Consider the following 72089-nt stretch of genomic DNA (forward strand, 5'->3'; position numbering starts at 1 on the left):
GTGAGCTCGAGCAAGTCATCGTCCGACACAACGCCGCGGGTGGTGTTCATAGTACGGTGCGGGGTTACTGTTAGTTGGTGATCCCCAAATGACACTAGCTTAGGCAGTTTCCCGTATTGCTTCTTATCGCGGAGCTCCAGGAGGAGATCACCGCTTGCCATCCTGGTCGCCTTATAACCGGCTCCAAAAACATCAGTCAGGGTCTTTGATACAATGAAAGGTGAAATGGTGCGTACTGGTTTGCCTGGTGTTTCCGAGTGAACTACATGGAAACGTGGGAAGTTGTGGACTTGGCGTCCGAAAAACTGAAAGACTTCATCGGTGCGCCCTCTTTTCTGAGGGCGATCAGGGAGTTGAGGAAAGGAGCTATCCATAAATATATGTGATATTTCGGCAGTAACGCCAGCCACCCACCATGGAGTCCTACAAGGGGACGCTGCAGGACCTGTGAAACACTGCCTGCAAACGCCAGCTGTACATTACCACTATAACCGAATATGAAATAACCAAGGTTGGCTATTCACACAAGGTTAACCCTTGCTGCCTGGAAAAATCGGAATGAAAAGAAGCCAGAAGAAGACAGGAAAGGTGGAAAGTAAGGGAAAGACGAAGGTTGTAGGGAGAGAGAGACAGGAAAAGGCAACTACCGATTTCCCCCGGGTGGGTCAGTCCGGGGGCGCCGTCTACGTGAAGCAGAGGCCAAAGAGGTGTGTTGCCTCCGCCGGGGGGCCTTAAAGGTCCAAACACCCGGCATCGGCTCAACCCCCAGGATCCCCCTTTCCCCGGACACGGCTAAGCCGCGCACGGCTACACGCGGGAGGGTCCAACCCTCTTGTGCTCGGGTACGTGGTGTCGCAACACACCAAACGCCTGCTGACGCAGACGCCCCTGCGGGGCCAATTCAATTGCTTGTGAATTTTTTTTTTTTTTAATAACTTCCCTATGCAACTAAGTAGAGATACGGATCTGAAGGAGGCGTAACTTCTTGGCTGTCTCCCTGGCTTCAATATAGGAATAACTTTCGCAAGCTTCCATTGCGTAGGAATCTCCCCACTTATCCATGAGGCGTTTTACTACTCCAGAAGACGTAGGCGCGACGTCGGGTTAAAATTTCCGAGGGCTTCATAGGTCACACCGTCATAGCCAGGCGATGATCACTAGTTTGTGCCGCCAATTGCTGCTGTGAGCTCCTCCAATTGTTAACGGTGATTCTGAGTCAGGAAGGGTCGTTCGAGGTGGACAAAGTTGACGACGTGCAATTTGCAGAGAAGGTTTGCCCGGCTGGAAAGGTGCAGACCGTACTGCTCGAGGCACCTCATTCAACGATGTGCGCTCATATAACGACCGCGCGGTAATGTAGTAAAGCTATTGCGGCTCTATTCGAATAGCTCTAATGACTCGCCCGATTTTCCTCAGCGGTCTTCCCATGCCCAGCGTCCCACAAAAGCCCCTCCAACTTTTTTGTTTCTTTCTGCCCGTCGACAAGATCTCAGGTCTTCGATATTCTTAATACGCAGGGTCTTCCCTTTGGCATGCTTTCGAATGGCACAGAACGTTTCGGATTCTTCATCGTTAGTAGGTCATTGCGATGCTTAGTTGCAGAGCGGGTTTTTCTGTGAGACAGTGACGTATTGTCGGTATTAATTCTGCACTTGTAGTCAAGACTGTGGTCCCTTTGTCTACAATTGCTGTGTAAGCTTCCCAGTCTACCAACTTCAGTTTCCATTTGCAGGGCGACGTCCAAAAAATGAGGGGCCGAGATCAGGATCGGGTAATGATTGCTACCTAGAATATTGAAATCTCTGCACCACCCGAACATAGGGACAACTTGATGAAAACTGACGTCACTGCAGCTGACAGACTCTGGGTTGTTCAGGCGTATCGGAATACGCGCGACGTATTCTCAAGACCCATACTTCAAGGGCTCTATATATCATATCTTGCAAGAAGCTTCGCCAGCTTAGCACCACGAGCACAAGTATGTCGATTGCCCCATATCTAGTTATGTGCGTGAAATCGGCACAAATGTGTGGAGATGCTTGTCAACAAGTTTCCAATTCCTGACACGTCCAAAGGTGACCCCGATTCCAAGAAGACGCCAGTCAGGGTAAATACATTTGATTCAATCACTGTGCTTGCTCAAATATATTAATTCTTGTCGTGTTGTGCTGCGTCAAACACAGAGGCAGGCACGTCGTTTTGAAGTCCAACGAGAACTCGGCTAATCCTGTTTTGTCGCCTTGAATGATGAAAATAAACCTTTATACTACGCTGCTCGTCGACGCGACAGTCGGAAATGACCATAAAAGGGAATCGGTACAGTCACACAAATCTGCTAACTACGAGCGCTAGCCGCGAGCGTTGCACACGAGTTGTTCGCGAAGCCATCGTTGAATTCTATTGCATAAACTATATTAAAGGTCCTGCAGGACGCACATACGCGCGCAGTGTGCTTCTCCCACGCAAAGGCTGATAGGAAGTACCTGGCGGCCTCGTCGTGGGCGTGCTAGACGGCCCATCGTAGGTCTTGGAGTAGCGGGCTTCATTGGGTCTTCCCCCACTTGTCCGATCTAGAGTCGGGCGGAGCGTCTGTGCACTCCCAAAGCGCGTGTGCAAGTGTCGCCGTGTTACCGAACGAGTGGAACGCATCGTCGGGGTAGACGTCCGGGTAGGTGATGTGTAACGTGGCGGGGATGGGATAGGCATGTGTCTGTAACAAGCGTAGCGTTAGCACCTGCGGCCTCTTTAGTTTGGGGCGCAGGGACGGAAAGAGACGTCGTCCCAAGTAAAAGTGTTTAGTAGTTTGGTTGTACGTTACTGGGGCGTCCCTGTTCGCCTCGAACTCGTGGAGACGCGGTTCCCCGAGTGTGACGGCTGTCGGTAAGCGCGCGCGCAGTGTCATGGACTGTCTCGTTGAGGTTGGGCGGGGCGGCCGGGATCCTAACCAGGTGGTCGGGAAACCAGACGACGGTGTGGTGCTTGAGGGTGCTCAGATCAACGCCGCGGAGGACGCGCAACGCCTAGTCGGAGACGACTCCTCTCTCGAACGCTTCGATGGCCGGTCTCGAGTCGCTGAATATTATAGCGCTTCTCGTCGAGCATTGCCAGGGCTATAGCCACTTGCTCCGCCATCTCGTGGTCGCATGTGAGTACCGTGGCGGCGTTTAGGGACCGCTGCCAGGACGATACCGCGACAGCGGCGAACGTTCGGTTGCATCGTTTGGCGGAGGCGCTCACGAAAGCGACGTCGTCCGCTTTCTTGTCTATGCGTTTGAGAAATGCGGTCGCTCGGTCTAGGCGCCGACCTCGATTATGTTCTGCATGTACCTTTCGCGGAATGGGCGCGATTGTGATCAGGTCGCGGAGCTCGCGGGGAACCGGCATAAACTCAGTTGAATCTTAGGTGTTCGGTGGGAAGCAGCCGAGCTCGCGCAAGACGTGGCGGCCCGTCTTAGTGGTCGTCAATCGTAGCACGTGCACTCTCTCCTGAGCGTCAGCGATCTCTTCAAGCGTATTACGCACCCCGAGCTTAGGAGTCGATGCGTCGGCGTGGTGGTTGGGAGCTCGAGGACCCGCTTCGCTACCTTTCGGATGAGTGTATTGAGCATGTCATGATCCGATTGTTTCCACTTCGGCATTGTGCGACGTAGGTAAAGTGAAATTGGAAGAACGCGCGTACGCGACGTAGGAGATTGCCATCGTTGCTACTCCGAAGAATCGAAGAATCACGGCGTTGCGCTGTGAAAGCATTTGACAGCTGCGGTTCTAAAGCCACGACGGCCTTTACCTCAGTGACGCATTTAAACGACGGACTTGTACGGAGAATACCTTCGATTGCTGTGAACATCGTGGAAATCAACAAACATGATATCTCATTTACAGTGCTAACATCTAACAGCTATGCATGGTTTTTCCTGTTCTTGTGCTGCGACCTTGGGGCTAATTGTTCTCACACTCGTCATGGAGCTCTACTTAAGATAATATGGACGTATTTTTCTAGCTAGGGCGCACCAAATCCACGGACGTGGTACCCCACCTTGCCATCGTATCCGCTCACGTCCGTATTCTAATTCAGTTTATCCCACACTCCAAGGTGATTATTCCTGCTTCCTGTCCGCCGTTCTGTCCGACGTGGACGCGGCCCGCCTCGGTCTGAAAAGACCGGGCCTCAGGACACTAATAAAGTTTTGTGAATGAATGAATGTCCGCTGTTCTTTCCTTCTTTTGTGATTCTTGCTTTTTGTGTATCACATGTGCACCGGAGCAGTTCGATGCATTCTCGGAAATTTCCATAGAAGGATCATTGTTCTGGGCTCTGTGTTGTTGAGTGGACTCCTCGGATCAATGTGACATGCGGCACTAATTATCTTTGAATGCTCTACACAAAAATCAGAGCCTGGACGCGGCTCGGCTCGGCCGTTTCCTTCCTGTGGTGCTATCTCTCCCGAATGCGACAGTGAATTACAAGCAGGATTGCTTACTCTATACCTACTTCTACGAAGTGCTACACTGTCAGAAGCATCTTCCGATACAGTCACAATATTTCCACAAAACATTAAAGCACCCTGTCCCAACGGCTGAACAAAAAATCTTGACAGGGTGTCCTTTAATCTGCATTAACACCTCTAAAAGTGCATTCTTGATCTAAGGATGGGAAGAACCACAAGGGACACATTTTCAGGAAATGAGCAGAACAATGCCACGCTTTATTATTCGCTTATTGACGACAAACCGCAAAAGGAGCACTGCAAAACAATTTGTATCCGTTCGGTGCACTTCCGCCGATGAATGTGCGACATAACTTTCCGGTCCACGTGGCCACACAGGTGCGATGCGGGGGTCGTGTGTCATTGTGCAGGATTTCTATGCACTGAAGCATTCGAGGAGTCCTATACGATTCATGCCATCTGTTACGATACCGCTTTGCAAGGAGGAATGTGACATGTGCATTGCATAACTTGGACTGAATCGAAGCTCAAAGAAAAAGCAAGATTCCGTTTAATCTCAGCACCTTTAGCAGGAAAATACAGAAAAAGTCATCCTGCAATATCCCTCCTTAAGCCAAGTCCAGTAGCTCACAGTCGCTAAAGATGTTTTCAGACCCACTGAACCTAATAAAAACGTCAAAAAGGGCTTCTCTATCAAAACTAGCAAAAGCTATTAGCAAAAACTAGCGAAAAGCTATTATACATTAAATAGAAATAAAACACACGAGTAGCTGCAAATCTGAGTGGCCAATAATCTGAAGGTAACCATTTTTATATGGTCAGTGCGCTTTTCTTTCGCATCGGCTTGTGCCGACCTGCTGCGTAATTTACCTGGTGGTGAATCTCAATATGACATGAGTTAGCCATTCTAAAGCAAAGGCAGCGATCGAGACAACTTGCAACATGCAGTAGTGCTTAATGAACTGCTGCAACTCAATTCTGACCTCGACTGGCAACCTGGGGTCATAGTCGCAGTAATCTTCAATCCTAGTTTTCAAAGATGCTTCCCGTACAGCGAAGAAAAACTTTCGCAGAGCTGGTAAAAAGGAATACCCATGTCGAACGGGAATGCCACTCAGCATCGTTGTGAAAGGCTCTGAAAATGGCCGAACGCCTCTCGCCAGCTTTTCCACTGTGCAGTGAGGCTGCAGCGGCGAGTAGCACACACGGTCTCGTCTTCCAGCGCGTAAAAGGCACTCGAGCGGCGTCTCTGACACAAGTCCTTCGCTGGAGTGACGTCGGTAGGCAGCGGCGAGCTTCCAAAGAATAGAGTCACGGGAGTTCCGCGCGGTGTGTTCCAAGATCGATTTTGTCGATGATCCTTTGACGACGCATGGTGCCACGGCGCGCCTATCCAAGGCGTGCTCGAGTTCTTCTATTGTATCCAACTGATTCCCAGGTCCCGTAACTGTGACCAACGCAGTCATTTCGCTGCGAATGTAAGCAGACATGGACAGGATGCATACGAACCAGAATAGGTACACCAGCCGACGGATCCTTCTATGTCCATGGTGCTCCGACTCCGGCAATGAAGTTGCGAGCATCGCCGCAAGAAGGAACATTCCTTCACGAACGAAGTTAACGGCCAGCTTCCTCAATGAGCGAGTTTTATTGAGAGATGCCAGTGCTAGAGCGCAAACCACCATGGAGGTTACCGTTAGAGATACGCCTGCGGTGGAGTAGGATAAGACGTCGAACACCGAGATTGTTCGAGTATTGTTGGCTCTGGCGTAGAATGTGTCGTACTCAACGTCCACGTCTCCGTAAGACATCAGAGTAATGGAATTCCCTTCAAGGCCTGTCACCATTACAATAATGTCTATTTTGCCGTCGATTAGTGCGGAAACAGCGGTTGGCTGCCTGTAGAACAGACGGTATAAGAGTGACAAGTTCTTGTGTTCCAGGAGTTGAAGAAAATGTTTGAAGTGCGTGGCGTGGCAAAGTGAAGGCTGATTTGCAAACGTTTTTGCTTTTAGATAACGGGTGATGTACAGGCAACCGAGCCGTAGCACATTACCGGAAAAATGTTCCTTCTCTTCACCCCATGGTAGTTTAGACAAGGTGACCATTTTCGGAAGTGGCTGTGCCATGAGGAGAATTGGCCGCCTTTGGGAATAGGAGTAGATCAGGGCGTTAGTCACAACGGTACCTGAACAACCCAGCACTGACAACCTGACAGGAGGGGAAATTTTCTTGTAGCCCTCTCTTTCTTCTTGCATTTTGTCGGTGTCTCGAACTAGAATCCAGTGCACAGCGGCGTAATAGAGATATTTAGATTGAATGAGCCTCCCAAAGCGCTTTAATCCTATCTGGAGATCAGTTACAATTATTACAGTCATTTTCCCCTGTTGAGCATTCGTTTCTAGGAAAGACCTGAATCTTTTATTGTAGAACGACCATGTGGTCTTCCTAATGTGTTGAAGCTGTGATAGCACGTCTGGTAATCGGTTCGGATGAGGACTGAAGGACACCAGTGCAACTTCCATTTCCCTCGTTGCCAGTCTTTGAACGACGTCCAGTAATTCATGACGAGTATCGCAGTACACGTTGTCAGCATTCAACAGCGCGTAAAGATAGAAGATGCAAGTTGTAACGGCGGAGGTGAAGACACAGAGCTCTGAAGTTCGCGCCATGTCTTTCAGATAAGGCTGCTACGACTCACTGCGTCTGTGCGCGCTGCTTCTAAGAAACTCAATGCTTAGACTGCTCGATGGGTCAAGAAATATATCCCCTCGAACACCACACCACTGCATGTGACCTCATCCACCTGTTCCTTCGCAATCATCGATATCTTGCAGTGAAAGAGGGAAAGGTCGCTCCGATCCACTCCACCCACCTTCCATGCCAAAATCTTACTAGAAACAATCGATCCAAACGTTCTGCAGCGGTCTACTAAGCCTTTAGGAGTTTGTAAGACCTACTACATGGGTGAATGCACGTGATTCACGTGTCAACAAGGCGTGGCGTGCACAATCGTTGTTAGGCTGCAATCGGTGGTGGACGTGTTGACAGCCTAATAACTTATTAATCAAGATAGTACGTTGAACTCCTTGTGAGCTAACTTCAGCTAGAGAAAATAATCCCCTTATACCCCGCAAAACACTGAACTGCAGAATATTAAAACAGTAGGTGTTTTTCTCTGTCAACAGGACAAAAGTAATGGTGGAGATATAAGTCTGTTCCAATTAGTCGACGAGAGAAACAAGGAATGAGATGGCAAGCCATTGATCTATAACTGTACTGCTACAAGAGCCACGAACAGTTGGATGGCTTAAGAGTGAGAATATACAGAGCGATCAATATGCCAGAGGGCCACAGCGAACCAGACGAAAGTAAACTGCACAACACACGTAATTGAATATCTGTGTCCCTTCCACGCCGATCCCTCTTTGTCAACACATGCAAAGAGACCGACTATTTGTGGATCCACCCAACTGTAGTACATTCATGTACTGTTGTTAAGCTATTCTTACATACAGGCTAACTTGGCTGCCAGGATACCAAAACGTATTATCGCAGTCAACCAAAAGTTCGCTCGTCTTCAGAATAAAACTCGGCTTTAAACTGGTGATCAATTTTGCCGTCAGGGCGAAGCAATCAAAGCAATAGCAAGATATTATTATATTGCACAAAATGTAAAACTCGTAGGTGTAGTGGCAGTACGAAGTGCAGTAAATGTAAGATGACTGAGTGAATGGGCATGGTGTGGCAGGTCTAGACACATAAACAGAAAGAACTAGATGACAGGGAGTAGCATCGGATAGAAGTACAGGGCCTTGTCGGTGTGGCCACCTTGTGTTGACTTCGCGTTCTCATACTGAGGCACGCAAGGCGGCAAATATGTGTGCATCGCTTCATGCTCTTAAACTGCAGGGGTTTTTCGACGTTATCGCTTAGCATCGGCCTCCTGCTCCCGCTGCACCATGGCTGGGGGCCTCCGGCATTGAGATGCAGCGTCCGCAGCACACGGCGCACCTCAGTCTTCGTGCACCCGAAATTAAAGAGGGATATTTGCGTGTAAGCCGGCTTAGAGCATTACATGGGCCCAGGCAGGCCGGAAGGCCCGACCGACGGGCCGGGCTCCGGCGGGATGAGGAATTGTTGACTCGGGCTCGGGCCTACCCACGAAACACGCAAGCAGCTATTTGATGTCTAAAAGATGTTTTGAACGGCTAATTCAAAAGCCTAGTAGCCGTCTTGATCAAGACATTTTGTAGCCATGGACGTCTAGAAGTACTTCAGTAAGCCCCGCTAACGTTACGCTAAAAGTTGGCTAATGGACAGCTTGACAAGAAGAACTGAAGACTTTTATTAGACGTTCTCTAAAATTTTTGCGGCAGCTGTTACAGTAACACGATGTTTGCCCACAGTTACAATTTATTTTAAACGACGCATGGACATCAGGAAAAAAAAGTTTATATTGTCGGATAGAGTGATGCACAGATAGTTTTTCCAGATGTGAACCATGGGAATAGTGTAGTACAGCCTCATTGGTCAATTAGTGCTTTTTAATTAGACCAATCAAAATCAATGCCGCCTGTCAGAATTATTTTGCAAATAAAACAAGATCTGTATTGTATGCTGATATAATACCAATATTCGACCATTGACCTAAACAAGAACGTCTCTGCGTGAAACACGTCATTACTGACAAAACTTCGCCCTGCTGGGTCTCGACCAAATTGGAATAGTTTCTAGCAAAGAAAAATTTTGTCAGTGATGCTGCAGCTTAGGCAAAAATTACATCCTGGTTTCAGCTACAGGGGCCACAATAGCCGTACACAAGTATACGAAACACTGTGCTACAATGAGTTATGATGATGTGTTGTGTTTAGTGGCGCAAGGGCCAGGTTTGGCCAAAGAGCGCCATGACAAGTGTTAATGTTGATGTATTATGGAAGATGTGACTTGGCTGTAAAGTGGCCTAAAAATAGTCGCTGTAAAGTGCGTAAAATCTACGTGCTATAAAATTATGGCGATGATTAATGAAGAAAACTATGACCATTAAAATCCATCGTAGGAGAATGATGCAAAATGGAAAATGTATAAGATAGTAAAATTATTTGGAGCACTGCTGCCTCGCCAGAGCCCTTGAAACACAAAGGCCTAGAGGCGCGTGCTATACGAGAGAGCTATCACAGCGGTATCCTCTGAAGAGAGGACCCGCTACGAACATGTGGGGCTAAGAACATGCAAGACAACATCTTTCAGGAAGCCCAGGACTGCACTGGAGTCAAACAGCGGTTCTGGGCCGAGTAACATTACTGGATGAAGGGGGATGTTCTGGCGGTATGCTAAGGGAAAATGTTTCTTTCTTTCAGATTCGGCTGCCCGACACTCCAGAAGGACGTGGAGGACGGTCAGCCTCTCCCCGCATCTACCACAGGTTGGAGGCTCGTTTCCGGTGAGTAAAAAGTTATGTGTGCCAAAAGTGTGTCCTATTCTTAAGACGACAGAATAGGACATCTGTCCGGCGTGATTTTGTTACGGAAGGCCAGAATGCTAACTGCGGCTTTATCACGTGGAGCTTATTATTTGTTTCCGCGTCCCATAGGCGTTGCCACTGGTTCCGTAGTTTCCTCCGTAAGAAGGGCTTCAGGTCTGTGACAGGAACTGCAGCGGTGGGATTAGCAGAAAATGATGCAACTGACGTGGCCATCTGGTCCGCCAGGACGTTACCTTCGATGCCCCTATGACCTGGCACCCAGCATATGATGAAATGCTGATTACCTACATACGCTTTACACAGAGCAGAATAGAGTTCGTTAATTACCGGATTTTTGTGGTTAGAGAATGCCATCAAGGCCTTCACAACACTAAGGGAATCCGTATATATGATTGCTTTCTGGAGTTTTGATTTCCTGATATGCTTCACAGCCGACAATAGTGCGTAGGCCTCAGCCGTAAAGATACTAGTTTCCGCATGCAGTACATCGGTTTCCGAGAAGGATGGCCCGACGGCTGCGTAGGACACCCCGTCGTGTGACTTCGATGCGTCTGTGTAGAACTCCGTGCAGGAGTGTTTGTGTTGGAGTTCCCGGAAATGCATTTGGATTTCAATGTCTGAAGCGTGCTTTGTAACTTGAACGAAAGATGTGTCGCATTGTATCAGCTGCCACTCCCAAGGAGGTAGCAGCTTGGCTGGATGCATTAGGCGAAGCTCGAGGAGTGGAACTTGCATTTCTTCACTAAGCTCCCTCACACGCAGCGAGAAAGGCTGTCTTACGGAGGGACGATTGCGAAAGAGTGTAGCGTATGTCATCTCGTTAACGGTATTATAACACGGATGTTGAGGATTAGAGTGGACTTTCAAAAAATATGTTTGGCTGATGTATGTTCTCTGGATATGAAGTGACCACTCATTCGATTCTGCATATAAACTTTGTATGGGACTCGTTCTGAAAGCGCCCGTGGCTAAGCGGATTCCTAGATGGTGGACCGGATCTAGCATCTTTAGCGCGCTCGGGGCGGCAGAATGGTAGATCACGGCACCATAATCTAATCGTGACCGAATCAGGCTCTTATAGAGATTCATTAGGCACGTCCTGTCACTACCCCACGTAGTTTGCGATAGAAGTTTCAAGAGGTTCATTGTTTTCAGACATTTTTCTTTAAGATATTTTATGTGTGGGATGAAAGTGAGTCTATTGTCAAGTATAACACCTAGAAATTTGTGTTCTTTGTTTACAGGTCTCTGTTGTCCACACAGTTCTAAGCAAGGATCCGGAACCAGGCCTCTCTTTCTTGTATACAGAACACAAGAACTCTTGTGAGGATTGATTTTAAATCCATTTTTCTCTGCCCACTGTGACACCTTGTTCAAACCATGCTGTACCTGTCTCTCGCAGACTGTGAGGTTGCAGGATTTAAAACCTATTTGTATATCGTCTACGTACACGGAATAGAAAATAGCTGGTGGTAAAGATGCACGAAGCGTGTTCATCTTTACGACAAAGAGCATGCAGCTGAGTACGCCACCCTGGGGTACCCCAGTTTCCTGTTTAAATGTACGCGACAGTGCAGGACCTATTTTCACTCGAAATGTACGGTTCTCTAGGTAGCTTTCTATAGTATTTAGCATATTGCCGCGGATACCTAGCGCGGAAAGATCGCGCAGGATTCCGTACCGCCAGGTTGTGTCGTACGCTTTTTCCATATCCAGAAATACAGATAAGAAGGATTGCTTGTGCACGAAGGCATCGCGAATGCTCGCTTCAATGCGCACAAGATGGTCGGTTGTAGATCGCCCTTCCCGAAAACCACATTGAAATGGGTCAAGCATTTTACTCGACTCTAGGAGATGCACGAGACGGCGATTGATCATTTTTTCAAATACCTTACAAAGGCAACTTGTCAGGGCTATCGGGCGGTAACTTGCCACTGAGGAAGGATCTTTGCCTTGTTTCAAAACCGGGATCACAATGGCTTCTTTCCATGTAGTCGGGAAGTATCCCGCAGCCCAAATCGTGTTGAAAAGTGTGACTAGTGTAACTTGGGTGTCTTTATGTAGGTTTTTGATCATTTCATACATGATTCTGTCAGATCCCGGAGCAGAGCTCTTGCATGCGCTCAAGGCAGCTCTCAACTCGGCAATGCTAAAAGGACAGTTGTATGGTTCATTCTGTTGACATTTTCTCATGAGTCGCTTACATTCTTCTATTTGTTTATATTTGAGAAAGGATTGCGAGTAATGGTTGGCACTTGACACGCTCTCAAAGTGCTCCCCAAGTGAGTCCGCCTGATCTTGTAGGGTATCGCCTTCTGTGTTTACCAAAGGAAGTGCATGTGCTTGTCGCCCTCTTAACCTATTGACCCTGTTCCAGGCTTTCGCCTCATCTCTGAACGAGTTAATACTCGATAGGAACTTCTGCCAACTTTCTCGTCTGGCCTGTCGGCGGGTTCGCCTGCCTTCGGATTTTACTTTTTTAAAGTTGACTAGATTCTCTGCAGTGGGAGAAGCGCGTAGCAACCCCCACGCCCTGTTCTGTTTTTTACGAGCGATCCTACAATCGTCGTTCCACCATGGGACACGTCGTTTGCAGGCCAAGCCTTTTACTTCTGATATGCATTTAAATGCGACATCTATTATGAATGCTGTAAAAAACTCGACTGCAGCGTCAATTCCTAACGAAGACAGGTCAGCCCATGAGATACTAGTTAGAGATCGAAATTTCTCCCAATCAGCTGTCTCAATCTTCCACCTAGGAGCGTATGGTGGATATTCGTTTTCTTTATATGATCTTAGCAGTATAGGGAAGTGGTCGCTACCGTAAGGGTTGTCGGTAACTTCCCATTCAAGTTCAGGCAGTACAGACGGGGAGACTATACTAAGGTCTATTGACGAAAACGATCGGTTTGCAAGAGAGTAATATGTGGGTTCTTTCTTATTGATAAGGCACGCTCCAGAAGAAAAAAGGAACTGTTCAACAAGGCGACCTCGCGCATCTATACGGGAGTCGCCCCACAGGGAGCTGTGCGCATTGAAATCGCCAAGAAGAGCATAAGGTTCTGGCAATTGATCGATCAAGGAGTGAAATTCATGTTTGTTCAGTTGGTAATGCGGGGGTATGTAAAGGGAGCAAATGGTGATGAGTTTGTTTAGTAGGACAACTCGAACCGCCACTGCTTCAAGGGGCGTTTGTAGCTGTAGAGGTTGACACGCAATACTTCTATGAGTAAGAATCGCAACACCGCCCGATGATGCGACGGCATCATCGCGATCTTTGCGAAACGTAACATACGTACGGAGAAAGTTTGTGTGTTTAGATTTTAAGTGTGTTTCCTGTAAACACAGCACTTTTGGATTATGTTTGTGGATGAGTTCTTGCAAATCATCAAGGTTTCTAAGGAGACCTCTGATGTTCCATTGAATGATTTGTGTATCCATGTTTAAGGTAAATTGGTGCTGTGTTTACGGAAACGGAGTGGATGCCTTATATTACAGAGCCCTTTCGAGGCCCTGTAATAGGTGTTTTGTTCTTTTTGAAGCGTTCGAGCGATTCTCGACGCTCCTTAGGCGTTTGGTGCGCCTTGGGGACAGGTGTAGTGTCCATTGCCTCGTGTGAGGCGCCGGACAAGCGCTCTTGCGAGCGAGAGGTTTTCAGAGGGAGTCCCGCCTTGGAGGGCAAGACCCCTGCGCCCACCAGCCCGGAGGTCGATGGGGCTCCCAGAGGGATTTCGCTGCGCTGGCCGTTGCCAGCGCTGGAAGGGGCCTCGGAGGCTGGGGCAGCCTCGGCTGCGTCCACCTTCGGGGTCGATGGTCCCTCATTCTGGGTAGACGGAGCAGCGCTAGCTGCAACCGCCGCGGGGGCAGATGGCGTAACTGCCGACTCACTGCCTGTGGGTCGGACAGCCGCCGGAGGCCGTTGTGACGCTGCCCCCTTACGCGCCACATCGGCAAAGCTACTCTTAGACAGGTATGACACCCGCCTACGTGCCTCCTTGAAAGATATGTTTTCTTTGACCTTGATTGTGACTATTTCTTTTTCTTTCTTCCAGGACGGGCATGACCGCGAGTATGCGGCATGCTCGCCATCACAATTAACACAATGTGGAGTGTTCCGACACGTTTCAGAGGAATGTTCGTTGTCACTGCACTTGGCACAAGTCAGTCGGCCTCGACAGTTCTGTGAACTGTGGCCGAAACGTTGGCACTTAAGGCATCTGAGAGGATTGGGAATGTATGGCCTAACACGAAGTTTGATATAACCGGCCTCGATGGACTCGGGAAGGACACTTGAGCCGAAGGTGAGTATCAGGTGTTTCGTTTTGATCTCTTTTCCATCTCGCCTCATCTTAATTCGCTTAACATTGATAACATTCTGGTCACTGAAGCCCTCCAAGAGTTCAGCCTCGGTGAGCTCCATCAAGTCATCGTCAGAGACAACACCACGGGTGGTGTTCATCGTGCGAGGCGGGGTAATAATTATCTGGGTTTCCCCAAATGACACTAGTTTTGACAAGTTTTCATATTGTTTTTGGTCGCGGAGCTCCAAGAGGAGCTCCGCGACCAAAAACCATCCTCGCGACCATCCTCGACGCCTTATAACCAAGACCAAAGACTTCAGTCAATGACTTGGAAACAAGGAAGGGTGAGATCGTTCGTACTTGTTTATCTGGGTTTGCAGAATGAATCACATGGAAACGTGGGAATGATTCTTTTTGGCGGCCAAAAAACTGGAAGACTTCATCGGTGCGCCCTCTTTTCTGAGGGCGATCAGGTAGTGGAGGGAAGGAAACAGCCATGTGTGGAAGTGTAGTTTTCGGCAGCAACGCTAGCCACCCACCATGGAGTCCAACAAGGGGACGCTGCAGGGCCTGAACAACAGGGCCTGCAAACGCCAGCTGTACGTTGCCGCTATAACCCAATATGATATAACCAAGGTTGGCTACTCACACAAGGTTAACCCTTGCTGCCAGAAAGGTCGGAAGTAATAAAGAAGGGAGAAGGAGACAGGAAAGGTGGAAAGTAAGGAAAAGACGAAGGTTGTAGGGAGAGAGAGACAGGAAAAGGCAACTACCGATTTCCCCCGGGTGGGTCAGTCCGGGGGTGCCGTCTATGTGAAGCAGAGGCCGAAGAGGTGTGTTGCCTCCGCCGGGGGGCCTTAAAGGTCCAGACACCCGGCATCGGCTCAACCCCCAGGATCCCCCTTTCCCCAGACACGGCTAAGCCGCGCACGGCTACACGCGGGAGGGTCCAACCCTCGTGTGCTCGGGTCCGTGGTGTCGCAACACACCAAACGCCTGCTTACGCAGACGCCCCTGCGGGGCACAATGAGTTAAGAAATAAAGGATAGTACACATCTGATGATGATGATGATGTGTTGTGTTTTGTGGCGCAAGGGCCAGGTTTGGCCAAAGAGCGCCATGACACGTGGTAATGTTGACGATGTACTATGGAAGATGTGACTTGGCTGTAAAGTGGCCTAAAAATATTTGCTGTAAAGTGCGTAAAATCTACGTGCTATAAAATTGTGGCGATGACTAATGACGAATACTATGAACAATAAAATCAATCGTAGAAGAATGATGAAAAATATAAAATATATAAGATGGTAAAATTACTTGGAGCACTGCTGCCTCGCCAGAGCCCTTGAAACACAAGGGCCTGGAGGCATGTGCTATACGAAATAGCTTTCACAGTGGCATCCTCTGGAGAGAGGAGACGCTATGAACGTATGGGGCTAATTACATGTAAAACAACATCTTTCAGATAACTTAGGACTGCGTTGGTGTCAAATAGCGGTTCGGGGCCGAGTAACATTACTGGATGAAGGGGGATCTGCTGCCGGTATGCTAGGGGAAAATGTTTCTTTCTCTCAGATTCGGCTGCCCGACACTCCAGGAGGACGTGGAGGACGGTAAGCCTCTCCCCGCACCTACCACAGGTTGGAGGATCATTTTCAGTGAGTAAAAAGTTATGTGTGCCAAATGTGTGTCCTATTCTGAGGCGACAGAATAGGACATCTGTTCGCCGTGCTTTTGTTACGGAGGGCCAAGAACCTAATTGTGGCTTTATCACGTGCAGTTTGTTGTTTACTTCTGCGTCCCACATACGTTGCCAATGGTTTCGCAGTTTCCTTCTTAAAAAAAAGGCTTGAGGTCTGTGACAGGGACCGAAGCGGTAGGATTAACTGTATGCAATGAAATTGATGTGGCCATCTGGTCCGCTAGAGCGTTACCCTCGATGCCCCTATGTCCAGGCACCCAACATACAATGACATGCTGGTTAGACATATACGCTCTACAGAGAATGGAATAGAGCTCAGTAATTACGGGGTTTCTGTGTTTACAGTGCGACTTCAAGGCTTTCACGACGCTTAGGGAGTCTGTAAATAAAATTGTTTTTTGAATATTTGATTTTCTGATATGTTTCACAGCCGACAATAGTGCATGGGCCTCAGCCGTAAATATACTTGTTTCAGGGTGCAGTACACCGGATTCCGAGAAGGACGGACCAATGGCTGCGTAGGACACCCCGGCATGCGACTTAGAAGCGTCTGTGTAAAACTCTGTGCACGAGTACTTGTACTGGAGCTCCAAGAAATGCATTTTGATATGTGTCTCTGGCGCATGTTTAGTGACCTCTACAAAGGATGTGTCACACTCTATCAGCTGCCACTCCCAGGGCGGTACTAGCTTAGCTGGAGGCATTAGGCGTTGTTCGAGAACTGGGACATCCATTTCCGTGGTAAGTTCTCTTGCACGCAGTGAGAAAGGAAGTCTCATAGAGGGTCTGTTGTGAAAAAGTGTTGCACACGTCAAGTCGTTAGCGATTGTGAAACACGGATGTTCCTTATTAGAGCGAACCTTGAGAAAATACGTTAAGCTGACGTTGGTTCGCTGAAGATGGAGTGGCCACTCATCCGACTCTACATATAGACTTTCAACAGGGCTTGTCCTAAATGCGCCAGTGGCCAGACGGATACCCAGATGGTGTACGGGATCTAACATCTTAAGTGCGCTCGGTGCGGCAGAGTGGTATACTACGGCACCGTAATCTAACCCTGATCGAACTAGGGTCCTGTAAATATTCAATAAACACTGTCTGTCGCTACCCCACGATGTGTGGGATAGTATTTTAAGTAAGTTCATTGTTCTAAGACATTTTTCTTTAAGATGTTTTAAGTGAGGAATGAAAGTGAGCCTGGAGTCAAGAATAATACCTAGGAATTTGTGTTCTTTGTTGACAGGAATTTGCTGTCCGCCCAGTTCTACACAAGGATCTGGGACCAGGCCTCTCTTTCTTGTGAAGAGAACACAAGAACTTTTGTGGGGGTTGACCTTAAATCCGTTTTGGTCTGCCCATTTGGAAACCTTGTTCAAGCCTTGCTGTACCTGTCTTTCGCATACTGTGAGGTTGCAGGATTTGAAGCCTATTTGAATGTCGTCCACATAGACGGAATACAAAATGGCCGGTGGTAAAGAAGCACGAAGCGTTGTCATTTTAACAATAAAAAGTGTGCAACTGAGCACGCCTCCCTGGGGTACACCAGTTTCTTATGTAAAAGGACGTGACAGCACATTGCCGACTTTCACCCGGAAGGTACGATTGGACAAGTAGCTTTTTATTATGTTTAGCATATAACTATGAATGCCCATTTCCGATAAGTCTCGCAAGATCCCGTATCGCCACGTTGTGTCATACGCCTTTTCCATATCGAGAAATATCGAGAGGAAGAACTGTTTATGTATAAATGCGTCCCGGATATTTCCTTCAATACGTAGAAGATGGTCGGTTGTGGAGCGCCCTTCTCGGAAGCCACACTGATAAGGATCAAGCATTTTGTTCTGTTCAAGGAAATGAATCAGTCGCCGATTTATCATTTTTTCAAATACCTTACACATGCAACTTGTGAGGGCTATCGGGCGGTAGCTTGCCACTGAGGAAGGATCTTTGCCTTGTTTTAAAACAGGAACCACAATGGCTTCCTTCCATGCGGTTGGAAGGTACCCTGCATCCCAAATGGTGTTGAAAAGTGTGAGTAGTGTAACCTGCGTGTCAGTATGTAAGTTTTTGAGCATTTCATACATGATTCTATCAGATCCTGGTGCGGAGCTGTTGCATACGCTCAAGGCAGCTCTTAATTCAGCAATACAAAAAGGACGGTTGTAAGGCTCATTCTCTCGACCTTTTCTTCTTAATGGCTTACGTTCTTCTGTTTCTTTGTATTTGAGAAAGGACTGTGTATAATTTGTTGGACTTGACACGCTCTCAAAATATTCCCCAAGTGAGTCTGCCTGGTCTTGCAGTGTATCGCCCTGTGTGTTCACCAGGGGGAGTGAATGTGTTTGCCGCCCTCTAATCCTATTAACTCTGTTCCAGGCTTTGGCCTCATCCCTAAACGAGTTAATACTCGATAAAAACTTGTGCCAGCTTTCTCTTCTGGCCTGTCGGCGGGTTCTCCTACCTTGGGATTTTATTTTTTTAAAGTTGACAAGATTCTCAGCGGTGGGAGAAGCTCGCAGCAACCCCCACGCCTTGTTCTGATTCTTACGGGCGGTCCGACATTCGCTGTTCCACCACGGTACACGTCGTTTGCATGCCAGACCACTCGCTTCGGATATGCATTTTGATGCGGCATCTATCATGAATGATGTAAGATACTCTACAGCTGCATCAATTTCTAGAGAAGACATGTCGGCCCATGAGATGTTAGTGAGAGTTCGAAATTTCTCCCAGTCGGCTGTGTCTATCTTCCACCTAGGACCTTGTGGAGGACATTCGTTTTCTTTAGATGTTCTTATCAGTATCGGGAAGTGGTCGCTCCCGTAAGGATTGTTCATAACTTCCCATTCGAGTTCAGGCAGTATACACGGGGAAACTAGGCTGAGGTCAATTGATGAAAATGTTCTGTTGGCGAGAGAATAATATGTGGGTGCCTTCTTATTCAGCAGGCATGCACCAGAAGAGAAGAGGAACTGTTCAACAAGACGACCTCGCGCATCTATACGAGAGTCGCCCCACAGGGAGCTGTGCGCATTGAAGTCGCCAAGAACAACATAGGGTTCTGGCAGTTCATCTATAAATGACTGAAATTCATGTTTAGTTAATTTGTAATGTGGGGGTATATAAAGCGAGCAAATAGTGATGAGTTTGTTTAGCAGAACAACTCGCACCGCCACTGCTTCAAGGGGCGTTCGAAGCTGTAAAGGTTGACATGCTATACTTTTATGTGTGAGAATCGCAACACCACCCGATGATGCGATGGCATCATCGCGATCTTTACGAAACGTAACATACGTACGGAGAAAGTTTGCGTGTCTGGATTTTAAATGTGTTTCCTGTAAACACAGCACTTTTGGATTATGTTTGTGGATGAGTTCTTGCAAATCATCAAGGTTTGTAAGGAGACCTCTAATGTTCCATTGAATGATTTGTGTATCCATATTTAAAATAAATTGGTGCTGTGTTTACGGAAACGGACGGGATGCCTTAGATTACAGAACCCTTTCGAGGCCCTGTAATAGGGGTTTTGTTCTTTCTGGAGCGTTCGAGGGAGCCTCGCCGCTCCTTAGGCGCTTGGTGCGCCTTGAGGATGGGTGTAGTGTCCATTGCCTCTTGTGAGGCGCCGGACACGTGCTCTTGCGAGCGGGAAGATTTCAGAGGGAGTCCCGCCTTGGAGGGCAAGACCCCTGCGCCCACCAGCCCGGAGGTCGATGGGGCTCCCAGAGGGATTTGGCTACGCCGGCCGTTGCCAGCGCATGAAGGAACCTCGGAAGTTGAGGCAGCCTCGGCTGCGCCCTCCTTTGGGGTCGATGGTTCCTTATCCTCGGTTGACGGAGCAGCGCTAGCTGCAACCGTCGCGGGGGCAGATGGCGTGACTGCCGACTCACTGCTTGTGGGTCGGACAGCCGCCGGAGGCCGTTGTGACGCTGCCCCCTGACGCGCCACTTCGGCAAAGCTTTTCTTTGGCAGGTATGCAACCCGCCTGCGTGCCTCCTTAAATGAGATATTTTCTTTCACTTTGATCGTTAGGATTTCTTTTTCTTTCTTCCAGGATGGGCACGACCGTGAGTACGCGGCGTGATCCCCATCACAGTTTACACAGTGTAGAGAGTTCTTACATTCTTCAGTTGCGTGTTCAAGGGCACTGCATTTGGCGCATGTTTGGCGGCCTCGGCAGCTCTGCGAGCTGTGGCCAAAACGTTGGCATTTGAAACATCTCAAGGGATTTGGCACATACGGGCGTACACGAAGTTTGATGTACCCGGCCTCGATTGACTCGGGCAGGACACTTGAATTGAAGGTGAGTATTAGGTGTTTGGTCGGAATTTCTTTACCGTCTCGCCTTATCTTGATCCTTTTGACATTTATGACATTCTGTTCGCTGAAGCCCTCCAAGAGCTCAGCCTCAGAGAGCTCCAGCAAATCATCGTCCGAGACAACGCCGCGGGAAGTATTCATCGTGCGGTGCGGGGTTACTACTACTTGGGTCTCCCCAAATGATACTAGCTGAGGCAGTTTTTCAAATTGCTTCTGATCGCGGAGCTCCAGGAGGAGGTCTCCGCTAGCCATCCTCGACACCTTATATCCTGAACCAAAAACTTCGGTAAGAGACTTAGATACAAGGAACGGGGAGATTGTTCGCACTTGTTTAGCTGCTTTTTCAGAGTGGATCACGTGAAAACGAGGGAAGGATTCTTTTTGTCGACCAAAAAACTGGAATAAATCATCGGTGCGCCCTCTTTTCTGAGGGCGATCAGGAAGTGGAGGGAAGGATGTTGCCATAAAGGAATTGAATTTTCGGCAATAACGCCAGCCACCCACCATGGAGTCCTACAAGGGGACGCTACACAGACTGTAAGAACAGGTCCTGTAAACGCCAGCTGTACGTCATCACTATAACCAAATATGAAATAACCTAGGTTGGTTAATCACACAAGGTTAACCCTTGCTGCCTGGAAACTATGGAAGTAAGCGGAAGGAAGGAGAAGACAGGAAAGATGAAAAGTGAGAGAAAGACGAAGGCTGGAGGGAGAGAGAGACAGGAAAAGGCAACTACAGATTTCCCCCGGGTGGGTCAGTCCGGGGGGGCCGTCTATGTGAAGCAGAGGCCAAAGGGGTGTGTTGCGTCCGCCGGGGGGCCTTAAAGGTCCAGACACCCAGCATCGGCTCAACCCCCAGGATCCCCCTTTCCCCAGACACGGCTAAGCCGCGCACGGCTACACGCGGGAGGGTCCAACCCTCGTGTGCTCGGGTACGTGGTGTCGCAACACACCAAACGCCTGCTGACGCAGACGCCCCTGCGGGGGATAGTACACATCTGGAAAAACACTCTGCGAACCACTCTAACTAGCAATATAAATATATTTATTCTGATGTCCATGCTTCATTTAAAAGTAAATTGTAACTTACTTTGTGCGTGCCTCTTGTAAGGTAACGCCACATGCATGCACAGCATCACGCAGAAATAATGGCCAGTTCTTTGGCATACCATCCATTAGTGAATTCCTTGTACGTTGCATGTTACCAGAACTGAACTATAAATCATAATATGCTGTTATTTCTTTTCATAAACTGTACGATGAGCTTTTCATGCATAAAATATGATTGAAAGTAAAAATGCAGCAAGACATCAACTTCACACCATGTCACATACTCATACTTTATTACCTAATAAATTAAAAAGATGCAGGAAGTGTAATTAACAAGAGTGAGAAATAGCAGCAAAGGTGATCATGGATAAATCTTGAAGGTGACTGCCGCCGCTGCCAGAGTAGGCCACCCTTCGTAGGAGAGCACTTGCTGCCCACAAAAGCTTGCTGTCACAGGCCACGCGTGACGGTTCTTGTAGACATAGGCAAGCAATACCTGCACAGAAGAGGAAAAAAAAAAGGCGAGAGAGGAAATGGGAATGTTGAAATTGGAACTTCAATTAGCAATATGTGCTATGTAAGAAGTTTGGCTCACATTAAAAATAAATTTAAGCATTCCTTTCTCTTAAATTACGGGTATCTTAAGGTATGTATGCGATGATGTTTAAAATGACTAGTATATTCCCTATCATAAGAAGCCAACAAACACTGACACCAATGACAACATAGGGGAAATTACTTGTGCTTAATAAACAAAATAAAGAAACGATAAATTAATGGAAATGAAAGTGGATGAAAAAACACCTTGCCGCAGGTGGGAACCGAACCCACAACCTTCGCATTTCGCGTGCTATGCTCTACCAATTGAGCTACAGTGGCGTCGTTTTCCCATCCACTTTCTTGGGTATTTATGTGTCCTAGCAGAACCGTGGGAGTGTTAGCCAGCGCCACAACTCAGAGATCTTGTTCCTGGCATATAGTCATTAAGTTGCATAGCAGAGTCAAAGTCAGCCTTTAAATTATTATATGGTGTTTTGTGGCTAAAAAGCCACTTATCAACCTGTCAAACAAGTATGCAAAGCTTCCTGCAAAATATAATCCATTTAAAACAGTAATTCATTCTGGAGGTAAATGATGTACTAAATTAATTAAAAAGTTAAATGGCGTTTTATATTGTTGAACTAAAAGCAAGTTTGGCATTTTGTGCTGCCTAGCTGTTGCCTTTCTTTCAAACTTAAACATGACACAGTAGAGTAAGCAGGCAGCATGCAAAGGAGGACTGGTGATAAAGTAGTGTTCCAAAGCAACACTCCTAGCTGGATCAATCACTTTTGTTGATATATTTTCATGTGACCCTAATTGGCTTAGGGCAATACCTCACACAAATGATGCAACACCTTGGATGATGCGTCATACAAAATTGAAAGTATCTCATGATGTGATCAAACGATAACATTGCCCACTGTCTTGGAAGTGTTAACATGCTGTTTGGCAAGAAAGTGCAAAGTGATTTGTATGGGTGGCTAATTAATCAGTGCATCTATAGCCTCAGGTAATTCTGAGCATCTATGTTGACTTGCAATTGGGAAGCCATTGCACACAAAAAAGTTGCATTCAAGTAATGGTCCATGCTGAATAAATGCCCATCTAGTGAAAAGGCAAACGTGGCAGGCTAATGGGCCAGGGCAAATAGATTGCTAAATTCTGATAACACCTCCAATGATATTATTGAAATAGGTGATAACAAACAGCACAGGTAAAATTGCAGTTATGACAAAATTTTAAAAGCACCTCTGCAAACTGCTGGAACCCTCAGTATTATGCCTGTTTTACACGCACATGTTGCAGCGCAATCTATATCTCAGACACAGACGCCTCCACACATCACTTTGTGATCTCCTCACAATAAGGTTAAAAAACAGTCTGGCACAAGCTACCTGATGTGATTCATTTTGCAAGCGCCAGCCAAGTGCTGATGGTGGTAGAGCGAAATTGAAGTTTGTCCTTGTATGGACGCCACGGCACATGTTTTATCAATTCTAGCGGCAAAGCACACCTTTACAGCACACATAAATCTTAAATTAGACTGCTTGCTGATGCTGTACAGTAAATTCCTGTAAAGAACTAAATCACACAGAAAACATTTAGAATACCAAACTAATCAAATACTGGCTTGAATACATTTGTGCATTAAGGAAGCAAGGTGTAATGTACACTGTTGTAGCAAATATTTACTTATGTGTGGAATACTTGTATGACACAGCAGAGTTAATTTTTGAGTTCTTACATAGCAATGACTACCTACAGGTACATTTTGTAAGGCTTAGGGAAACTAATTATTAGTAGAACTGTGTACGTACACTGGCACTGATAAATTGGTTATAATAGTGGCAGCTTATAATGGACCACTGCAAAAAAATGCCCGTTTGTGAGACACCAACCAGCTATTTTACCACGAAGCACTCCCTGGCCTTAACCCATATAAAAATCACTGGGACGACCAGAGAGGGTACAGTACATTGGCTTACACTGATCATGATGAGGTCCCGTCATCCAGCTAGCGCCAAGGTACAAGGAGGATGTCCAGCCGTCTATAGAGTGAAAGGAACAAAATAAGATAGCATCAAGTCAGTTGAAAGGCAGATTTGCAATTACAAATAAGGTGACCCAGTCACAGACATTCATTAATAAATGCCAAGCTGTCATGATTTCACTCCCAGAGGAAGCGCCTACTAGGTTAAAGGTTTTGCTGCTTATTTGGAACAAAACAAGAGAAATTTGTACATCAGCAGACGATTTAATTTGGAATTGTATGAATGAAGTAAATATTGCAGTTATATTTTTGTTTTGCTATAAAGTGGGAACGCTACAAACTGCATAGTCACTGACACACACGCGCGCACACGCAAGAACAAAAGGGCACAAAATAGGGCGAGTTCAGCCTGGTTCAGCATTACAGCCAGCGCGTCGTCTTCGAATGCACTCCTTTCGGTTGGTTCGTGCTACGTCAACCACAAAGACTAACAAAGCAGGGCAAAGTTCTGACCGGTGTTGCGGAAGCCGTGGAGCGCGGTAGTTCTGAACGGCTAAACACAAGCAGAACCCTCGTATAAAAGTAATGACGAAAACTCGCAGGGCAGAAGAGCCCATATATCAAGAATTGTCGCGGGTAATACCTAAATATATTTACATTGTTGACTAAAAACGAAGTGCATTGTATTTCACTTACCGGAAAAAGTGCTATCCGAACGTGCGACGAACAAAGACGCACCGAGACACGAAGGCGGCGAACGCAGATCCCACCATTGTGGTAGTAAGCCGTCGTCGAAAACACGCAATACAGCCGATGTCACGAAGCACTGATGCAAAAAACACGGCAAACAGCATCAGCACAGCTAAATGACTCCAGTTAATATTCGGTACAAATATACAGAACGGCTTAGAATGACGCACAACTAGATAACGAACCCACGACCGAGACATTGCGGACGGCAGTGGCCGTTTTTTTTTTTTTTTTTCAAACTTCCTGCATCCCAGTGTTTCCAGCACAGAATGAGATGTCCGACAAATTTGGATTGTGCCGCCGAAGTGATGGCAGCGCGGTGGCTCTGTCACACCGCTGCGCAACGCCGGCGTTTCGCTCCTGCTGCTGTCAGTATACCTGCGGCACGAGCATAGTATGGTTTCCAGGCGCCGTGTGCGCGCCCCGTATGGAAAACAATAACACGCGCTTGATTGTTGAAGTTCTGGTGTGAAATTATGTAATATTAAAGCCAATTAACTTATGTTGCTTCCAACGAGTTCGATTTGATGATGATGATGATGATGATATGTGGTGTTTAATGGCGCAAGGGCCAGGTTTGGCCAAAGAGCGCCATGACAAGTGGTGATGTTGACGATGTATTATGGAGATGTGACTTGGCTGTAAACTGGCCTAAAAATTGTCGCTGTAAAGTGCGTAAAATCTACGTGCTATAAAATTATGGCGATGACTCATGACGAATACTTTGAACATTAAAATCCATCGTAAAAGTATGATGCAGAGTAGAAGATATATGAGATAGTAAAATTACCTGGAACACTGCTGCCTCACCGGAGCCCTTGAAGCACAAGGGCCTAGAGGCGCGTGCTATACGAAAGAGCTATCGCAGCGGCATCCTCTGAAGAGAGGACCCGCTACGAACATGTGGGGCTAAAAACATGCAGGACAACATCTTTCAGGAAACTTAGAACTGCGTTGGTGTGAAATAGCGGTTCTGGGCCGAGTAACATTACCGGATGTAGGGGGATGTGCTGCCGGTATGCTAGGGAAAAATGTTTCCTTCTTTCAGGTTCGGCTGCCCGACACTCCAGGAGGACGTGCAGGACGGTCAGCCTCTCCCCGCATCTACCGCAGGTTGGAGGATCATTTTCAGTGAGTAGAAAGTTATGCGTGCCAAATGTGTGTCCTATTCTCAGGCGAGAGAATAGGACATTTGTTCGCCGTGATTTTGTTACGGGGGGCCAAGAACCTAACTGTGGTTTTATCACGTGCAGTTTGTTATTTATTTCTGCGTCCCACATACGTTGCCAGTGATTTCGCAGTTTGCTTCTTAAAAAAGGCTTCAGGTCTGTGACAGGGACCAAAGCAGCAGGATTAACTGTATGCAAGGAAATTGATGTGGCCATCTGGTCTGCTAGAACGTTACCCTCGATGCCCCTATGTCCAGGCACCCAGCATACAATGACATGCTGGTTAGACATATACGCTCTACAGAGAATGGAATAGAGCTCAGTAATTACGGGGTTTCTGTGTTTACAGTGTGACTTCAAGGCTTTCACTACGCTTAGGGAGTCTGTAAATAAAATTGTTTTTTGAATATTTGATTTTCTGATATGTTTCGCAGCCGACAATAGAGCATGGGCCTCAGCCGTAAATATACTTGTTTCAGGGTGCAGTACACCGGATTCCGAGAAGGATGGACCAATGGCTGCGTAGGACACCCCGGCATGCGACTTAGAAGCATCTGTGTAAAACTCTGTGCACGAGTACTTGTACTGGAGCTCCAAGAAATGCATTTTGATATGTGTCTCTGACGCATGTTTAGTGACCTCTACAAACGATGTGTCACACTCTATCAGCTGCCACTCCCAGGGCGGTACTAGCTTAGCTGGAGGCATTACGCGTTGTTCGAGAATTGGGACATCCATTTCCTTGCTAAGTTCTCTTGCACGCAGTGAGAAAGGAAGTCTCATAGAGGGTCTGTTATTAAAAAGTGTTTCACACGTGAAGTCGTTAATGGTTGTGAAACATGGATGTTCCTTATTAGAGCGAACCTTGAGAAAATACGTTAAGCTGATGTTAGTTCGCTGAAGATGGAGTGGCCACTCATCCGACTCTACATTTAAACTTTCAACAGGGCTTGTCCTAAATGCGCCAGTGGCCAGACGGATACCCAGATGGTGTACGGGATCTAACATCTTAAGCGCGCTCGGTGCGGCTGAGTGGTATACTACGGCACCATAATCTAACCGTGATCGAACTAGGCTCCTGTAAATATTCAATAAACACTGTCTGTCGCTACCCCACGTTGTGTGGGATAGTATTTTAAGTAAGTTCATTGTTCTAAGACATTTTTCTTTAAGATGTTTTAAGTGAGGAATGAAAGTGAGCCTGGAGTCAAGAATAACACCTAGGAATTTGTGTTCTTTGTTGACAGGAATTTGTTGTCCGCCCAGTTCTACACAAGGATCGGGGACCAGGCCTCTCTTTCTTGTGAAGAGAACACAAGAACTTTTGTGGGGGTTGACCTTAAATCCGTTTTGGTCTGCCCATTTGGACACTTTGTTTAATCCCTGCTGTACCTGTCTTTCGCATACTGTGAGGTTGCAGGATTTGAAGCCTATTTGTATATCGTCTACGTATACAGAATAAAAAATGGCAGGTGGTAGTGAAGCACGTAGTTTGTTCATCTTAACAATAAAGAGAGTGCAGCTGAGCACGCCTCCCTGGGGTACACCAGTTTCCTGGGTAAAGGGACGTGACAGTGCATTGCCGACTTTTACACGGAAGGTACGATTGGACAAATAGCTTTCAATTACTTTCAACATATTTCCACAGATGCCCATTCCCGACAAATCTCGCAAGATCCCGTAGCGCCATGTTGTATCATATGCCTTCTGCATATCGAGGAATATGGAGAGGAAATACTGTTTGTGTACAAAGGCATCGCGAATATATCCTTCAATGCGCACAAGATGATCTGTTGTTGACCGCCCTTGTCTGAAGCCACACTGATAGGGATCGAGTATATTGTTGAATTCAAGGAAGTGTATGAGTCTGTGATTAATCATTTTTTCGAAGAGCTTACACAAACAATTTGTAAGAGCTATTGGACGATAACTTGCTGTCAAGGAGGGGTCTTTTCCTTGCTTCAGGACAGGAACGACAATCGCCTCTTTCCATGTAGATGGGAGGTATCCCGTAGCTAAAATAGTGTTGTAAAGTGTGAGTAGTGTAACTTGTGTGTCAGCATGTAAGTTTCTGATCATATCATACATGACTCTGTCAGGTCCCGGTGCAGTGTTTTTGCATGTGTTCAACGCAGCTCTCAACTCGGCAATACTGAAAGGCCGGTTATAGGGTTCATTCTGCCTGGAGTTTCTAATTATTGGCTTACATTCTTCTATTTGTTTATATTTGAGAAAGGACTGAGAATAATGGGTTGAGCTCGAGACGCCCTCAAAGTGCTCCCCAAGTGAGTCTGCCTGAGCTTGCAGGGTATCGCCTCGTGTGTTTACCAGAGGGAGTGATTGTGCTTGTCGCCCTATTATCCTAATAACCCTGCTCCAGACTTTGGCCTCATCTGTGTACGAGTTGATGCCCGATAAAAACTTCTGCCAGCTGTCTCTTCTGGCCTGTCGGCGGGTTCGCCTGCCTTCGGATTTTACTTTTTTAAAGTGGATAAGATTTTCTGCAGTGGGAGAAGCGCGTAGCAAACCCCACGCTTCATTCTGTTTTTTACGTGCGATCCTACAATCGTCGGTCCACCACAAGACACGCCGTTTGCAGGACAGGCCATTTACTTGTGATATGCATTTAGATGCGGCATCTATTATAAAGGCTGTAAAATACTCCACAGCTGCTTCAATTTCTAACGAGGAGATGTCATGCCATGAGATACCAGTAAGAGTTCGAAATTTGTCCCAATCAGCTGTCTCAATCTTCCACCGAGGTGCCTGTGGTGGATATTCGTTTTCTTGCGGTGTTCGTATTAGTATGGGGAAGTGATCGCTTCCGTAAGGGTTCTTTGTAACTTCCCATTCGAGTTCGGGCAGAATAGAAGGAGAGACTATGCTGAGATCGATTGAAGAAAAGGTTCTGTTTGCTAGAGAGTAATATGTGGGTTCCTTCTTATTCAGAAGGCACGCACCACAAGAAAAAAGGAACTGTTCAACAAGACGACCTCGCGCATCAATACGAGAGTCGCCCCACAGGGAGCTGTGCGCATTGAAATCGCCAAGGACAAGATAAGGTTCTGGCAATTCGTCTATAAATGACTGAAATTCATGTTTGTTTAATTTGAAGTGTGGGGGTACATAGAGCGAGCAAATGGTGACGAGTTTACTTAGAAGAACAGCTCGTACCGCCACTGCTTCAAGGGGCGTTTGTAGCTGTAAACGCTGACAGGAAATATTTTTGTGAACCAAAATGGCAACACCGCCTGATGATACGACAGCATCATCGCGATCTTTGCGAAACGTGACATACGGTCGGAGAAAGTTTGTGTGTTGTGGTTTTAAGTGTGTTTCCTGTAGACACAGCACTTTTGGATTGTGTTTTTGGATAAGCTCTTGCACGTCATCAAGGTTCCTGAGAAGTCCTCTGACGTTCCATTGAATTATTGGCGTATCCATATTGGTAATAAATAAGTGCTGTGTATACGGAAACAGAAGTATTAAAGAGATTTCACAGCTTAGGTTCCAGAGCTCTTTCGAGGCCCTGTAACCGGGGTTTTACTCTTTTTGAAGCGTTCGAGGGAACCTCGCCGCTCCTTAGGCGCTTGGTGCGCCTTGAGGATAGGTGTTGTGTCCATTGCCTCTTGTGAGGCGCCGGACACGTGCTCTTGCGAGCGAGAAATTACAAGAGAGAGTCCTGCCTTGGAGGGCAAGACCCCTGCGCCCACCAGCCCAGAGGTCGATGGGGCACCCTGCGGGATTTGGCTGCGCCGGCTGTTGCCAGCGCTGGAAGGGGCCAGGGAGAATGGGACAGCCTCGGCGGCGGCCACCTTCGGGGTCGATGGTCCCTCATTCTGGGTCGACGGAGCAGCGCTAGCTGCAACCGCCGCGGGGGCAGATGGCGTAACTGCCGACTCACTGCCTGTGGGTCGGACAGTTGCCGGAGGCCGTTGTGGCGCTGCCCCCTCACGCGCCACTTCGGCAAAGGTTTTCTTGGGCAGGTACGATACTCGCCTGCGTGCCTCCTTGAAACTTATATTTTCCTTTACTTTAACTGCTACAATTTCCTTTTCTTTTTTCCAGGATGGGCACGCACGCGAGTACGCGGCGTGCTCCCCTTCACAATTTACACAATAGAGAGTGTTCTTGCAAGCTTCAGAAGTATGTTCATGGGCACTGCACTTTGCACAGGTTTGACGGCCTCGGCAGCTCTGCGAACTGTGGCCGAAACGTTGGCATCTGAAACATCTGAGCGGATTTGGCACATATGGCCTAACACTGAGCTTGATATACCCTGCCTCGATTGATTCGGGCAGGACACTTGATCCGAAGGTGATTATCAAGTGCTTGGTTTGGATTTCTTTGCCATCTCGCCTCATCTTAATTCTTTTGACATTGATTACATTCTGTTCACTGAAGCCCTCCAAGAGTTCAGCCTCAGTGAGCTCGAGCAAGTCATCGTCCGACACAACGCCGCGGGTGGTGTTCATAGTACGGTGCGGGGTTACTGTTAGTTGGTGATCCCCAAATGACACTAGCTTAGGCAGTTTCTCGTATTGCTTCTTATCGCGGAGCTCCAGGAGGAGATCACCGCTTGCCATCCTGGTCGCCTTATAACCGGCTCCAAAAACATCAGTCAGGGTCTTTGATACAATGAAAGGTGAAATGGTGCGTACTGGTTTGCCTGGTGTTTCCGAGTGAACTACATGGAAACGTGGGAAGTTGTGGACTTGGCGTCCGAAAAACTGAAAGACTTCATCGGTGCGCCCTCTTTTCTGAGGGCGATCAGGGAGTTGAGGAAAGGAGCTATCCATAAATATATGTGATATTTCGGCAGTAACGCCAGCCACCCACCATGGAGTCCTACAAGGGGACGCTGCAGGACCTGTGAAACACTGCCTGCAAACGCCAGCTGTACATTACCATTATAACCAAATATGAAATAACCAAGGTTGGCCATTCACACAAGGTTAACCCTTGCTGCCTGGAAAAATCGGAATGAAAAGAAGCCAGAAGAAGACAGGAAAGGTGGAAAGTAAGGGAAAGACGAAGGTTGTAGGGAGAGAGAGACAGGAAAAGGCAACTACCGATTTCCCCCGGGTGGGTCAGTCCGGGGGTGCCGTCTACGTGAAGCAGAGGCCAAAGAGGTGTGTTGCCTCCGCCGGGGGGCCTTAAAAGGTCCAAACACCCGGCTTCGGCTCAACCCCCAGGATCCCCCTTTCCCCGGACACGGCTAAGCCGCGCACGGCTACACGCGGGAGGGTCCAACCCCCGTGTGCTCGGGTCCGTGGTGTCGCAACACACCAAACGTCTGCTGACGCAGACGCCCCTGCGGGGGATAGTACACATCTGGAAAAACACTCTGCGAACCACTCTAACTAGCAATATAAATATATTTATTCTGATGTCCATGCTTCATTTAAAAGTAAATTGTAACTTACTTTGTGCGTGCCTCTTGTAAGGTAACGCCACATGCATGCACAGCATCACGCAGAAATAATGGCCAGTTCTTTGGCATACCATCCATTAGTGAATTCCTTGTACGTTGCATGTTACCAGAACTGAACTATAAATCATAATATGCTGTTATTTCTTTTCATAAACTGTAGGATGAGCTTTTCATGCATAAAATATGATTGAAAGTAAAAATGCAGCAAGACATCAACTTCACACCATGTCACATACTCATACTTTATTACCTAATAAATTAAAAAGATGCAGGAAGTGTAATTAACAAGAGTGAGAAATAGCAGCAAAGGTGATCATGGATAAATCTTGAAGGTGACTGCCGCCGCTGCCAGAGTAGGCCACCCTTCGTAGGAGAGCACTTGCTGCCCACAAAAGCTTGCTGTCACAGGCCACGCGTGACGGTTCTTGTAGACATAGGCAAGCAATACCTGCACAGAAGAGGAAAAAAAAAAGGCGAGAGAGGAAATGGGAATGTTGAAATTGGAACTTCAATTAGCAATATGTGCTATGTAAGAAGTTTGGCTCACATTAAAAATAAATTTAAGCATTCCCTTCTCTTAAATTACGGGTATCTTAAGGTATGTATGCGATGATGTTTAAAATGACTAGTATATTCCCTATCATAAGAAGCCAACAAACACTGACACCAAGGACAACATAGGGGAAATTACTTGTGCTTAATAAACAAAATAAAGAAACGATAAATTAATGGAAATGAAAGTGGATGAAAAAACACCTTGCCGCAGGTGGGAACCGAACCCACAACCTTCGCATTTCGCGTGCTATGCTCTACCAATTGAGCTACAGTGGCGTCGTTTTCCCATCCACTTTCTTGGGTATTTATGTGTCCTAGCAGAACCGTGGGAGTGTTAGCCAGCGCCACAACTCAGAGATCTTGTTCCTGGCATATAGTCATTAAGTTGCATAGCAGAGTCAAAGTCAGCCTTTAAATTATTATATGGTGTTTTGTGGCTAAAAAGCCACTTATCAACCTGTCAAACAAGTCTGCAAAGCTTCCTGCAAAATATAATCCATTTAAAACAGTAATTCATTCTGCAGGTAAATGATGTACTAAATTAATTAAAAAGTTATATGGCGTTTTATATTGTTGAACTAAAAGCAAGTTTGGCATTTTGTGCTGCCTAGCTGTTGCCTTTCTTTCAAACTTAAACATGACACAGTAGAGTAAGCAGGCAGCATGCAAAGGAGGACTGGTGATAAAGTAGTGTTCCAAAGCAACACTCCTAGCTGGATCAATCACTTTTGTTGATATATTTTCATGTGACCCTAATTGGCTTAGGGCAATACCTCACACAAATGATGCAACACCTTGGATGATGCGTCATACAAAATTGAAAGTATCTCATGATGTGATCAAACGATAACATTGCCCACTGTCTTGGAAGTGTTAACATGCTGTTTGGCAAGAAAGTGCAAAGTGATTTGTATGGGTGGCTAATTAATCAGTGCATCTATAGCCTCAGGTAATTCTGAGCATCTATGTTGACTTGCAATTGGGAAGCCATTGCACACAAAAAAGTTGCATTCAAGTAATGGTCCATGCTGAATAAATGCCCATCTAGTGAAAAGGCAAACGTGGCAGGCTAATGGGCCAGGGCAAATAGATTGCTAAATTCTGATAACACCTCCAATGATATTATTGAAATAGGTGATAACAAACAGCACAGGTAAAATTGCAGTTATGACAAAATTTTAAAAGCACCTCTGCAAACTGCTGGAACCCTCAGTATTATGCCTGTTTTACACGCACATGTTGCAGCGCAATCTATATCTCAGACACAGACGCCTCCACACATCACTTTGTGATCTCCTCACAATAAGGTTAAAAAACAGTCTGGCACAAGCTACCTGATGTGATTCATTTTGCAAGCGCCAGCCAAGTGCTGATGGTGGTAGAGCGAAATTGAAGTTTGTCCTTGTATGGACGCCACGGCACATGTTTTATCAATTCTAGCGGCAAAGCACACCTTTACAGCACACATAAATCTTAAATTAGACTGCTTGCTGATGCTGTACAGTAAATTCCTGTAAAGAGCTAAATCACACAGAAAACATTTAGAATACCAAACTAATCAAATACTGGCTTGAATACATTTGTGCATTAAGGAAGCAAGGTGTAATGTACACTGTTGTAGCAAATATTTACTTATGTGTGGAATACTTGTATGACACAGCAGAGTTAATTTTTGAGTTCTTACATAGCAATGACTACCTACAGGTACATTTTGTAAGGCTTAGGGAAACTAATTATTAGTAGAACTGTGTACGTACACTGGCACTGATAAATTGGTTATAATAGTGGCAGCTTATAATGGACCACTGCAAAAAAATGCCCGTATGTGAGACACCAACCAGCTATTTTACCACGAAGCACTCCCTGGCCTTAACCCATATAAAAATCACTGGGACGACCAGAGAGGGTACAGTACATTGGCTTACACTGATCATGATGAGGTCCCGTCATCCAGCTAGCGCCAAGGTACAAGGAGGATGTCCAGCCGTCTATAGAGTGAAAGGAACAAAATAAGATAGCATCAAGTCAGTTGAAAGGCAGATTTGCAATTACAAATAAGGTGACCCAGTCACAGTCATTCATTAATAAATGCCAAGCTGTCGTGATTTCACTCCCAGAGGAAGCGCCTACTAGGTTAAAGGTTTTGCTGCTTATTTGGAACAAAACACAAGTGAAATTTGTACATCAGCAGACGATTTAATTTGGAATTGTATGAATGAAGTAAATATTGCAGTTATATTTTTGTTTTGCTATAAAGTGGGAACGCTACAAACTGCATAGTCACTGACACACACGCGCGCACACGCAAGAACAAAAGGGCACAAAATAGGGCGAGTTCAGCCTGGTTCAGCATTACAGCCAGCGTGTCGTCTTCGAATGCACTCCTTTCGGTTGGTTCGTGCTACGTCAACCACAAAGACTACCAAAGCAGGGCAAAGTTCTGACCGGTGTTGCGGAAGTCGTGGAGCGCGGTAGTTCTGAACGGCTAAACACAAGCAGAACCCTCGTATAAAAGTAATGACGAAAACTCCCAGGGCAGAAGAGCCCATATATCAAGAATTGTCGCGGGTAATACCTAAATATATTTACATTGTTGACTAAAAACGAAGTGCATTGTATTTCACTTACCGGAAAAAGTGCTATCCGAACGTGCGACGAACAAAGACGCACCGAGACACGAAGGCGGCGAACGCAGATCCCACCATTGTGGTAGTAAGCCGTCGTCGAAAACACGCAATACAGCCGATGTCACGAAGCACTGATGCAAAAAACACGGCAAACAGCATCAGCACAGCTAAATGACTCCAGTTAATATTCGGTACAAATATACAGAACGGCTTAGAATGACGCACAACTAGATAACGAACCCACGACCGAGAAATTGCGGACGGCAGTGGCCGTTTTTTTTTTTTTTCAAACTTCCTGCCTCCCAGTGTTTCCAGCACAGAATGAGATGTCCGACAAATTTGGATTGTGCCGCCGAAGTGATGGCAGCGCGGTGGCTCTGTCACACCGCTGCGCAACGCCGGCGTTTCGCTCCTGCTGCTGTCAGTATACCTGCGGCACGAGCATAGTATGGTTTCCAGGCGTCGTGTGCGCGCCCCGTATGGAAAACAATAACACGCGCTTGATTGTTGAAGTTCTGGTGTGAAATTATGTAATATTAAAGCCAATTAACTTATGTTGCTTCCAACGAGTTCGATTTGCCTGTGGCGTTTTTTATTCGCTAACGCCGACGGCCGACAGTAACCGCACTTTAACACGTCGTTTGGTATTTTATGCACTTTTAGACAAAAAGATCTAGAAACGTTCTTGAGCTAGACATTCTGAATGTGTTTACCAAAACAGACTCTAGTGACACTAGTAGTGGGTTTTGCCGCAGATAGAATATATACTAGCATATTCCAAGTGCTGAGGTTATGTTTAGAAGAAATTCTATTTTCAGTCTTATCGTAGACCAAGACGTCTATAGCCGTTTGTAGCCGTTTGAAGAAGTCTTTAAGAGGTTCTGCGTTTCGTGGGTAGGAGCTTCGGGATCTGATGGGCTCCCGATCTCTCTCGGGCCCGCAATAGGCCTCGACATGCTACTTGCAACCCCACAGTGCTGGAGACTATAAAAGCTGCAGCCCTATGCAATTTTTAGGTCACTGGTGTCTGTCTGTTTTTGGCAAAGTCGAAGCTGTGGGCTCCGTAAATCACTGTACATAAGTTGCGATCTTCGGCCACGCAGAAAACGGTAGCAGTTATCAAACGCGCCCGCTATACGCCCGCTTTCTAATAGGATCAGCATTGTTTGCCTAATCCCTGCACTTCTTATCTATCTATCTATCTATCTATCTATCTATCTATCTATCTATCTATCTATCTATCTATCTATCTATCTGTCTCTGTCTGTCTGTCTGTCTGTCTGTCTGTCTGTCTGTCTGTCTGTCTGTCTGTCTGTCTGTCTGTCTGTCTATCTATCTATCTTACGCCGTGTCACCAATTTCTTCTCTACTTACTTGAGCTACAACGTATGCGCTTGGGGCCATGGTAGCTCCATCGTCGTCATGGTCATGATCACTACGTTGTCGCACCATCGTCATCATTTCAGAAACGCCATCAAATGGTCGTCATACCATCACTGTCATGCCGCCTTCGCTGTTCCATCGACATCATTCGATCCAAATTATTCTGTCGACATTCAATCGTGATTATGTCGCAGTTGTCATGCCAAGGCCATAATTGCGCCATCCACATACAGTAATGGCCATGCATTTGTTGTCATACCGTGGTCGCAATACCATCGTGGTCATTCTATTGTTGTCATTGCAGCTTTGTCATCTGATTATCTTGATACTGTTATCGGCCCTCCATTTTCAGCATACAGTCGTCGTTACGCTGTCGCCGTCACGCCATTATCTTCGTACCCTTGTCGTTCCGTTGTCGCCAGCCCATCGTTGTCAGGCTGATGTCGCAGCGTTGCCATCACTTCAGAAATGTCATCGTATTGTCATACCGTCGTCGTTATAACGCCTTTACCGTTCCATCAGCATAATTCTCCTTCATTGCGTTAGAATTGTGCTATCGCCACTCAATCGTCATTATGGCACCGTCATCACGACAGTGTAATTCCGTCTTTGCTATTTATTGTCATCACCTCAGAATTACACATCGTAGTCATGCCGTCGTCCTCATGAAGCCTTCGTCGTGCTATCCATGTGAGACAGTGTAGGTTGCAGACTACCGAAACACTTGAAATCTCATTATCGCCAGCAGAGATTCAAAATAAAGGTGTCTTATTCAATTCCGTGTGTCACTACGTGGTCGCTACGCTGCGTCAGTGCTAATCGCATTAAGAGCACAGTCATATTCAGATGGGCTCTGCCGGAATTTTTGTCGTCTACGCGACACTAAAAAAACTCTGGTCAACATTCTTCCCAGATTAATAATACTATGATTTCCTAGAGGTGATTGTGTCCACGTGATTATAAGACGGATCACCTGATGTTCGATGGAGCTAGCGCCGTAAGTTTCACGGCGGCCCGCCTATCAGGAAGGGGAAGCGCATGTCGCGTGTTGCCGAAAGCGTGTCGGCGAAAGGCAAACTTCAAGAGTCGCTAGACATCACAGAGTCGAATCAATATCATGAAGTGTTAGAAATAGCTTTGCATTTTCATGGTGCTAGAGAAATTGGAAACTATTTCAATGGCTCTCGCTGCAAAAAAAAAAAAAAAGAAGAAGAAGATTCAGTGGGTTGTCTTCATGCATCTAAGAAGCTATCGTTCATGTAGCAACAACAGCAATCGATTAGAGGAGTTCGGTACAGCTGGTTAAATTTTTCAAGAAGAGAGGACGTCCCTAGAGGCGGAGTCGTGTGCAATATTGTCTTGCTTCACAATAATATGTACCTGAAAGAACGTTAAAACTGTGCGGAAAAACTAGGACAAGCGGAAGGAACACACAGTACACCACGAGCACAACTGCGCTCGAGGTGTATTGTCTGTTTCTACCACTTGTCCTCGCTTTTTTGCGTAGTTTCAACCTTCCTTCAAGTATGAATCAACTAGCAGCAAGAACGTCCTAATAAAGAATATATAGATTTTCAACATTCGTTACTAACGTGCCCCTTTGCACTGCCTGTGCTTGATCACATTCATGGGGAAAGAAATCAAATAAATTTTCAACAAGTATTTAGAGCAATTAAATAAAGTGGTACCAAATTACTTCTGCAAATATCGTTCACAATACATCGTAAGGTTCGTAACAGCGGTGCACAAGACAAGGAGAAAGGGAAGGTAAAAACGACAGCAGCGCCGTGTTATCGTTTTTACCTTCTTTTTGTCCGATCTTGTATTGCGCTGCTACAAACCATGGAAGGAATCCTAACCAACTCGCCCAACGTGCCGTCTTCATTCACAATATTTTTGTTTGTTGAGGCCCAGTGCAACTCGCTACTGGTTTTCATTTTTCCTCATTATTTGTTCAAGCGAGTTGAATATTCTGCGCAGTTTGTCGCACTATTAGTGCAATTAACTAAATTTTGACCTTCAAGTAACTGTTGTTCTTCGATAAATACTTTAAACCTACGCAGGTACTGCAAAACTCCCCAACAGTGGCGAGAGGGATGTGAAAAATACTCACCAACGATTACAAGACTTTCTGAAGCGAAATTTGAGCCCAGCGTATCCGGTGTAATTGCTGGTGCCCGCGTGGCTTCCAGATAGTACTACACAATTCACGTCGGGCATACGATCAGATTACAAAAAGGTTTTGTTCTGATACATGCAGGAGCGTTCTGCGAGGGATCACGTTTAACATTTGTTAGCCGGTGAAAAGCAGTGACCCAAGGGAGATAAGGAAGTCATCTGTGAACAGACTACGGAGCGCTAGTCTGGTGCCATCTCGTAGCGGTTGTCGCCGCAAAGCGTCTTGGGCGGCACCACGCTTTTCTTCTCACGCTGTTGCCATACCCTCCACCTCCAATTTCCGCCTCATGCAGCATAAACAGCCATATATTCGCGGTTATTAGTTGGGAACAGACAAGCAATGTTTAAAAGCCATCTTCATGGAAACTAAATGACTTGCAGTCGTATCGTTTGGCACAGAAAATGAAACTGCAAATAAGAACGTACATTCAAAATTTTAATAATAACAGTGGACGAAAAAATCGCCGGACTTGCCCCTTAAATGGCTCACACGTCGTTTTTACAACTTTATATATTTTCTAGCACTAGGTGGGCTGCTTGTGAATTTACGCGAATAAACTAGCAGATCATATTCTAATCTGACGGGGGCAAAGCTACGTAGCTCACGTTGCACGTGCCCTGTACTGAAACAAAAGTAGACACAATCTAAAATTGCATATATTCTGAAGCAAGGATGCTTAAACTGTCGACTGAAAAACTAACTGACAACGTTGTAATTGAACCCCATAAAGCAATCAGAATGGCACGTTCCCCGTGAAAATATGGTTGCACATAAGCGTTAGCCTTGCAGATCACCATGCCTTCTCTGTTGATTAAAAAAAAGCTTCTAGTAGCCGTGTAATATAGTTTGCCTGAAAGATAATATATGTTTAAATTCCCATTAGCCCCAAACTTACTGGCTCGATTTCCATCCTTGTACATCCCTATAATTATATGAGATACAAAAGTGAGATGACATGGCTGACGGTTTGTACGAGAGTGTATAATTACGCCTTCGCTATAGTATATTCCGCACAACTATCTAGAAGATGCAACACGGCCTTTCATATCACAAATCATAGCACGAGCATGGTGATCAGCGGAGGTACTTTTTTGTATCTTCCTTTCTAAATCTAAGCAGGCGTTGTGCCTTTCCCGGTGGTTGTTGCCAGCCTGCGCAATGACCAGCTCATGAACTAGAATTGTGCTGTGTTCCACAGGCAAACTTAAATAATTTTTAAAGCATTCGCTGAAACACCCGGTATATAAATATAACGCAGTAATATAATTTCTGAACACCACGTCTCATTAGAATTGTTAACAGAAAGCAATCACACTCCGTAACTCAATAGTTGAATTACTTGTCAGAGCATGCCTTAAGCCACAGGTTTCAATTATTTCCCGGCGGCGGAATACAGAATTATAGAGTGCTAAAATATGAAGCCCACCAATGAATAGTCATATTAACAAAAATAGACAATAAATATTGTTACGTGATGTGCAGGAATACCCGGCGGCTTTTAGCATGCTCGAGACGACGGCACTCCTTGAGGATCGTATCGATGCTGGTGGCGTTCGTAAACACCAGTAAATTGAAGGCGTCGTCAGCAATGCCTTTGAGGACGTGATTAACCTTATCGTCCTCAGACATGGTCGGGTCAGCCTTGGTCGAGAATGTACGACACGTAGGACTCGGTCGACATCTGCACACGTGTGGAAAGGGCTTTCTTGGCACTGACTTGGCGACCGAACGTATTGCCAAACAGGTAGGTCACGGGAGCTTCTCTTTGAAGAGATCCCAGCTCGAGATCTCCTCTTCATGAGTCTGGAACCATGCAAGTGGAGCTCCGTAGATATAAAAAAGAACGTTCGCAAGCATAATAGTCGGATCCCACCTGTGACTGGTGCTGACACGTTCGTAGAAGCGGAGCCAGTCGTCATCATCAGGACTGCCGACTCCGTTGAAAACACCAGGATCCCGATGGGGGGAAACGGCGACGTAGGTCGGGGCTGCAGGCGGAGACGGTTGTGTAGATGAAGTACCGCCAGCAGGAGCCGAAGTTGCACTGTCGCCGTTGCGACCGCTGCGAAGTTCCATGACGGGTACGGGGAATGTCCACCTCCACCAAATTAATGTTACGTGTAGCTGAAGCCCAATGCTATATACACTTTATTTACAGGGACACTAACGAAAGGCCAAAATGGTGACGCTATATCAAGCGGGCCCACGTCGTCTTCCTCTTCCTCAGTGCAGCCACACTGTGGCGGCTGTTCCGTAGCAATATGGATACAACCGTTGCCTCGGTATAAATCATGGCCGATTTCAGCCCTACCGCGGGTCTCGCCAAACCACCGGCGACGACGCTCCCTCCATGCCATGCCGTATCCCCACGTTGTCACCAGTCCCGTTCGCCGTTATCTCGTCGCCAATCATCTCGCTCACCCAATTCGCCGATTGAACGACTCCCTCGGGAAAATTAGACGGTCCAGCTCCCAGAGGTGATGATGCATCAACAACTCGCCTGCCAAATCCTCTGACCACGCTGCAGAACAGAAGTAACCTGATAGACGCTAAACTGGATGGCGCACAGGTTGTTGCTCTAGTGGATACTCGGGCTCCAATATCAGTGATGAATATGGAGCTTCGTCGTCGCCTTAAGAAGGTTCCAACACCAGCCACAGTACCGTTCATTCGTGTCGCCGACGGCGGAACGTTTCCCGTGGTAGGGATGTGCTCCGCTCGAGTAATTGTTGCTGACCGATCCACAAGCATACTACTCATGCTATGAACTCAACCTCAGTATGGATTTTCGGTTTCCCCATTCTGCCCTTATTGACTGTGGAACCGGCTTGCTTCAGCTAGACCTACCGTGCAACCATGACGGTCCTACTGCGTGCCAACCGTGATTCTGCTTAGTGGATTACGTTCGTCTACCTCCTCAAGCCGTTATTTTTGTGAACTTGCGGTCTTTTTCTCCCCTTCCCGATGGCGATTACATCTTCACACCGATCGTTGACGTTTTACTCGCCAAAAACGGCGCTCTTCCTCACACCCTTATTAGAGTTACGGATAATCGAACATGTCTACCCATATTGAACTTTGGCTGGTGCACGTAACTTATCCCAGGTGGCATGACTCTAGCCGACATCACTTCTATCGATGAGTGTGCCGTTTCTGCATTCGTCACCCACGCTTCTTTGATGATGATGATGTATGGGGTTTTATGGCGCAAGGGCCAGGTGTGGCCAAAGAGCGCCATGTCTGTTGTAGTGGGTGTGCAGTGTAACTATGATTACTATGAAATCGGTATGACGTGGCTGTAAAGGGGCCTTAAAATTTACGCTCTAAAGTGCGTAAAATATGTGTAATAAAATTATGGCGATGACGTATGACTTGTACTATGAACATATAGATGCATATAAAAAGATTGATGCGATAGGTAAAATATATCAGATTATAAGAAATGCTAGAGCACTACTACCTCCTTAGAGCCCTTGAAGCACAAGGGCCTGGAGGCATGTGCTATTCAAAACAGTTATCGCAGCGGCATCCTCTGGAGCGACGATGCTCTACGAACCTAATGGGCTTATAACGTGTACAACTACATCCTTTAAGAAGTCGAGGACTGTCTTGGTGTTAAAAAGCGGTTCCTTACCAATGAACATAGCCGGGTGTAGAGGGATGTAATTACGGTATGCAAGCGGAAAATGTTTCATTCTTTCAGGTTCGGCTTTCCGACACTCCAAGAGGACATGGAGGACGGTCAGCCTCTCACCGCATCTACCACAGGTTGGAGGTTCAATTCCAGTAAGTAGAAAATGATGGGTCCCAAATGTGTGTCCTATTCTGAGGCGACAGAATAGGACATCTGTTCGCCGACATTTCGTTGGGGAGGGCCAAAAACCTAACTGGGGCTTTATGACGTGCAGTTTGTTATTTGTTTGCGCGTCCCACGTGCACTGCCAGTGATTTCGCAGTTTCTTTCGTAAGAAAGGCCTCAGGTCTGTGACCGGCACATTAGCGGTAGTGTTAACAGCTTGCGATGTGATAGACGTGGCCATCTCGTCCGCGAGAACGTTACCTTCGATTCCCCTATGGCCAGGGACCCAGCATATTATGATATTCTGGTTAGATGAGTACGCTTGACATAATACCGAATACAGTTCATTGAGTACGGGATTTTTATGTTTGTAGAGTGACATTAAGGCCTTCACGACGCTTAGAGAGTCTGTATAGATCGCTGCTTTTGAAAGTTTTAATCTTCATATGTGCTTCACGGCAGAGAGCAATGCGTAGGCCTCGGCCGTAAAGATGCTTGTTTCCGGATGTAGTAGATCGGATTCCGAGAAGGATGGGCCGACGGCTGCAAAGGATACCCCGGCATTTGACTTTGAAGCGTCTGTGTAGAAATTTGCGCAGGAGTGTTTGTACAGAAGTTCTAGGAAATGCATTCTGATTTCGTCCTCAGGAGCGTGCTTTGTAACTTTTATAAAGGATATGTCACATTGTATCACCTGCCACTCCCAAGGAGGTAAGAGCTTGATTGTGTGCATTAAGCGATGCTCGAGGAGTGGGGTATGCATTTCATTGCTAAGCTCCTTCACACGCAGCGAGAAAGGCTGTCTTATAGAGGGGCGATTGCTGAAAAGTGTAGCGCACGTCATACCGGTAACGGTATCAAAACATGGATGTTCAGGATCTGAGCGTACTTTAAGGAAATATGTGAAGGTGTTGTATGATCTCTGTAGGTGGAGAGACCATTCATTTGATTCGGCATATAAACTTTCAATCGGGCTTGTTCTGAAAGCGCCCGTGGCTAAACGGATGCCTAGATGGTGAACCGAGTCTAGCATCTTTAGCGCGCTTGGGGCGGCAGAGTTATATACCACGGCACCATAATCTAATCAAGACCGGATGAGGCTCTTATACAGATTCATTAGGCACTTCCTGTCACTACCCCCCGTAGTCTGGGATAGAAGTTTCATTAGGTTCATTGTTTTCAGACACTTTTCTTTGAGTTGTTTAATGTGTGGGACGAAAGTGAGTCTATTGTCAAGTATAACACCTAGAAACTTGTGCTGTTTCTTTACAGGTATCTGTTGTCCACACATTTGTAAGCAAGGATCCGGAACAAGGCCTCTCTTCCTTGTAAAGAGCACACAAGAACTCTTTTGAGGATTGATTTTAAAACCATTTTTCTCTGCCCACCCTGACACCTTGTTCAAACCATGCTGTACCTGTCTCTCGCATACTGTGAGGTTACAGGATTTGAAGCCTATTTGAATGTCGTCCACATAGACAGAATACAAAATGGCTGGTGGTAAGGAAGCACGAAGCGTTGTCATTTTAACAATAAAAAGTGCGCAACTGAACACGCCTCCCTGGGGTACACCAGCTTCTTGTGTAAAAGGACGTGACAGCACATTGCCGACTTTCACCCGGAAGGTACGATTGGACAAGTAGTTTTTTATTATGTTTAGCATATTACCATGAATGCCCATTTCCGATAAGTCTCGCAAGATCCCGTATCGCCACGTTGTGTCATACGCCTTTTCCATATCGAGAAATATCGAGAGGAAGAACTGTTTATGTATAAATGCGTCCCGGATATTTCCTTCAATACGTACAAGATGGTCGGTTGTGGAGCGCCCTTCTCGGAAGCCACACTGGTAGGGATCAAGCATTTTGTTCTGTTCAAGGAAATGGATCAGTCGCCGATTTATCATTTTTTCAAATACCTTACACATACAACTTGTGAGGGCTATCGGGCGGTAGCTTGCCACTGAGGAAGGATCTTTCCCTTGTTTTAAAACAGGGACCACAATGGCTTCTTTCCATGCGGTCGGAAGGTACCCTGCATCCCAAATGGTGTTGAAAAGTGTGAGTAGTGTAACCTGCGTGTCATTGTGTAAGTTTTTGAGCATTTCATACATGATTCGATCAGATCCTGGTGCGGAGCTGTTGCATACACTCAAGGCAGCTCTCAATTCAGCAATACAAAAAGGACGGTTGTAAGCCTCATTCTCTCGACCTTTTCTTGTTAATGGCTTACGTTCTTCTGTTTCTTTGTATTTGAGAAAGGACTGTGTATAATTTGTTGGACTTGACACGCTCTCAAAATATTCCCCAAGTGAGTCTGCCTGGTCTTGCAGTGTATCGCCCTGTGTGTTTACCAGGGGGAGTGAATGTGTTTGCCGCCCTCTAATCCTATTTACTCTGTTCCAGGCTTTGGCCTCATCCCTAAACGAGTTCATACTCGATAGATACTTTTGCCAGCTTTCTCTTCTGGCCTGTCGGCGGGTTCTCCTACCTTGGGATTTTACTTTCTTAAAGTTGACAAGATTTTCTGCAGTGGGCGAAGCGCGTAGCAACCCCCACGCTTTGTTCCGATTCCTACGTGCGAGTCTGCATTCATTGTTCCACCACGGGACATGCCGTTTGCATGCCGAGCCGCTTAATTCACGTATGCATTTAGATGCGGCATCTATTACGAAGGCTGTGAAGTACTCCACAGCAGCATCGATTTCTAAAGAAGACATGTCATCCCATGATATACTAGTTAAGTTTCGGAACCTCTCCCAGTCTGCTGTGTCAATCTTCCACCTGGGAGCCTGTGGCGGATATTCGTTTTCTTTAAGTGTTCTTAATAGTATGGGGAAGTGGTCGCTTCCGTAAGGATTGTTCATAACTTCCCATTCGAGTTCAGGCAGAATGGACGAGGAAACTATGCTCAGGTCAATAGAAGAAAAGGTTCTGTTTGCTACGGAATAATACGTGGGTTCCTTCTTATTCAGCAAGCACGCACCTGAAGAAAAAAGGAACTGTTCAACAAGACGACCTCGTGCGTCTGTACGAGAGTCGCCCCACAGGGAGCTGTGCGCATTGAAGTCGCCAAGAACAACATAAGGTTCTGGCAATTCGTCTATAAATGACTGAAATTCATGTTTGTTTAATTTGTAGTGTGGGGGTACGTAAAGCGAGCAAATCGTGACGAGTTTATTTAGAAGAACAGCTCGAACCGCCACTGCTTCAAGGGGCGTTTGTAGCTGTAAACGCTGACAGGAAATACTTTTATGAACCAAAATGGCAACACCGCCTGATGATACGACTGCATCATCGCGATCTTTGCGAAACTTGACATACGGTCGGAGAAAGTTTGTATGTTGTGGTTTTAGGTGTGTTTCCTGTAGACACAGCACTGTTGGATTGTGTTTTTGGATAAGCTCTTGCACATCATCAAGGTTCCTAAGAAGACCTCTTATGTTCCATTGAATTATTTGTGTATCCATATTTTAAATTAAATTGGTGCTGTGTTTACGGAAACGGAAGGGATGCCTTACATTACAGAGCCCTTTCGAGGCCTTGTAATAGGGGTTTTGTTCTTTCTGGAGCGTTCGAGGGAGCCTCGCCGCTCCTTAGGCGCTTGGTGCGCCTTGAGGATGGGTGTAGTGTCCATTGCCTCTTGTGAGACGCCGGACAGGCGCCCTTGCGAGCGAGAGGTTTTCCGAGAGAGTCCTGCCCCGGAAGGCAAGACCCCTGCCCCCAACCCGCCCGGAGGTTGATGGAGCTCCCTGAGGGATTTGGCTGCGCTGGACGTTGCCAGCGCTGGAAGGGGCCTCGGAGGTTGGGGCAGCCTCGGCTGCGCCCACCTTCGGGGTCGATGGCCCCGTCTGCTGGGTTGGCGGAGCAGCGCTAGCTGCAACCGCCATGGGGGCAGATGGCGTAACTGCCGACTCACTGTTTGTGGGTCGGACAGCCGCCGGAGGCCGTTGTGGCGCTGCCCCCTGACGCGCCACTTCGGCAAAGCTTTTCTTTGGCAGGTATGCTACCCGCCTGCGTGCCTCCTTGAATGAGATATTTTCTTCCACTTTGATCGTCACTATTTCTTTTTCTTTCTTCCAGGATGGGCACGACCGCGAGTACGCGGCGTGCTCCCCATCACAATTTACACAGTGGAGAGAATTCTCACAAGCTTCAAAGGAGTGTTCATGCGCGCTGCATTGCGAACTGTGGCCAAAACGCTGGCACTTGAAACATCGGAGGGGATTTGGCACGTACGGTCTTACGCGGAGCTTGATGTACCCGGCCTCGATTGACTCGGGCAGGACACTTGAATTGAAAGTGAGTATTAGGTGTTTGGTTGCAATTTCTTTACCTTGGCGCCTAATCTTAATTTTTTGACATTTATAACATTCTGTTCGCTGAAGCCCTCCAACAGCTCAGCCTCGGTGAGCTCCAGCAAATCATCGTCCGAGACAACGCCGCGGGAGGTATTCATCGTGCGGTGCGGGGTTACTACTATTTGGGTCTCCCCAAATGATACTAGCTGAGGCAGTTTCTCAAATTGCTTCTGATCGCGGAGCTCCAAGAGGAGGTCACCGCTAGCCATCCTCGACACCTTATATCCTTGTCCAAAAACTTCGGTAAGAGACTTAGATACAAGGAACGGGGAGATTGTTCGCACTTGTTTGGCTGGTTTTTCTGCGTGGATCACATGAAAACGGGGAAAGTTGTGGACTTGGCGTCCGAAAAACTGAAAGACCTCTTCGGTGCGCCCTCGTTTCTGAGGGCGATCAGGGAGTTTAGGAAAAGCATTTTCCATGAGTACACTAGGGTTTTCGGCCGCGATGCCTACCACCCACCATGGAGCCCAACAGGGGGACGTGACAGGAGTTCCTGCTAGAGGAACCCTGCCAACGCCAGCCGTACATCGCTGCTATAACCAAATACAGCATAACCAAGGCTGGCTAGCTACACAAGGTTAACCCTTGCCGCCGGGAAACTAGGAAGTGAGAAGAAGTGATGAGAAGACAGGAAAGATGAAAAAGGCGAGAGAGAAAGACGAAGACTAGAGAGGAGGACAGGAAAAGGCGACTGCCGATTTCCCCCGGGTGGGTCAGTCCGGGGGTGCCGTCTACGTGAAGCAGAGGCCAAAGAGGTGTGTTGCCTCCGCCGGGGGGCCTTAAAGGTCCGAACACCCGGCATCGGCTGAACCTCCAGCATCCCCCTTTCCCCGGACACGGCTAAGCCGCGCACGGCTACAGGCGGGAGGGTCCAACCCTCGTGTGCTCGGGTACGTGGTGGCGCAACACACCAAACGCCTGCTTACGCAGACGCCCCTGCGGGGCACGCTTCTTTGTCCTCTGCTCCTTCCCCTTCCTCGCACAATCTCGTCGACGGCGATATTGAGAAGATGATAGTGTCTGACCTCCTTCCTGCTCAGACAGCCGATATGCGGCGCATATTGAAGTCCTACCGCGACATCTTTGACTTTAATGACCGTCCCTTGGGACAGACATCTGTGGTCATCATACTGGGGACGCCAACCCAATCAGACGACGTCCTTGTCGCGTGTCATATGCCGAGCGAGAAGTGATGCAGCGTGAAGTCGACAAGATGCTCACCAAAGACGTTATCGAACCTTCATGCCGCCCTTCGGCATCACCGGTCGTCCTAGTCAAGAAGATGGCAGCTGGCGCTGCTGCGTAAAGTACCGCCACTTAAACAATATAACGCGCAAGGACGTCCACCCTCTGTCGCGGATCGATGACGCTCTCGACTGTCTGCACGGCCTTGCCTACTTCTATCGATCTGAGGTCAGAATAGTGGCAGGTATCCGTCGATTATCAAGAACGTGAAACGACGGTATTTTTCCCGCTCGATGGACTTTACCAGTTTAAAGTAATGCCCTTCGGACTATAATGCCCCAGCCGCATTTGAAAGGATGATGGACTCCCTGCTTCGTGGATACTAATGGTCCACATGCCTCTGTTACCGCGACGATGTCATCGTCTTCTCACCGACATTTGAAAGCCACCTTAGGCGCTTGTCAGCAGTTCTTGAAACTTTCTGGCAAGCAGACCTTCCGCTCAACTCTGCCAAATGCCGTTCGGCCGCCGCAAAATCACTGTGCTTGGCGACCTTGTGAGTGCTCAAGGCGTGCGACCTGACGCAGAAAAAATTCGCATTGTCCAAGACTTCACTAGGCCATGTTCCACTAAATATGTTTGGAGCTTTGTCAGCTTGTTCTCCTATTTTGGAAGTTTTGTCAAGGTTCTATGCTACGCGCTATTCCCGCGCACTGAAGCACGCATCCTGCCCAGCATGGAAGCACGCACCAGAAAGACGGTGAAGACGACGATCAGAGTAGTGCTCCTGCTGTTGTTCTGCCATCAAGCCTGCAGCCGTCTCCCTCTGTATATATGTTGTAAATAAAATTTGCTATCCCTTTTGGTTACTCTCATCGTCGTGGGAATATAAATACTTAGGAGTCATTCTAGCAGAACACCTTCCTTCGTCTAAACAAATCGAATATGTAAACGGGAAAGCCCCAAAGAAAAGGTTATTTGCGCCGCACATTAGCTAAGACCCCACGGGATGCTAAACTGCTATTACATATAACGTTAATTGGCCCTGTTCTGGAATATGCATCTGTCGTTTGGTTCCCCTACAAACCATGTGAAATAAGCTCGCTCAGTAACGTTAGACGAAAATCTATTCCTTTCATTAGCCAAAATTACACTCCGAGTTTCTCATCTCACCAACATAGGCTCACCAATCTTTGAACCTAGAGCCTTTACGTTCACGTTATCGCACTGAAGCCTTCAAACTTTTATATGCAGTTGATAACTCCACCTCTAGTCTTTCTGACTGTAACTGTATTACATTTACTAACGCAAGATGTACCCGTAGCTCTCACGCCATGAACGCAATACCTATTTATGCTCGTACTAACACATTCAGATACCTTTTTTTCACGTACAGTAGAGCTTTGGAATTCTCTACCCGGTAAGATTCGTTCACTGTCACTAAACGATTTTAGAACTACCACTAGTAAGCTTTATGAAAAACGCCACGCTGGTGGCTAAGGATACCGCAGCGAATGTACATAACATACCGAGTTGCCACACTCAGCACAAGATTATCGTGATTTACGCGCATCTGCAAGGGAAAGCCAAGACCTTCATCGTGAATGTATAAAGACCGTCATAACAGAAAGACACATATTTTGAAACACTGATTATTGGAGCAGACAGGATCACCTCTGTTTCCTGGGCGATTTCTAAATTTTTCCTACACATGTGCGGAAGCGCACCGTGCCAGCCTAACACCACCCCAGGACCCGATTCCCTTACTAATGCCATGCCACGAAACCTTAGTGACGATTGCCTATATCAAGTGGTCCAATATCTTAACGAGCACGTGTGAGAGCCTGGCACCCTTCGACCACACTGGAAAGAGACCTCAATCGTACTGATCCCCAAACCCGGGGCAACACCCCGTTACAGAACCTCCGTAAGATTTCCCTTTCCTCCTGCCTCGCTAACCTTTTCGAGAATGTCATTCAACCCCGACTGGCAAACTACCTAGGAGATCGAGGCTTTTCCCGACCTACACGTGTGGCTTCCACCCGAATCTCTCAATGCAGGGCGTTTTTCTCCATCTGTGGGACGAGGTCCTACGCGACATTCCCTCGGGTGCGAGCAGCCTGGCTGATCGTGATCTGAAGAGCCCTTTCGATACCATGGGTCACGAATTCGTCCTCCAGGAACTCAGCCTCACAACTGTGGAGAACGGACATATACATGTATGTATTCATTATTTTCTCACTAATGGGCAGCCCCGATGGGCATAGCTGAAACCAGATCGTCTGCTTCCGCCATGCCCAAAAGGGGAACGCCTCGAGGAGTCATATTATCTCCACAACTTCTCAACATTGTTATGACTCGATTCGCCCGACAACTCGAGTCTATACCAGGCTTGGACTATGCCCTGTGCGCAAATGAGATCACACTATGAGTGAACAGAGGCTCTATCGTTCCAAAAGAACACACTCTACTGAAAGCAACACAGTCAATACATATCTTTGCGGAGGGATGTGGCAAGAGCTGATCCCTGGAAACATCATGCTTTGTCCGGGTGGATGGCAGGGGTTACTGAGGCAAACCACCATTCAACCTGAGGGTTTGCGACCACCGCAAATGCGAGGTAGCCAAAGCACGAATACTTGGCCTCTGTGTACAGGGCAATAGGCTCGCAGACAACACATTTAAAACTTTTCGCACGACAGTTCATCAAATTGAGCGCATGGTACATAGAGTAACCTGCAATCACGAAGGCTTTGAAGTGGTGGAAACGCTTTGCCTCATCCACGTGTTTGTATTTAGTCGAGTTACATGCCATCTCACCTACCTATATATGAGCACAGCCAAAGTCGAAGAAGGTGATACGCTGCTCCGCAACGCTGCCCAAGAACTACCAACAGGAATATCCCCCGATCGGCTTCTAGCCTTAGCGATCTACAACACTTATGAGGAACTGAGGTTCGTGGCCTTCATCTCGCCGAAAAAATATTCAGCCTCACGCCCATGGGTAGGGAGGTCCTAGGCGGCTTAGGCTATCCTATGCGGCCGCAATACAGTGACAAAGAACTCTTACCCCTTGCCGCCAGTAATCTCACCCAAATCCACACCGCGTGTGTGCCGAAAAACATAAATGCCATATACAACCATACCCGTTGCAACGGCAGAGCCAAACTCACAAAATAGAACTGAGCGGACTCAGAGACGCTTAACACAGACATAGCACGCTGAGCCACGCATGACTTTTCACTGTCCGCTGTTGGCTCGGCCCGCGGCCAAGGTATATTTAGCTGCGCCTGAGCCAAGACCTGCTGGTAAACATGGCGAAAGGCCTAGCGGTCACTGCATATATATTGCGTTGCTTTCTGTCTGGCCAGGAAACTACACATGAATTTAGTATTTTGAAACGCACTCATGTAAAAATTGTATTATAAATTAAAGTACAATTCCGAGAGAAAACTACACCACCAGCCCCCTGCGTTCCTGTCCTATGCTGGTAAAAGGCAACAGGAGAAATAGAACATGGCGTGTAGGCGAGTCTTTAAAGTCATTACTTACGGTTTCTCGTCGTCACTATCATCATCACCAACCCATTTTATGTACACTGCAGGACGAAGGCCTCTCCCTGCGATTTTCAATTACCCCTGACCTGCGCGAACTAATTCCAACTGGCGCCCGCGAATTTCCTCATTTCATCGCCCCACCTATCTTCTGCCTTCCTCGACTGCTCTTCCCTTCGCTTGGTACCTATTCTGTAAACCTAATGGTCCAACGGTTATCTAACCTGCGTATCTCATGACGTGCTCCATTTTTTTTCTCTTAATGTCGATTAGACTATCGGCTATACCCGTTTGGTGTTAATTATTCGCAGCTTATTCCTTTCTGCGAATTCTACCAGCGTCTTTCCTCTAGTATTCCTAGGATTGACGCTGTAGTTTCCGATTGCTTGTTCACCAGCTTGCTTTTTCCGCAAATTTACATTGAAATCGCCCGTTACTACACTATACTGAGTTTTCACTTTTCTCATCGCTAATTCAACATCTTCATCAAACTGATCTACTTCATCATCATCCTGACTGGATGTTGGAGCGTAGGTTTGTACTACCTTTAATCTATATATCTTATTAAGTTTGATTACGACTACTGCTACCCTCTCATCATTGCTGTAGAATTCGTTAATGTTGCCCGCTATCTCCTTATGGATTAGGAATCCTACCCCGTATTGCTTCTTATCTGAGAGACCACTATAGAAGAGGACGTGGCCGTTGGTCAGCACCCTATAAGCTTCACCAGCCCTTCTTATTTCACTAAGGCCAATGATATACCAAACAATGCCTGATAGTTCTTGAAAGAGTCCCGCTAAGCTAGCCTCACTCGACTGAGTTCGGCAATTAAAGGTTGCCAGGGTCAGTTTCCATTGGCGGCCTGTCCGGGTCCAGAGATTCTTAGCACCCTCTGCTGCGTTACAAGTCTGACCGCCGCCTTGGTCGGGTGCTCTGTAGCCACTGGGAACTGAGGGTCATGGGGTAATCGTAGGAATCATGAGGGAGGGAGTGGCTGAATACTGCACCTGGGAGGACAGTTACTGTTCTTGTGAGAGAGTGTCATTGTTGAAGCTTAGTGGGCCTCCCTAATTTGGTTGTAACTAGATCAGTATAGCCCCACTCCCTCTCAGTATCGTTTACCGGTGACATGCGTCACGCCAAGCCTGCAGATATAGTGCACTGGAGGTGAAATTCAAGCTCTCCATTGTCCGAGAAAAAAAAAGAATAATAATTATTTGAACTTCGGACTATGGCACCCGAGCATCCGACATAGCCCAGTCAGATAGTCCCGTAGGTGGCGAGGCTACCTTATTGCCGAAAGTACAGCTCCGAGGGCCCTACATGCCTGAGAGATATTTAAAAATTTAATTATGGGGTTTTATGTGCCAAAACCACTTCCTGATTATGAGGCACGTCATAGTGGGGGACTTCGGAAATTTGGACCTCCTGGGGTTCTTAACGTGCACCTAAATCTAAGTACACTGTTGTTTTCGCATTTCGCCCCCATCGAAATGCGGCCGTCCTGGCCGGGATTCAATCCTGCGACCTCGTGCTTCGCAGCCCAGCACCATAGCCACTAAGCAACCACGGCGGGTCCAAAGAGAACCGTTGATTTATCCACCCTCTGCGGGTTTTGTCATAATTTGCACGGTATAGTATCAACTTTCATTGGTCCTAACATCGTGCTTCACGAATCTCACGCACGCATACGGCATTGAACGCGCCTAGGTACACGATATATTTTCGGTAAATTTGAAGAGCTCTTAAAACTTGTGTTAGAAAAGTAAGAAAAAGGAAAAAAAGTTGTCAGCGCTCAACGGAGAAGCCCGGAGCCGCGTATCGTTCGCTTATTGTCGTGTCTGCCTGCGTCTTGCCATCCGAAAACTTGCGCTGCCGGGTGAATACTTAGTGGCGAGACGGGCCGCGCAGAACAATACAGTTGTGAGCCTAGAGCAAAGCAGACGACCTTGATAGTTCCTCAGTGTCTTCGGCCTTTCTAGAGCTTTGGACAGCACTTATACCAGAGCTAATGAGAAGGAATGAATGGGGGGGGGGGGGGGAGTGGGGAACTGGCCTTTTAGTTTCCCGGAAACGCTGCCGGCCTAGAGGGTAGGAAGTCAGGAATGCTATGCCTCATTTAAGCTACAGTGGTGCCGTCTTCGATCAGTTAGACATGGTTTGCACATTTCGCACGTGGAAGCAATTGGCGGCCCTTCACCACTAGAAAAAGAATTCTGTGTCAATTTATAGTTGTGGCACAATAAGACTCTCATATTGTGAAACATGCAAAGCGCATGTAAGAACAGTCACGAAAACAATGCCTCCACTAATGCAGGGTGGCAACAGTGCACGAAGTGGAAGTCATTGATGAATTTCAGGATAATAATGTTTGTGTGGCTCCTAAAAGTATGGTGAACTACCTAAAATACTCCGCACACTTGACGAGTGGCCAACTGACTGAAGCCTAGCTAACAGGTCTGTCTTAATGGGGTTCACACCTGAGCTGCATAGAGTATTTTAGACAGCGGTTCTAATTTTTGCCTCCAAGTTTGTCTCTTTTATGGCACAGTTCTCTTTGCTGTTACGTTGCAAAGTTTGCCATTAACTTACCTTGTATGCAATGCATTCCAAGGGCCGTGAAGAATTTCACATGGTAACACATGCGGTGGAGAGAATGTGGTTAATTCGAACCGCTCGCTAGTTTAGCATTCTTAATTTTGGTGTGTTGCGTGGCAAAACTACCATGTGATTACGAGGAACACTGCAGTAAAGGACTCTAGAGTAATTGTTACCACTTGGGGTTCCTTAACGTGCATCCAATGCACGGTAAACGGGCATTTTTACTTTTCACCCTCTCTGGAAATGCGACCGCCGCCACCGGGATTCATTAAATGCTGCTACTGTGGCGGAGAGTATACAATAGCGCGTGACACTAGAGTGTTTGGAATACGTTACAATACTGGCTTTGATGACATCGCTAAAGGGCATCAAAATGTATAAATGAATGAATGTGTGGTGTTTATTGGCGCAAGGGCAAGGTATGGCCAAAGAGCGCCAAGCCAGTGTTGATGAGTTTGCAGTGGAGTTATGACTTCTATCAAGTTGACGCGACGTGGCTGTAAAAGGGCCTTAAAATTGTCGCTTTAATGTGCATAAAGTCTATGTGTAATAAGATTATGCCAATCCCCGCAGGGGCGTCTGCGCAAGCAAGCGTTTGGTGTGTTGCGACACCACGGACGCGAGCACACGAGGGTTGGACCCTCCCGCGTGTAGCCGTGCGCGGCTTAGCCGTGTCCGGGGAAAGGGGGATCATGGGGGTTAATCCGATGCCGGGTGTTCGGACCTTTAAGGCCCCCCGGCGGAGGCAACACGCCTCTTTGGCCTCTGCTTCACGTAGACGGCACCCCCGGGCTGACCCACCCGGGGGAAATCGGCTGTCGCCTTTTCCTGTCTCTCTCTACCCTCATCTTCGTCTTCCTCTTCTACTTGGGTATACCTTGGGTATACCATATTGGGTTATAGTAACGGCATACTGCTGGCGCTGTGCAGACTTGTTTACATGTTCTGCCACGTCCCCTTGTTGGGCTCCGTGGTGGGTGGCAGACGCCGTTGCCGAACAAATCACTCTTTCTATGGGATCCTCGAACCCGTTTTCACCCGATCGTGCCTCGAAAAGGGTACGCACCGATACAACCTCCTATTCATTCCAAAAAGCAAAGAAACTTTCCCGAAATTCCACGTACTTCACTGCGAACAATTATCTGCAAAAGCAAGAACAATTTCACCATTTCTTGTGGCCAAGTGCCTAAAAGAGACCATTGGAGCTGGCCATAAGGTAACAAAGATGGCAATTGGGGACTTGCTCCTCGAGCTAAAAGACAAGGAACAGTACAACAAACTCGCACACCTCGTAGCCTTTGGTAACATCCCTGTTTCTGTGAGCGCACATCGAACCATGAATACAGTAAAAGGCGTAGTATCAGATGAAGACCTAATGACATTGAATGAAGAACTCCTGGATGGCTGGAAGGACCAAGGCGTAATCCATGTGCAGCGCATCAAAATCAGACGAAATGACAATGAAATTCCAACAAAGCATTTAATACTCACTTTCAGCTCAACTACTCTACCCGAAACACTTGAAACCGGCTATGTAAAACTTCATGTTCGACCCTACATTCCGAACCCGCGACGTTGCTTCAAATGTCAGAGATTTGGTCGCGCATCGCAGAGCTGCCGAGGACAACTTATGTGAGCATAGTGCGCCACAACCGGTCACTCTGCTGACGACTGCAATAATGTGGTACGTACATTGTGCGAACTGCGAAGGCAGTCACCCTGCATACTCCAGAGCTTGTCCAGCCCGGAAGAAAGAGAAGCAAATAATTACTGTAAAATTTAAGGAGAACGTAACATTCCGTGAAGCACGACAAAGGGTTTCCTCGTTATTTTTACTGAAAACAACTTTCGCTGAACAACAGCCTCTGGCGGCAGCCCGGACCACGCCTAGCGTGCCGAGGCTAGCGCCACCCGCCCCTATGGTGGGAGCAGCCAGCGCTGCCCTGCCAGCTCTCAAACTGTCCACACCAGTGGCCTCTTCAAGCTCCGGCAGAAGCCAGGGCACCGCAGAGGCCACAGGCGTCTTGTCGACCTCTGCCCAGGTAGGGACGAAGACTTCATCGCTTGAGATGAAGTCTACACGACGTACACATCGCTCTCTGGAGCGGGTGTCCAGTGCCTCGCAAGAGGCTATGGACACTGGTCCAAGCCAAACGGCGCAAGTAGCGTCGCAGGAGTGGCGAGGTTCTCTTGACCGCTCCAAAAAAGACAAAACACCAATTACAGGGCCTAACAAAGGCTCTGTAAAGTAATGTCACTTTTGAGACACACAGCACAATTTCTTTTTAAACATGGATGACGTCATACAGTGGAATGTTAAAGGGCTATTAAGAAACCTAGATGATGTCCAAGAAATCCTCCGTAAGTTTAAACCTAAAGTGCTGTGTGTTCAAGAAACCCACCTAACTTCCAAGCACACTAATTCCCTCCGGCAATACATGACCTTCAGGAAAGACCGCGAGGATGCTGTCGCATCATCTGGCGGTGTAGCCATCATTGCTGATAGAAGTGTAGCGTGTCAGCATCTGAAGCTCCAAACGGCCCTTGAGGCCGTGGCCGTTCGAGCCGTACTTTTAAATAAACTTATTACCATCTGCTCTTTGTACATACCACCACACTATCAGCTTCACAGACGCGACTTAGAATCATTAATAGATGAGCTCCCAGAGCCCTATATGATTCTCGGTGATTTTAATGCACACGGTAGTTTGTGGGGTGATTCACGCTGTGATGCGCGAGGTCGCGTTATTGAACAGGTGCTTTTTTCCTCTGGAACATGTCTCTTAAACACGAAGGAGCCCACATATTTTAACCTGGCCAACAAGTCATACTCTGCCATAGATCTTAGCATTTTATCGCCGACGCTTTTACCGTAGTTTAAATGGAATGTGCTTAACAACCCGTATGGGAGTGACCACTTCCCAATAATCCTAACTACGCCGAAACAAGATCAACTTCCCCCGCAGGTGCCTGTGGGAGGTTGACTCAGCCGATTGGGGAACAGTACCGAACTCTTACACACATGACCTGGTCTGAGATGTCCGGTATAACCATAGATGATGCTGGTGCATATTTTACAGCCTGTATACTTGATGCCGCATGTAAATGTATTACTCAAGCGAGCGGCATTGGTTCCAAACGGCGTGTTCCCTGGTGTAATCATGCATGTAGGCAAGCACGGAGGAACCAGAACAAAGCGTGGGCGATGCTTCGCGTTTCTCCAACAGCAGAAAACCTGGAAAACTTTAAACACGTCAAATCCCAGGCGAGGAGAACGCACCGGCAAGCAAGACGAGAGAGTTGGGCGAAGTATATATCAAGCATCAACTCGTACACAGATGAGAGGAAAGTATGGAATAGAGTGAAAAAAGTCAATGGGCAACAAACATATTCCCTGCCTTTAGCAAGTAGCCATGGAGAAAGCGTGGAAGACCAAGCCAACTTTCTTGGTACACACTTTGAACACATATCCAGCTCGTCACACTACTCCGAAACATTCCTAAATTACAAAACACGAATAGAGAAGCAAAAGTTAGAAAGAAAATGTGCAAAAAGTGCGGCGTACAACGAACCATTCTGCATAGCAGAACTGCAGGCAGCTCTGAATTGTTGTAATACATCCGCCCCAGGTTCAGTCCGCGTAATATATGAAATGTTAAAACAACTACCATCCGAAACGCAGAAAACCCTCCTTTCCCTTTACAACGTTATATGGTTTTCCGGCGAGATCCCCTCTGCTTGGAAGGAGGCTATAATAATTCCCATTCTGAAGCACGGAAAGGATCCTTCCTCTGTAACAAGTTACAGACCTATAGCACTAACAAGTTGTCTCTGCAAAGTATTCGAAAAAAAAATGATTACCTGTCGCCTACTACACTTCTTCGAGTCAAACAAATTGCTCGACCCATACCAGTGCGGGTTTAGGGAGGGTCGATCCACCAATGACCATCTCATACGTATCGCGGCACGTATCCGTGAAGCTTTTGTTAATAAGCAGTTTTTCGTATCAATATTCCTAGATATGGAGAAAGCATATGATACTATGTGGCGGTTTGGGATATTGAGAAACCTCTCACAGTTAGGTATACACGGTAATATGTTAAATGTTATCGAAAGTTATTGGTCCAACCTAATCGAAAATTTGTACAGGAAACTGGAGTGCCGCAGGGCGGGGTGCTCAGCTGCACGCTCTTTATAGTAAAAATGAATTCTTTTCGTCTACAAATACCACGTAACATCTTCTATTCAACATATGTTGACGATGTGCAGATAGGATTTCGATCAAGTTCTCTCGCAATCTGTGAGCGACAGGTCCAGCTTGCTCTTAACAATGTCTCCAAATGGGCGGATGAGAACGGGTTCAGACTGAACCCACAAAAGAGCACATGTGTCGTTTTCTCTAGAAAAAGAGGCCTGCACCCTGATCCTGAAATCGTGTTGCATGGTGAGCATCTGCCTGTAAATAGGGAACATAAATTTTTAGGCATAATCTTAGACGCGAAATTAACCTTTATACAGCACATAAAGTATCTTAAAAACAAATGTATGAAAACAATGAATATCTTAAAGGTGCTGTCCCGCACAACATGGGGCAGTGATAGAAAATGTCTTATGAACTTATATAAAAGCCTAATACGCACACGGCTAGACTATGGAGCCATAGTTTACCAGTCGGCTACTCCAACTGCTCTGAAGATGCTAGATCCTGTCCATCACCTAGGAATTCGCCTGTCCACAGGCGCCTTCACAACAAGCCCAGTGGAAAGCCTGTACGTTTAATCGGATGAATGGTCACTTTAACTGCAGAGAACATATTCGTCTTTTATGTATTTTCTGAGAGTGAACGCATACAGTGAGCACCCCGCGTATTCCACTATAAATGATTTGTTCAGTTCTCAACTTTTCCGCAACCGGCCCACAGTGGCAAAGCCTTTCTCACTACGTGTTAGAGACATAGCTGAAGAAACAAGGGTTCCACTGCTTGAATACCACCTTATGCCCCCGGTTATACGGCCCTCGCCCTGGCAGTGGCAACCTATACACTGTGATACATCTTTCGTAGATGTTACAAAGCGCGCGCCTGTCGCGCATATCCGAATGCACTTCCTCGAATTACAGCACAAATACTCCTCTCCTGAATTTTTTACAGACGCATCGAAGTGTTATTCTGGAGTGTCTTACGCAGCGGTCGGTCCATCCTTTTCGGATTCCGGTGTATTGAATCCTAGCACATGTATTTTTACAGCAGAGGCCTACGCGATATTGGCCGCCGTTAAACACATTAAAGAATTTAATATCCAAAAGGCAGTTATATACACAGATTCTTTGAGCGTCGTAAACGCTTTGAGAAGTGTCAAGAAATATCAAAACCCTGTCATTGTATCTCTTTACTCAGAATTACTAACCACCTATGCGTCCAAGCAGCATATCGTCCTATGCTGGGTGCCGGGGCACCGAGAGATAGAGGGAAACGTGTTGGCTGACCAGCTAGCCACATCCGCTCACACGAACGCTTCCAAAACTTCCACGACTGTCCCTGTAATGGACCTCAAGCCCTCAATAAGAAAAAAGCTAAGGGCTTTCTGGCAGCGCTTGTGGGACAAGGAAACAGAAAATAAACTACAGGTTATCAAGCCGTATCTTGGCATCTGGCCCCCGGTATCAAAGAACCGCCATACAGAAGTAACACTTTGCAGACTGAAGATAGGACACACATATAGCGCACACGCATACCTCTTGTCCGGCGGCGATCCACCCACGTGTGACAAATGTGGTGGGCCACTAACCCTGCTTCACATCCTGATGCAATGCAGGGAATTAGACACAAATAGGAAAAAGCAATTTCCACTACCACATCGGCAGCGAATTCCACTCCATCCTCAAATGTTCATAGGTATAGAACCTCTCTTTAAATATCAATCGTTTGAATTTTTAAAAGATCTGCGTAGTTTTCATGTTATATCACCAGGAAATCCGTAGCACAGCCTCTTAACTGAGGTTTCTGCTGCGGTAACTGCATTAACAGAAAGCACCTGCCTCCCAGCCTTTGGGCTTAAAGGCCTTCCGGAGGCATAGGAGCTATTTCCATATTCTTGCATTTTAGGGTCATGATGACTTATCAAGCGTACTATATCCATAGACAACTACATATATCACTATCATAATTTTATACTATATATAATTTAACGCTTCCATGATACGCATTGATTTTAGGCCCATGGTGCCAGGAAACACCCACGCTCTACCATATAACGTGGGCCTGCCAGAAAACAAATGCGGCGCCAATAATACCAAACCCCAGTGCGACGCAATGGGAAGGAATGCTCTCCAGCGACCGTCAGGACGTCCAACTAGGGCTCATCCGACGGGCCCAGCTGGCAGCGGCATCCAGCGGAGCCCTGGACTAGGGGCAGACGGCCATTGCTAAGATGGAAGACACCATCTGACTCCGCGAAGTTCATTAAATTTTCTAGAGCTCAATAAACGTTTTTTCTCCTCCTCATCCCCATGGACAAATTTCTGTAGCAACAAAGGATCACTAGCCATTTGTTCCCACATGCATTCCCATGCATAAGTTCTGAACTAAGATGCGTCAACAGACACTACTCTCGCAACTTAGAATAACATTCTTCACATCCGCTCAGTGTTCACACCTTCTCAGTGTAAGTGAAGTTCACTTCGACAGCATAAGTCCAAAGTGAAAATGTAATTCATGCATGGCATGCTGATGCAAGTGCTATGCACCTGCATCACACATGAGAAGATGACAAAAGTGCTGCTATACATTGCGAGAGCCAATGTAACAGCATAGAAGACGACCAAGCGAGCCAGCCAAAATGCACCACAGAAAAGCATTCCTTCAGCACTTATAATTCTGAAGGTGCTTTAGGACAATATTTGAAGGACAATATTTTGAACAATTTGAAGGACAATATTTGCAAAGTCAGGAACGCACCGTGAGTTACGATATTGCTCAAGCAGCCCATAATAACAATCAACCTAGCTCTACCATTTCAGCCTCACGTTTATAAAGCAGAAACAACTAATGAGATTACCTAACCCCCCCCCCCCAACCTAGCGCTGTGGCCTATCCCTCAACGAACGTGTTTTTTCTTTTTTTATGTACTGGTTAAGATAGAAAATAGCATGTTGTCTGCGACGTATCGCCTGTTGGCAAAAGCTGGGCAATGGTCTTGTATAAGGTGTCGGCAGTTCAATGAAATAGAAAGTTAAAAGAAACATTACGGAATCTAGGATGTCTACAGGGCCCCTCACCAGGCCCCATAGCAAATTTTGGTTCGTCGCTGGAAGTTGTTACGTGTCCTCTAGGGAGCATTCTGCCGAGAAAAAAAAACTTCAAATGAGCTCATTAATAAGCCGAGATAAAAATATTTCAGTGCCGCGAACCCATGATTTCAGAGGGCAAGCTCCGCTGCACGACTAGGCACTCTCTCCACTCACCCTTGTCTAGCCTCCGAAAGCGAAATTTATTCCTTGCGTTCTCCCATAGCGGACCTCGAGGATCGTGTCATGCATACGTCAGGAGCCCTGCATTCATTTTTCTTTTTATCTTTTCCTTTTTTATTGCGGTGCTGCACACTTACGCTGACGGCATTGCGTGCGAGCTGCTGTGACGTCTCGTTCCGCGCAGCGCATGATTTTGCGCGTTGTGCAAAAGGACACATGACTAGCAGTATAATTCAATGCTACATGAATACTGAGGCTGTACAAGTGGATCGCAGAGCATGATCACACGCTGGAATATGGTAGAAAATGGGATAGTTTCGGTACCTGCGCACATGACTGGACGACCATGGGAACAAGCAGACGAATACCTGGTGAGGAGCCCTTTAAAAGCCACGGTGTTCAACCATCAGACTTCTGACGATCAAACACTGTAGGCCTTATAATTGGCTAACATTAGCTGAGTCGTGTGGTATGCATGCAATGACAGGCTTCCGATAGCCTGCTTTACTGCAGTACACCAGTATTTTGCTGTGAAGTACACTATTTCAGGTGAAGCTTTTTGCTTTGCAGTGAAACATATAGAGTGGAAAGGGGCCTCCGATGCGCATAAGAGGCGTCCAACAGTCAGCTCTGTTGCACTACACTTGTGTATTACAGTGAAGCACACATTATCGCAAGTGGCACATGTGGCCATGCAGAGAAGCATATTAGGAGCGTAAAGGGGCACTGTCACGGCACCTGCATACTACGTTTTCATTAATTACACTAGGCCTCCCGCTAGTTATCTCGGTGCCCGCACACTAGCCGGAGTGCGAGCACCGAGACCACCTTATCTAACCCGAGACTGCGCAACACATTCTAGGCCCGTGACTATACGCACGCTCCGCTCTTTGTATGCTTCACTGCATAGCAGGTACGCTTCACCGCATAACACGACTTTTGGCGAAGGTACCTATTGGGAACGAGTAGTTTCGGTTCACTGTGGCACGAGTTCCGTGGCAAGTCGGCCCCTAGCGGCATCCGAAAAGCCGAAAAGCGCGGGCTTAGTATTTTAGTGTACTCCAGGCGCGCCACAGTCGTTAGCTAAAGCTGCTTAAGGCCCTTACCTCTCGAGTGTCCCGAGCAGCTTTGCAATCCAAGCACTAGCCTCGAAACGTACGGCGACCTTCGGGCACCCGAAATTTCCGGAAATGGAGACGACCGAGAATCCTAAGCCGATTGTATGCCACTACTGCGACCTGCGATGTTCAAAGGCGAGTAATTTGAAGCGGCACGTGATAAACGTGCACAAACATCACCTGTGTCTGCCCAGAGTAGCGAAACCTCCAATGCGACATGTGCAACGAACGTTTCGTTGCTTTCAACGACATACGGTCGCACTACATTAACGTCCACGACTTTGTTCCCGAGTACGAGGAGCACCGCTTGACATCAATGTCAGGTGAGAAATCTTCCGTGACAATGACTGACGTGGTTAATCAATGGTAATTTGCATTTGCAAGGGTGGAAGGCGAAACCTTTCTGGTCCTGCACCACCGAAGAGAGCGCGCACTTACTCCTGACAGGCTTTAAGGTGCACGGTTGAAGACCGATTTCGGCCTGGAAGAAGATGCCTATATAACACACCCGTTCGTCATGCCTGATCTCATATAACGTCAGAACATTTAGCACAATCAGAAACAGGGGCCGTATTCTGTAGCGGTTCGCTTTGGAACCGGTTCGCTTTGGCTGTTACCTCTGGATTACGTCACTCGGAGAAAGAGTGGAACGGGGCGGCGTGAGGGGAACCAATCAACGAGCGGCGGTCTGCCGGAAGATCACGTCATCATTTTTGCTTGTACTTCGGGGACGGTATAGCAATTGAAGGATGTCGCTGGTTTGATAAAAAAACATTGGTTTTTAGAGAACACTTGCAAATATATTTTCAGTAATAAATGTGAGCTTGCGGCGCAGACGGCTACTGGGAGTTGTAATTTTATTTGTGTTGTTTTCTTATTTAGTCGCTAGGTGGTGTGCCAAACGTTATGCAAACAAGTTGCCTCGCTTTGTTTACGTTTTGGACTTGCCAGTTTGCGCGCCGAATCCGAAACGATGTCGTCGCACAAGGATAGGCGGCTGGGTCCTCATGTTTCAGCGAGGCAGCGCGATATACTCGTGTCATTTGTTGAAGAGCACCCCTACCTTGCAAAGGCGTCGTGTGTGCTGGGTCAACAGCTGACGGCGGCGCGCAAGGAGGAGCTCTGGCAGCAAGTGACTGCCTTGCTGAATACTGAGGGCCCGGCAGTGAAAACTGCAGCCCAGTGGCGCGGCGTGTGGAAGAAGAATGTGTATAACGCCCGCCGTGATGCAGCCGCCTTGCACGCCGAAAGCAGGTAAGCACACTCGTTGACGGAGCTTTTGCGCACCATATTCTAACAAACGTGTTAATCACAGAGGAACCGGAGGAGGCAGCCTGCCCGGACCACGAGGGCGCATCCTCTCCCTAGTTGGAAGGGCGAGCGCCATCGGAGTCTGCCCGCCGTTCTTCGAGCCCGACGAAGAGGTGAACATCAGCGCATGGGTTTCAATAGGTCAACGCCAAGTCGACGCGCTGTCGCGATTCGCTCAGTCACCGCCGTTATGGCTGATGTGTGGTCGCGCGCTAGTGTTGCCGCTCAGAAGATGGCCCGAGCTTGAGCGGAAATCGTCAAGCTATTTACCATCGCTTGCGTCTTTCTCTGAAACATGCACACAAATGCTTGCTCAGTGCCTGTGTTTTTATGTAACGGCAATGTTCTCTGCTTTTTAATGAGGCATATAAGCCATGTTGGTGTAGTCCGTTTAATCATTCTATAGTTAGCTTATGCATGTCCGCATGCAGTGTTATGCTCTGTTTTGTAAATAATTGGGGTTGAGCCGATGTAGATTTATAAAAGTGACATAATAGATAACTTCTTAGTGTAGAAACACCAGTAGCATGCCACCTTCTTACTCAATAGGTAAGCAAACACTTAGAGTGGTTTGCAACAGGAACAAAAGAGCTTCATTTATTAAACAGACGTGCACCAACCATTCGTGATTGATGGTCATATAAAAGGACATAGCACAGGCTTTTATTAGTGTAGCCATTTCGATATGCAACGGTTTGGGATGCCATTGAAATATGACTACAATATTTCCTGTACATGACAGGTATCACAACAAGAAAACTCTTATCATTAATGATGCCAATTGCCTATATGCAGGAGGAAAGCGCTGCTGACTGCGGTGCTGGTGACGCGGCAAGTGCCGAGTCCCATGTGTCGGTCGGCACAGCGCCTGGTACAAGCGGCTTAAGAGGTAAGTTGGAAGGCATTTCTTTCGTTCATTTGTTGTACACATCTCTACAGTCTTTTTCCAAACGTATGACATGTACTTATTTTCCTTATGCGTTGTATTCATTCTTAGCGAGACCACTCCAGCCTGCAACAGCGGAGAGGCGTCGGGAGGACGCAGGTGGCCCTAGAAGTCAGACACGTAAGTGTACAACAGACGTCTTCACAATTTTTCACTTACTTATTGTGAACACATACTTTTCAGAAACATTGTCATTACAGAACGTGCATTGTAAAATCACAGCCATAAGTAGCGTACTAAATTCACAAAACTAAAGAACAAACACGTAAACACATTCAGAATTCCCCAGAACAATAAAGAAGGAGAGATTTAGGAGCACAAACACAAGTCGTGTTGAACATGTAAATGAGCTGTATTACGCATTGACTACAAGGACTTAATTTGGATCATGCTTGCTGATGGACAACACGAGGACCTAATTGTACAAGGGGAACAATGAATGAGTTAGTATGATTATGTATTTGCTGTATGATTAGTGAATGGGCTCGCCGTCGTATGTTACGTACTTCAAGTAACTTTGCTAATAAAGAAGTTGCACAGAGGGAAAAAGTATTTCTCATCGTTACGCAAGAAGGGTTGTGAGAACGAACAGAATGGCTAGGCAACAAACGGCACCACATTTGTGGTGCTATTTAAAAAAGGAAATTATGCAATGCCGCAAACAGTGTAGTGTTGTTTAGTGCCAAAAGGCACAATAATGCTTGGGATTGCTTTAAAGAATAGTGGCCCCATGTGAAATGCCTCACTCATTAACACTGCATTTTCTTGATTTTCCTTAAAGAAAACATTTGGGTATATGTGATCTCTGATACAAACTAGTTGCAATGAGCAGTGGTAAACAACTCGCAATAACGCACAAAAACAAGTTTTGCGTTGCATGTGAGGAAATTAGTAATGGTGCCCCTTTTGCCCTACTTTTAGAGCCACGGCAGGCAGGGAGGGGCAGAAGGCCGGAGCAGAGAGTGGACGACCTGCTGTCCTCTGTCGCTGGAAACTATGCCGAGTCTGTTGCACTCGCGCAACAGCACAACAACGTAAGCATTCCAACTAGGTTATCATTCTCATGATTTCACTCTATACACGAAAGGCATTCCTGAGTGAATGAAAATGCTTAGTATTTCTTACAGCACTTAGCTGATTTATGTTACTGCACTACTTCTGATAGTACTGTTCCATAAATATTACTTGTTAGTATATGGGGGGGGTTATTACCTTTGACGAGGTTTTTCGGTGCAGTACTTGAAGCAGCCAAAAAGGGCAACTGTAAGGTCCCTGTAAAAGTTCGCGCAATTTAGAGAGAATGTTTTGCTTACCAGTTTTCACTGTTTAAAGTGTGGATTCTTCTTGTGCACTGCGCCTAAAAGTGCATGCATATGCCACATAAAGTGCTTCTTCAGAGGAAATTTCTTAAGGACTTGTGCCATCTTGTTCATTGTGGTTGAGTTCAAATCTCAAGTGAGTGTGTTGAAGATTGAACCTCACTATTGCATAGAAGGTATACTGCACAATAAAGGGTTAAGACGTTCTTAATAAGTGTATGGTTGTAACTTGTCCCTATACAGCAAATACAGGACCTCCTCCAGTCGGTGCAGCAGCTGAGAACGGCAGTCGAAAATCAAGGCGCGGCGACGTTGCGCCAAGCAGTAGCCACCGAGCGTCTTGCTTCTGCTGCTGAGCAACAAGTGCAGCAGAACACTCAGCTGCTGCAGGAGCTGCGGAGCCTGACACGGATGGCGCCAGCACTGCTGCTTTGCATTCAGCAGGCAATGGGGATGCCACCACAAGCCCCACCAGGTGGACCACCTTCTTAAGAGGAAGCTTCAGCTGGGGCCCAACTCCGACGCGGCCTATTCAAATACATGTAAACGCAAAAACGTTTTTCTGAGATAACCCTTGGGCCGATTTTAATGAAATTTATGCATTTCAGAGAGAAAGTTAAATTGTAGTGACTGTTCAAAGCGGAATTTCGATTTATGTCCTGATTTTTCTTAAAAGAATTTTCAAATATTCGACCGTTTGAAAAAAATAGAAGCATGAAGTTCACAAATTCGTAGCTCTGCATTAAGAATAGATATCGTGGTCCTGTAAATGGCATCCATTAGATAATTCAAAGCGGACAAATTTGATATGTCATATAACATCTTACATGATTTTGTTACGTTGGTTACAAGGTTTCTGCAAGAGCTTTATTTCCGTATTACAATTTTTTTTTTATTTTCATGTGTAACATATCAATTTCGTCCGCTTTAGATGTACTGTTAGATTCAATTCACAGAATTGTATTAGCATTTTTGTTGTTGAGTTAGAGAGTTGTAAACTTGATAGTTTCGTTTCTTGAAGATTTTCGAATTTTGCCAATTTTTAATAACAAACTGACGACTTAACTCAAAAATTCGAAACCAACAGTCACTAGATTTTAAGTGTTTATTTTAAATGCAAGAAACCTTGTGAAATTTGGTGCAGTGGTTGCAGAGAAAAACGAAGTCTCATTTTACATGTATTTGGATAGGAGCAGCCGAGCTAAAGATTTCTTTCAAGAGGAAGCTTCCGGAGTCCCCCACTACGGCGAGCATTCGTAGTGGGGGACTCCGGAAATTTCGACCACCTGGGGTTCTTTAACGTGCACCTAAATCCAAGTACACGGGTGTTTTCGCATTTCGCCCCCATCGAAATGCGGCCGCCATGGACGGGATTCGATCCCGCGACCTCGTGCTCAGCAGCCTAACACCATAGCAACTGAGCAACCACGGCCGGTTCTTTTCAGAAAACAGATATTGCACTTCTGTAAATTTCGTATGTTAGAACCTTGTATGTGGATTAATTCAGTGTGTGTAGATGGTGTACCTGTTCCGGCTCTGATTGACACTGGCGCGCACGTATCTGTGATGAATGCTCAGCTTCGGAATCGTCTCAAGAAAGTCGGCAGGCTTGTCCCTTCGCCTGTGGTCCAGGTCGCCGATGGTGGAACACCAGCCGTTATTGACATGTGTCCGGCCTGCGCGAGTGTCGCCGGCCATCATACTTGTGTTTTGTTTTATGCACTAGAGCACTGCCCTCGCGACCTCATCCTGGGCCTTGACTTTCTGCCTACAAATTCCGCTTTGACAGACTGTTCTGCTGGTGTTGTGCAGCTCGCTCTACCTGCTGCTATTGACCCTCCCGATAGTGCTCCGATACGGCTATGTTCCACAGAGCATATTCGCCTCCCTCACCATGCCGTTACCTACATAGGTGTCTCCCCCGTTCCACCTGTACCAGACGGTGACTGCATTGTATCTCCTCATCCGGATGTCCTGCTCTCGCATAACGTCGTTACCATTTCGGACAACACTTCATGCCTTCCGCTTGTGAACACTGAATTCTGTACACAAGTACTCCCGCGCGGAATATCCCTGGCGCAAAAACGCCAGCCAGAGACTACCACTTGGGACAGCTCCTCGTGTTCAACTCCTGCTTCGCCCCCTATCCCTTCAGACCTGAATGCCCTAACAAAAATGATTCCTCCCGACCTTACTCCCCAGCGTGCTCAAGAACTACGTTGCTTCCTTGCCTCATACTGGGACATATTCGACTTTGGAGAACGCCCTCTAGGACAAACATCTGTCGTAAAACATTGAATAAACACCGGTGATGCGAGCCCGATCCATCGGCGACCCTACGGCATCTCGCCTACTGAGCGACATATCATCCAACAAGAAGTTGACAAGATGCTTTCTCGAGACATCATCGAACCTTCTTGCAGCCCATGGGCATCCCCTGTTGTACTAGTTGAAAAGGACAACAGTTGGCGATTTTGTGTCGATTATCGGCACCTCAACAAGGTAACAAAGAAAGACGTCTATCCGCTACCACGCGTTGACGATGCCCTGGATTGCCTGCATGGAGCACAATATTTTTCGTCCATCGACCTTCGCTCCGGCTACTGGCAAATTGCCGTCGATGACACGGACCGCGAAGAGACAGCTTTTATTACTCTCGATGGCCTGTATCAGTTCAAAGTGATGCCTTTCGGTTTATGTAATGCCTCGGCCACATTTGAACGAATGATGGAAGCCCTCCTACACGGTTTCAAGTGGTCCATCTGCCTCTGTTACCTGGACGACATGATCGTTTTTTCTCCGACTTTTGCGACACACCTCGAGTGCCTGTTGATGATCCTATCTGTTTTCCGTCAGGCGAGGCTACAACTAAATTCGTCCAAGTGCCACTTCGGTCTTCGTGAAATTTCTGTGCTCGGGCATCTCGTCGATTCTTCTGGTGTACGCGCTGATCACGATAAAATATGGCCAGTCAAAGACTTTCCCGTGCCAACATGTGCAAAGAATGTTCGCAGCTTCTTGGGCCTTTGCTCCTACTTCCGTCAGTTTGTCCGAAATTTTGCGAACGTTGCGCGCCCTCTCAATCAGCTCCTCAAGAAAGACACTGCATTCCTTTGGGGCCCTGAGCAAGCTGGTGCTTTCACCGAGCTGATTGGGCTGCTTACGTCCCCGCCCATTCTCGCTCACTTTGATGCATCAGCTCCAACAGAAGTCCGTACCGATGCTAATGGCCACGGTATTTGAGCTATCTTGGCACAGATACAACAAGGGCGGGAACGTGTTATTGCCTACGCCAGCCGCCTTCTCTCCTCTGCGGAGAGCAATTATTCTATCACCGAACACGAGTGTCTGGCTCTCGTTTGGGCAGTGGGTAAATTCCGCCCCTATTTGTACGGCCGCCAATTCACAGTCATCACTGATCACCACGCTCTGTGTTGGCTTTCGTCCCTCAAAGATTCTTCAGGCCGCCTTGGCCGCTGGGCTCTGCACCTTCAAGAATAGAACTATTCAGTTGTATACAAGACCGGCCGGTTACATCAAGATGCGGACTTCTTGTCGCGCCATCCTGTCAACCCTCCTGACGTTTCTGCGGCCGGCATACCTGTCACCGTTCTCTCTCTGGCTGCGTTTCGCGACATTAGAGCCAAACAACGTCGGGATGCCTCCTTGCAACACCGTATTCAACGGCTCACTTCAACGACGCCCGATCCTTCCCTTCGCATGTTTGAACTTCAAGATGGTGTATTGTACCGCTCTAACATGCGCCCGGACGGCCCTGCCCGACTCTTCATTGTGCCTGAGCATCTGCGTCAGACTGTTCTCGCCCAGCTTCATGGTGTACCGACTGCAGGTCACCTTGGCGTGACACGGACTTATGACCGCGTTCGTCAACGCTTCTTTTGGCCTGGTCTATACCGTGACGTCTGCCGTCATGTCGCTGTGTGTGATTTTTTTCAACGACGCAAAAAGCCGACCACACTCTCTGCTGGTCGCCTTCAACCACTTGACGTACCATCAGAACCATTCTTCCGTGTAGGTGTTGATCTTGTAGGCCCTTTTCCTACGTCTGCTTCGGGAAACAAGTAGATGTCTGTAGCAACAAACTATGCCACCCGATATGCAATCACACGGGCTCATCCGACAAGCTGTGCAACCGATGTCGCCGACTTCCTTCTAGAAAACGTCATCCTTCACCACGGCGCCCCTCGACAGCTTCTCGCCGACCGAGGCCGCTACTTTCTTTCTAAAGTTGTCAATGACATTCTACACTCGTGCGCGACTAAACACAAACTTGCTACTGCTTACCATCCACAAACGAACGGTCTAACCGAGCGCCTTAACCGCACCCTTACTGACATGCTGTCCATGTATGTCTCCGATGACCATCGCGACTGGGACGTTGCGCTGCCGTTCGTTACTTTCTCAATAATTGGTCTCGCCATGATACCGCAGGCTTCTCTCCATTCTTCCTCTTGTTTGGCCGTGACCCTACGTTGCCTTTCGACACCATTCTGCCTGCTAGTCTGAATTCCACACCCGAATACGCCCGTGAAACCATCCTCACAGCACAAGAAGCACGCCATATTGCTCGACGTCGACTTGTGGAGTCGCAGGACAATCAGCGGCGCTTATATGACGGCCGCCATCGTGACATCCATTGCACACCAGGCGCCCTGGTTCTCCTTTGGTTAGTTAGTTAGTTAAATGGGGTTTAATGGCGCAAAAGCGGCTGAGGCTATGCTGCGCCAAACACGAGGTGTTTTCAAATCCAGTTTATGAAGGAAAAGGCTTTGTTAATCTATATTTTATGTAAAAAGCCAGTGTCATCTAGAAATTTACGAACGTCACATAATGGTACTAGTGGGTCATCACCTAAAATTAGAGCAGGGTGTAAAGGTACGTGTAGTTGATATAATTTGTGCAAAAGTGTTCGTCTGTGTGTTTCAATCTCCGTACATGTGAGTAATGTGTGCATAACTGTTAGTGGCTGTTGACATTTCTCGCATGTTGATGTGTCTTCTTTCGTAAGTAACTAATTGTGTGTGAGGTGTGTGTGCCCAATGCGTAGTCGGCATAAAACTGCTTCGATGAACCGCTCCTGATGATAGCATGACTTCCACTCGCCAACTATGGGTTTCGTGAGATGTAGCTTGTTGTCGGCACAACGGTCCCATTCGCGTTGCCATTTTACCGTTAAGGCTTTTGTAATTGCACGGATGCTATCTTTATATGGGATGTTGTGTTTGTAATGTCTTTGTGCGCTGCCATCAATGCATATCTATCAGCTGCTTCGTTACCCGGTATCCCAACATGGCTTGGGACCCAGCAGAAACGAATTGACCTTACGTATTCGTTAAGCACCACCATGTTTAAAATGTATCCAATTAAGGGTTCACACTCAGATTTAAAATGTAGAGCCTTTAGTGTGCTTAAGGAATCCGTATATGACTGCATTTTTGTGTTTATCAGCGATAATCTTTTTTACAACGGCCCATATGCGAAAACTTCGGCCGTGAAGACAGAGGCGTGTTGTGGCAATCGAATACTTTTTTCCCGATTTTCCGTTACGACCCCCACACTTACGTGCTCTTTCGTTTTAGAGCCATCAGTATAATATTGCATGTTATTTTGATATTTGTCCTGAAGTGTACGGAATTCTTGTGCGATTTGTTCGCGTGGGGTGTCTTTCTTCTTTAAATGTGTCAATGTCCAGTCACATAGCGGTTTAAGATCGTACCACGGGGGCAAACGCTGTGGCTTTCTGGCAACCTGTAGGACTTCGCAAGGAATGTTATAATCCCGAACATATTCCTCGTATCGCAGGACAAGCGGTTTAATCATGTTCGGTTTATTTGTATAGTGTAGGCGTGTGTTGCATTGTGTGAGGATATTGTAGCATATGTGTTGTGGTGATGACTGAATTCTTAGTACGTAGAAAAAAGTGAGTAATGCTCTGCGCTGATGTAATGAGGGTTCATAACACTCAAGATATAAACTTTGGACAGGTGACGTTCTGTAGGCGCCACTTGCCAGTCGCAGTCCGAGGTTATGTACTGGATCAAGTCGCTTGATGAGCCGTAAACCACGGAGCCGTAGTCTAAAAGGCTACGCACAAGAGACCGGTAAATACCTAAAAGACACGTTCGGTCGGAACCCCAGTGCTTATGAGACAAAACTTTCAGGATATTCATTGCTTTATTTGCTTTAATCTTTAGTGCTTTTATGTGAGTTAGGAAATTAAGTTTGCTGTCAAAGGTTACTCCTAAAAACTTATGATCTCGTTTCACCGGCAATATGGTAATATTTCTAAATCAATATTTTTAAATCGAAAAAAACTGCAAGACAGTGTTGCTTGTGTAAAAAATGCATGTCGAATTTCATGTTAGAGACGGACAAGATGGTCGGTGGTTGAACAAGCCTTTTTATATCCACACTGATGGGGGTCTATGAGGTTTCTTGATTCTAAAGTAAATGAGAGTCTTATATTG

General features: G+C 46.9%; 2 long non-coding RNA genes across 2 annotated transcripts; both read right to left on the bottom strand.

Moving 5' to 3' along the window:
- Positions 1 to 21570: 21570 nt before the first annotated feature.
- On the bottom strand, positions 21571 to 23948 carry LOC129382979 (uncharacterized). The gene is made up of 2 exons (XR_008610943.2): positions 23834 to 23948; positions 21571 to 21801 (listed from the first exon to the last, which is right to left on the bottom strand). It is a non-coding gene; the product is annotated as an uncharacterized lncRNA (long non-coding RNA).
- A 7460-nt stretch (positions 23949 to 31408) lies between these two features.
- LOC129382978 (uncharacterized) lies at positions 31409 to 34149 on the bottom strand. The gene is made up of 2 exons (XR_008610942.2): positions 33672 to 34149; positions 31409 to 31639 (listed from the first exon to the last, which is right to left on the bottom strand). It is a non-coding gene; the product is annotated as an uncharacterized lncRNA (long non-coding RNA).
- Positions 34150 to 72089: the final 37940 nt, after the last annotated feature.

This window comes from Dermacentor andersoni, chromosome 3 (genome assembly GCF_023375885.2).
Source record: "Dermacentor andersoni chromosome 3, qqDerAnde1_hic_scaffold, whole genome shotgun sequence".
Lineage (NCBI taxonomy): Eukaryota > Metazoa > Arthropoda > Arachnida > Ixodida > Ixodidae > Dermacentor > Dermacentor andersoni.